At 49.4% G+C, this 72,089-nt stretch overlaps 1 long non-coding RNA gene across 2 annotated transcripts; it reads right to left on the bottom strand.

The window, feature by feature from the left end:
• Window positions 1–15,463: 15,463 nt before the first annotated feature.
• On the bottom strand, window positions 15,464–45,338 carry LOC140388307 (uncharacterized). Of its 2 annotated transcripts, XR_011934139.1 has the most exons (6): window positions 45,094–45,338; window positions 32,986–33,171; window positions 32,751–32,826; window positions 24,276–24,356; window positions 22,301–22,387; window positions 15,464–19,193 (listed from the first exon to the last, which is right to left on the bottom strand). It is a non-coding gene; the product is annotated as an uncharacterized lncRNA (long non-coding RNA). The 2 variants fall into 2 exon arrangements; XR_011934138.1 differs by lacking the exon at window positions 32,751–32,826.
• Window positions 45,339–72,089: the final 26,751 nt, after the last annotated feature.

Genomic DNA, 72,089 nt, shown 5'->3' with positions numbered 1-72,089 from the left:
TACTTGATGTCCGACTGTATACTCTGTCGGGTGTACTGTCTTATCAAAGCAGGCCTTACTCTGCTTTTGTTTAGCGCCTAGTCGAACAGCTGCAGTGAGCTGTGCTGCCTTAATATTCTCTACCATGTGCTGGACTGCTTTCTCATGGGTCAGGGCGGTGACTGCGGGGTTGGCCAAATCAAGTCCAAATAAGTATTCGGTACCATTCATGGGTCGTCCGGTCATGTGGGTATGGGGGGGTATATCCTGTTGAGCTCGACACTGTGTTCCTAATAAACATCAGTGCGAATGGGACAACTGTGTCCCATGTTGTGTTGTGCTGCTGTACCATTTTTCTAAGTGTGGCCTTTAGTGTCCGATTAATGCGCTCCACAATGCTGCTGGACTGCGGGTGATAGGCAATGTGGAACTTTTGCCTAACACAAAATATCGTCATCACATTTTTCATGACCCTTCTCGTAAAGTTGGAACCTTGGTCCGACTCAATACTACAGGGGAGTCCCTATCTCGTAAAAATTTGCTCTGTTAAGATCTTCGCCGTCGACTTGGCTGTATTTGTTCTCGAGGGGAATGCTTCGACTCATTTTGTAAATGTGTCTATCACCACTAACACATACTTGTATCCATTTCTGCAGGGGGGGGAGGGGACCAATATAATCCAATAGAAGGTTTATCCACGGGCCATTTACAGGGTGGGTGTGTCGTAGCTGGGCTTTTTCGCATACCTATCGGGGTTGTTTTGAGCACAGTTTTCGACGTAATGGGACACGTCGGTTTTCAAATCAGGCCACCAGCAGAGGGGTCTGAGGTGGGCAAGGGTGGATTAAATCCCTTGGTGTCCATGTCCATCATGGAACTTGCAAATTATCTCATTCCTGTCCTGGGTGGGGACTACATAAATTCCATCTTTTAAAACGATTCCCTCATGGACCGTCAAAGAATTCCTAAACTTTTCTTAGGGAGCTGGGAATTGCCTTTTAAAATTTCTTTTAATGCCTCGTCTTCTTTATATGCCTGGGCTAAGTCTTGGATGTTGGACTGTGAGACCTGAACTGCATGCACTGGGGCACTCTCAGGGGGTTGCCAAAAGTGGCCATGTCGTGAGCCTGCCTTCGCTAGGGCGTTAGCTTTCACATTACCGGGTGGCGAGGAACGATGATGACTTCTTACTTTAACAATGCCATATTTCCTGCCTTTAGCTGTCTGAAGGATATGTTTGAGCAATGGGGCTGAGGTTAGAGGTTTTCCACTGGCAGAAATAAATCCTCTCGATTCCCACAGGGGTAAGAATTCTGTTAGGCTGTTGCAGACGTACTAACTGTCCGAATATATGTTTGCTGGGGTCGGGAATGAATCGGGGCGCTGGACAATGTAAGCAATCGCCGCTAACTCTGCTGCCTGTGAACCTAAGTGTCCAGGAACTTTAAAGCTATCTTTTCTAAAGCGCGTCATTGAGAATCCTCTACATAAATACCACAGCCTGTTATCCTTTTTCCCTCAAGGACTGTGAAGGAGCCATCTACGTAAATTCTCAGAGCTTTGTCTGTGGGCTGGGGTCCGACACCTGTCTTTCTTGGTACCGACCTGGGAACAAAGGGGCCTGTGCTGTGCTTGGGGGCTATGATCTCGCACTCATGTGGGGTTCCTGCATAATGCAAATTATCGGCCAGAAACGTGCGGGTTTTTGTCCGTTTTACAGGGATGTCGCGTCCCTGTAGGAGTAAGGTCCATCGCGCTCCTCGAATTTGGCTTACTGTGCCGTCTTTTAGTCTGCTGTCCAATAAAAGCTGTGTCGGGTGTGCTCGGTCAAAATGGGTACTGGGTTGAATCCGGTTATGTACGGGATGTACTGTACCGCCCAGAAAACTGCTAATAGGTGTCTCTCGCAGGCTGAAAATCCCTGTTCCACCGGACCTAAGACTCGTGAGGCATAGGCTACGGGTCCTAGATGATCGTGCCTTTCCTGCAGGAGTACGGCCGAAAGGGTTTGGTCAGTGGTCGCTACCTCTATCACGTATGGGGAGTGTGGATCTGGGCTTGCAAAGCGGGGGCTCTGCTCAAGGCGCGTTTCAATGCATCCATGGCATCCGTGTGCTGTGGAAGCCACTTCCATGGGGTCTGTTTCTTTAGGAGCTCCGAAAGTGGGGCTGCTTTTGTGGAGAATCCGTCTATATGGTTCCTACAATATCCAACCAGTCCTAAAAATGACCGGAGTGCTGTAACGTTTTGGGGGCAAGGGCAAATTTACAATGGAATCAATGCGTTTGTGTTCTATCTGACGCTTCCCATGCGTGATGGCCGTACCTAAATATGTGACTTTTTCCTGAAGGATTTGGGCTTTCTTGGGGTTAATTTTGCATCCAAACGATGTGAGCATTTCTAATAATTCAGAAAGGAGCGAGATGCGCTCTTCCTTGGTGGCCATCTGTAGGAGCAAGTCGTCCACATACTGAACAAAGCATTCAGGGCGGGAAAATTTAAATAATCCGTTTGCCAATTGTCTGTGAAAAATGGAAGGGGGGTTGTGGAAGCCTTGTAGAAGGCATGTCCACGTGTACTGCTTTCCCTGGAAGGTGAACGCAAATTCATACTGGCATGCTATGTCCAGTGGTATGGACCAAAACAATTACTGATAGCAACACCGTAAAATATTTTGACTAGAGTCCATGTCTCAACATGGTCTCGGGACTTGTGGCAATGGTGGGGGCTGCCAGGGGAGTCACTTTGTTCAATTCTCTGCAGTTGATGGTCAGTCTCCATGATCCATCGGGTTTTCTTACTGGCCAAATCGGGACATTACTTGTCGATGCAATGGGTCGAATCACGCATTGATTCAATTATCTTTGAATTACCTTGGCTATCTCTCCCTCGGCTTGCTGGGGGAAGCTGTACTGTTTCTGGGGCTTGGGATCGGGACCTGTAATGTTTACTACATCTGGGATTTTGCCGCAGTCGTGCTTGTGCTGGGCTAATGCTGCCTTATGTCTTTTCAATACCTCTCTAACTGCTTTGTCTGTGGTAATGGTTTATGGATCAAACCAGTATTCTCCTACTGAGCTGATTCTATGGGCATAATCTCCTACTGTGAGCCTGGCGGGGGCTCGCGCTGCTCTAGCCATTTTCCATATGCACCGGTTGACTGGGTCGAATGAAAGGTTGTGTGTGCTCATGAAATCGATGCCTAGGATGTGTTCTGCTGCTTGGGGTAAATCTACTAAAACAACCGAGTGTTTTGTCCTAATATTACTGAGCTGTACGTCCACAGGGGCTGTGATGTGCTGCTGGAGGTGACCTGTAAAGCCACTAAGGGTAATGGTATCTGTAGTGGGCCATATCCCTTTCGGGTACATGATGGAAGAATTTAACGCGGTTCGGGACCCTCCTGTGGCCCAAAGGAACTCTACAGGGTGTCCCCGGACTGTGCCTGCAACGACCGGTCTTCCGAACTTATCCCAAAGGGTATTGCAGACCCAAGTTGGGTAGCCCGAACACCGTCAGTCAGTGCCATTCATGGCCAAATTATCTGGTCGGGCGCTAACGCTGTGAATGGGTCAGGTATTGTTTCTGGGGAGGCCGTTTGGGTGCTGATTCCTTTGCTGCTTCAGGGGGGCTTGACATTCTCGGGAGTAATGTACTTTCTGTCCACAATTATAGCATTCCTGTGTCTTGGGGTGTGGCGCTGTACCTCTGCCTTCATTTACCCATGTGGGGTCTTGGTGTGCCCTTATTGTACACCATCAATAATAGACGACGAGTGATAAACGTAACTGAGGCTTTAATACACTAAACAGAAAGCCTCCTGCCTCTGGTCCCGTACTGGGTCCGGAGGCGGAGACTTGCCATTTTTATACAGGAGCCTGAGGGGAGGAGCCACAGCCGGAGCCATCCTGGACAAGACCAGGCATGTACAATACAACACAGTGAATATAAGACAATAATGTGGTTTACCACATTCACCCCCTATTTAAAAAGAGTCCAGCGGGGGTGAAGTGGTCTTAAAGGTCCAGTCTGTCGGGGACCTTGACCTTCCGCTGTGACCGCCTCAGTCCCGGCTGTGGTGTGGACGCCGGTGTCGAGACCTGCGCGTCCGGAAGCGTGTTGACTTCTTCTTCACCCAGATGTTGAGTCGGCGAAGGAGGGGGCGGTGTATGGGCGGAGGTGGTGGTGCCTGTCCTCAGTGGGCCTGCGGGAATCAATTCATGAGGGAGGTGGCTGGACGTGGCGGGAGATGGTGCAGCGTGGGGTGTGATGGTGATGGTCGCCGGGGAGCCTGCAGGAGCCAAATCCCGAATGGAGAACGTGTCCTGCCGCCCGTCTTAGTATGTCACATAGGCATATGGGGGTTTGCATGGAGCAGCAGGACCTACTCGATGAGGAGGTCGGTTTTATGGCTCCTCATTAGCTTGCGGAGAAGCACGGGCCCCGGGACTGTCAGCCAGGATGGAAGAGAGACCCCGGAGGTGGACTTCCTGGGGAAGGCAAACATACGCTCATGAGGAGTCTCGTTAGTTGCCGTACATAGAAGCGACCGGATGGAGTGGAGCACATCGGGGAGGACCTCCTGCCAGCGGGAGACTGGGAGACTTTTCGACCGTAGGGCCAGTAGGATGGCCTTCCAGACCATTGCGTTCTCCCTCTCCACCTGTCCGTTTCCCCGGGGATTATAGCTGGTCGTCCTGCTGGAGGCAATGCCTTTGCTGAGCAGGAACTGACGCAACTTGTCGCTCATAAAGGCGGAGCCCAGATCACTGTGGATGTAGGCGGGCAACCCGAGCAGGGTGAAAAGGCTGTGCAGGGCCTTGCTAACGGAGGCAGTGGTCATGGGCGGGATTCTCCCCTACCGACGGGGCGGGGGGTTCCAGCGTAATGGAGTGGCAGGAACCACTCCGGCGTTGGGCCGCCCCAAAGGTGCGGAAGTCTTCGCACCTTTAGGGGCCAAGCCCTCACCTTGAGGGGCTAGGCCTGCGCCGGCATGGTCTCCGCTCTGCCGGCTGACGGGAAAGGCCTTTCGCGCCACGCCAGCCGGCGCCGAAAGGTCTTTGCCGGGTGACGCATGCGCGGGAGCGTCAGTGGCTGCTGCCGTCATCCCTGCGCATGCGCAGGGGAAGGGATCTCTTCCGCCTCCGCCATAGTGAAGACCATGGCGAAGGCGGAAGAAAAAGAGTGCCCCCACGGCACAGGCCTGCCCGCGGATCGGTGGGCCCCTATCGTGGGCCAGGCTTCCATGGAGGCACCCCTCGGGGCCAGATCACCCCACGCCCCCACCACGCCGCCTTGTCCCGCCGTTCAAAAGGTGGTTTAATCCACGCCGGCAGGAGAGGGTTGACAGCGGCGGGATTTCGGCCCATCGCGGGCTGGAGAATCGGCGGGGCTGGGCCCGCCGACCGGCGCGGCGCGATTCCCGCCCCTGCCGAATCTCTGGTGGTGGAGAATTCGGGACACGGCGGGGGTGGGATTCACGCCAGCCCCCGGCGATTCTCCGACCCGATGGGGGGTCGGAGAATCGCACCCCATATCAGAGCAGGAGATGGCGAAGGTGAATCTGGAGCACTCTTCAACGATGTTGAGGAAGTCCACTTTACGGTCAGTGGAGGGGAGGGGCCCTTTAAAGTAAATGCTGAGACGCTCAAAAGATGTGCTCTGTCTGGCCGATAGAAGTGCGGTTTGCACTCCGCGCGGACCTGGCAGTCAATGGTCACGGGCCTGACCTCCTCAATGGAGTAGGGCAGGTTGCGAGCCTTGATAAAGTGGAAAAAGCGGGTGAGCCCCTGGGTGACAGAGGTTGTTGTGGAGGGTACGGAGTCAGTCTACTTGTGCGCTGGCACATGTACCGCGGGATAGGGCATCTGGGGGCACATTGAGCTTCCAGGGTCGATACAAGATATCATAGCTGTAGGTGGAGAGCTCGATCCTCCACCTCAGAATCTTGTCATTCTTAATCTTACCCCGCTGTGTGTTATTGAACATGAAGGCAACCGACCATTGGTCAGTGAGGAGAGTGAATCGCCTGCCGGCCAGGTAATGCCTCCAAAGTCTCATAGCTTCTACTATGGCTTGGGCCTCCTTTTCGACGTAGGAGTGTCGAAGTTCGGAGACATGGAGGGTCCGGGAGAAGAAAGCCATAGGCCTGCCCACCTGGTTGAGAGTAGCGGCCAGCGCAAAGTCCAACGCATCGCTCTCCACTTGGAAAGGGATGGACCCTTCCACAATGTGCATCGCGGCTTTGGCGATGTCTTCTTTGATGCGATTGAAGGCCAGTCAGGCCTCAGTCGTCAGGGGAAACGTGATGGACTTGATCAGTGGGCGGGCCTTGTCCGCGTAGTTGGGGACCCACTGGGCATAGTAAGAGAAGAACCCCAGGCATCTCTTCAGGGCCTTGAGGCAGTGGGGGAGGGGGAGTTCCAGGTGGGGGCACATGCGGTCGGGGTCGGGCCCTCGGACTCCGTGTTCTACGGCATAGCCGAGGATGGCCAGGCGGGTTGTGCGAAAGACGCATTTCTCTCTATTATAAGTTAAGTTCAGGAGTTTCGCCGTGTGGAGGAAGCACCGGAGGTTCTCGTCATTGGCCTGCTGGTCACGGCCGCAGATGATGATGTTGTCTAGGTACGGGAACGTGGCCCGCAGCCCGTACTTGTCAACCATTCGGTCCATTTCCCTTTGGAAGACCGAGTCCCCGTTGGTGACGCCGAAGGGAACCCTGAGGAAGTGATAGAGGTGGCCATCTGCCTCGAAGGCAGTGTGTTGGCGGTCTTCGGGCGGATAGGGAGCTGGCGGTACGCAGACTTCAAGTCGACTATAGAGAAGACTCGATACTGCGCAATCTGATTGACCATGTCAGATATGCAGGGGAGGGGATATGCATCGAGTTGCATGTGCCGGTTGATGGTCTGGCTATAATCGATGACAATCGTTGCTTCTCCCCAGTCTTGACGACCACCACTTGGGTTCTCCAGGGGCTGTTACTAGCCTCAATGATCCCCTCTCGCAGGAGTCGCTGGACCTCTGACCTGATGAAGGCCCAGTCTGTAGCGTCTGCTTCTGGTACCGAAGGGCTTACAGTCCGTGGTGAGGTTTGCGAAGAGGGAGGGTGGGGCAACCTTAAGGGTCACGAGGCTACAGACGGAGGGGGGGGGGGGGGGGGGGCGGGGGCCGTTGAACTTTAGGGTAAGGCTCTGGAGATTGCACTGGAAGTCGAGCCCCAGTAATAGGACAGCGCAGAGATGGGGAGGACGTAGAGCCTAAAGTTGGTGTACTCTACACCTTGCACAGTGAGGGTCGTGACACAGTACCCCCGGATGTCCACTGCGTGGGATCCGGAAGACAGGGAGATTTCTGGGTCGCGGATAGGATGGGGAGGGAGTAGCTCCTTACCGTATCTGGGTGTATGAAGCTGTCTGTGCTCCCGGACTCGAGAAGGCAGGTTGTCTCATGCCCGTTGATCCGGACGGTCATCGTGGACTTTGCAAGGTGTTGCGGCTGGGACTGGTCGAGTGTGACGGAGGCGAGTGTCGGAAGGTGGTCGGTAGGCTGGTCGGAGGTGGCGGCGGCCAGCGTACGGTCAGGTGAGCAGGGCTCCCGGGAGGCCGCGGAGTGGTCCCAAGATGGCAGCCCCCATGAGTCACGTGGCGGGTGAGGTGCAAGATGAGTCCAAGATGGCGGCTCCCGTGGGTCGCAGGTGGCGGGTGGGGTGTAAGATGGCGTCCAATATGGCGGCCCCCATGGGTCGCACGTGGCGGGTGAAATTAAAGATGGCGGCGCCCACGGGTTGCACATGGCGGCTGGTGCCTCAGCTGGGTGTGGCCCCGACAGGCAGCAGGCAGCGCTGCTGGGCCTAGAAGATTTAGTGGGGGGGGGGGGGGGTCGGGCCTGGCAGGCTTTTGAGAAGTGTCCCTGCTTCCCACAGCCGTTACAGGTCGTGTTCCGTGCCAGGCAGCGTTGTCGGGGGTGATTACTCCGGCAGCAGAAGTAGCACTTCGGGCCTCCGGCGTTGGCGGCCCGCTGCGCGGCGCAGGCTTGCGACGCACCCGGGTCAGTTGATGGCTGCGCCCATGAGGGTGCCGTGCGGTCGGAGGTGTAGGCCCCCATGTTATGGGAGGCCACCTCCAGTTGAGTTGGAGAGTTGTACTGTCTCTGGGAGGCCGAGTGTCCCCCTTCTAATAATCATTGGCAGATATAGTTCAAGTGCATGCCCGCGCCATAGGCGACCCTGATCAGCAGCTCCGCGTGCTGGGTAGCCGATATCGCCCGGCAGCCACAGTTCTGGCAGAGGATGCACAAGGCACACAGGAATTCCACGAGTGATTCCCCAGGGCGTTGGCGTCTCGTGGCGAGGAGGTGCCCAGCATATACCTGGTTAACAGATTTCACGTAATGTCCCTTTAGCAGCATTATTGCCTCCGCGTACGAGGGGGCATCCCTGATGAGGTTAAAGACTCTTGGGCTCACCCGTGCGTAGAGGACCTGCTTCTTCTGGAGGTCTGTGACGTCTTCGTTGAAAGATGCGAGGTATGCCTCGAAGCAGCTTAGCCAGTGTTCAAAAGTCTCTGTAGCGTCAGCTGCTTGTGGGTCCAGTTGCAAGCGATCAGGCTTGAGTGAGGAGTTCATCTTGAGTGAAGAGTCCATCTTTAGAAGTTTAGTGTATTAAATTGATACATCATCAATAATAGACGACGAGTGATAAACATAACTGAGGCTTTAACACACTAAACAGCAAGCCTCCTGCCTCTGGACCCGATCCGGGTCCGGAGGCGGAGACTTGCCACTTTTATACAGAAGCCTGAGGGAAGGAGCCACAGGCGGAGCTAGCCTGGACAAGCCCAGGCATGTACAATACTGCACAATGAATATAAGACAATAATGTGGTTTACCACACTTACTGGATTCATTGTGGCGTCTACTTTCGCATGCTCTGTCATTTTCTGTACAGACTCTTCCCAAGCTCTGGACAATCATTTCAGAACCCACACTTCATTGTGTGCTGGGTCTAAGGGGTCATAACTGGCACATGCCTTCTGTCCTGCCTCTGTGGCATGGGGTACTAACGTACGGGTCCATTTGGCCGTATTGTCTGCTGATAACTGGGCGTGGGCTAACTCACCAAATACAGCAGTAAAATTGATCCAAAGGCGTCCAGCAAACGCTGTTGGATGCTCTCCCTTTTTCTGCCTGCACCAGTTGAGTCCGTCTACTCCCGGATCTCCTCTATTATATCCTATGGCGTCTAAAATGGCTGTTTTCATTTCTTGGAGGCTACCTCCTCCTACATTTTGTGGGTCGGGAAGGGCTGAACTAACTGAGGGGTCTAAGCACATAACTATGAGCTTTATTTGCTTTGGCTTGTCTACACCATACATGAAGGAATGTTGTTTTACTAACTCGAAAAAGTGATGTGGATCCGACGTGGGGTGGAAAATATCTATCTTCTCACGGGCATCTCGTAACTGGGTGATCGTTAATGGCGTGGTGTACACAAAATCGGATTGGCCTTCCGTGATAATCCTGCGCTGTGTGGTAATGGGGTTCAGTGGGTTGGGTGCTGCCTGTGCAATCGGTGGTGCGGGTGCTTTCCTTTTCAGGGCCTTGGGGGCTCTATTTTGATTCTCGGTCTCGCTTATGTACCGTTGGGCCGTTTCACTCAGTTCCTGCCAATCGGGGCCGTCTTCCTGGTCTAGCTGTGGGCCAAAGGTGTCTCTAAACCCATTTTGAACTGATAGCAGGGATTGCAACCTTGCAATTTGCTGCCTGCATTTGGCATGATGCACCGAACTCTGCCTCTGTTCCACGGTGCAACTATGGAGTGCTCGGAGGGCTGCCTTTAGATCATCTGTTTCTTTAACTGCTGTACCTGATTCTCTGTCTCTTCTCTTACCATTACAGCATGTTGTGTGTCCTGGTAGGCCTTATCGTACTGGATTTGGAAGCTGCTAAGGTGGGCGAGCCAGGATTGGTGTGCCCTCTTGACATCATCCATTTCCTTGTCCTTCTCCGCTAACTGCTCCCGGAGCTGCACATTTAATCTCTCGCTTTCACTAATATCTCTCTCTCTACTTCTCTCTTTCTCCTCAAGCTGCTTGCGGAGCGTCCTCCCGACCTCCTCTGTGCCTCGCAATTGTGCCAAGCAGGACACGATTGCCATCGGCTTACGAACAAGGGTAATCAAGCGGTGGTGCAAACACGGGAATGGCTCAAGCTATTTTCCAGTTTACGCAACTCCCGAAAGTTTCACGCAACAAAATCTATCGAGTTTACCTTGTATCTCTTTGTTAGTACGCATGCAAATTACACACTTCTGAATTCTGGAGGTTTGATCGATACTGTGGGTTCTCTCGGAGTGACATGGTCACTTCTGGGTCGAGCCCCGTCAGATGTCGCCAATAATTGTTGCACGTTTCTTTTACTTTGTCTTTTCTGTGGCTGTGTTCCAATTATGGCAATCAGTCAGTTTGCCCTTCTTTCTGTTTTATCTCTGTCTTAATGCTTAGAGTCGCCAGGTATCAAGTGATACCACCACAAGTTTCAACCGGCTATCGATCAAAGAGCCAAACACCAGTTAGTTAGTTCAAGGTCAAGGGTACTTTATTTTCACACAATTAGTCATGTAACATAAACACTACTAGTTAACTACACCTATCGACTAAGACAACCTGACCTTAACTTCAGGCACCCGGCTTAGGTCAGAAAACAGTGGCCGCTGTTTGCTTCTGGATCCATCGGGTTCGAAGGAGTAACTGTTGCTCAGCTAGGCTCATCCATCTGGTAGCGAGCGTTGAACTTGGACTTGCTTCTGGTGTTGCTGCGATTGGGGATGGCCGTGACCGGGGTACCAAGACCAAGAGAGAGCGAACATATGGCAAACTCTTCTTCTCATACTCGGGGGGTTTTCGCGCTCCTTTGGGCGGTCCTTCGATTTGGGCCTTACTAATTGGGTGATCCCTGATCACTCCGTTCGATTCCTTAGCCAATAGCTGGGTGGGGATCTGGATGGCTGGGCGTGTCCCAAGCGGTCACTGACCCCGTTGTTTGCATTTCCCTTGAACAGGGAGTGGCGGCGAAATGTCTGGGACTGTCCCGGTTGCTTGAGCACCTGTCCTTTGTTTTGGTGAAGATGGGCCATCAAATGCTAATCGGCCGCATTACAATGCTAATTGGACGAAGTTTCGATACCGTCTGGATATCTTGGTTACGAATTTGCATTTCAGACCCTGAGCCTGCCTGAGTCTTGCCTTGTCCATTTTACCCGCCAGCTTTGCGAGTTTCTCTGTACCTTGTTGGAAGTGGCCATCCCAGATGGCTACACCCTCCAAATCACTCACCACCATGACTTGGAAATCTATCGCCATTCCTTTGCTGTCGCTGGGACAAAATCCTGGAACTCCCTCGCAACAGCACAGTGGGTGTACCTACACTTAAGGACAGCAGTGCTTCAAGAAGGCAACTCACCACCAGCTTCTGAAGGACAACTCGGGACGGGCGCTAAATGCCGCCCAAACAGCGCCGCCCAGATCCCGTAAATGAATTTTTTAAAAGCAGTAACAAGTTAAAGAAAGCTTATGAGAGGGTTGGAAGGGGATAGTCTTTGGAAATTGTGAAAACAACTGGTATGAGGATAAGCTGGAGTTCGCTGCGAAAATCCTATCAAAATCCTACAGGATGCTGGCAATAACGTTTGTGAAAGCTGTGATGCTGATGGTCCAGAGTATCATAAAAGATACCAGAATCGATCAGAGAGAGAAATGACCCCCAAAAAGGCAGTCAATGCAACATGCAAGAACAAGAAGATTTTGGTTGCTGCCCAGCCCTCACTCGGAGCCCTGGTTAACCTCTGGCTCTGCAAGTTGCCCCGCTCCCGCTGGCTGCTGTTCCGATTCCCTGAAAACCATAACGCCGGAGTTTGCCTCGCCTTCTTCCCACTTCCCGACTGTTGCTCTGCTCACTCTCTCGCTCGTTTGGCTGGGCCTCGAGCCTCGATGACGGTGTGTGCTCCTAGTTGGCTGCCTGGCTGCCTGGTTGCTGCTGGCTACCTGGCCTAGCCTCTGCTGTCTCTTCCTTTGCTGGCCAGTCTGGTTGCTGCCCAGCCCACTCGCAGTCCTGGCTGGCTTCTGCTTCTGGCCATATCGTCACACACCCGCTGCTTCCCAATTCCCCGAAAACCACAATACTGGTGTTTGCCCGGCCTTCACCCATCCTGACTGCTGTGCTGCTCACCTCTCTGCTCTCGCTCGGGTGGCCGGTCCAAAAGCCTCGACGACTGCGTGTGTTCCTGGCTTATTGCTGCTTCCGGCTAGGCCTCTGTTCTTTGATTGATTGGTTAGCACTGTGGCTTCACAGCGCCAAGGTCCCAGGTTCGATTCGCCACTGGGTCACTGTCTGTGCGGAGTCTGCACGTTCTACTGTGTCTACATGGGTTTCCTCCGGGTGCTCCGGTATCCTCCAAAAACGAGCTGTTAGGTGGATTGGCCATGCTAAATTGCCCTTAGTGTCCAAAAGAGGTTAGATGGGGTTATTGGGTTACAGGGATAGGGTGGATGTGAGGACTTGAGTGGGTCGGTGCAGAAACGATGGGCCAAATGGCTTCCTTCTGCACTGTATGTTCTATGATTGTCCGCACACCCATCCTCCCTCTGTCCTCCACCCTTGCCTGGAGGTCAAGAATTGCATCATAGAATTTACAGTGCCGAAGGATGCCATTTGGTCCATCGTGTCTGCACCGGCCCTAGGAAAGATCACCCCACCCAAGACCTATCCCCGTAACACAGTAACCCCTCCTAACCTTTTTGGACACTAAGGGAAGTATAACATGGCTAATCCACCTAAACTGCACATCTTTGAACTGTGGGAAGAAACCGGAACGCCCGATGGAAGCCCACGCAGACACAAGGAGAACGTGCAGACTCCGCACAGACAGTGACACAAGGTGGGAATCAAACCTGGGACCCTGGAGCTGTGAAGCAACTGTGCTAACCACCATGCTACTGTGCTGCCCAGTTTCCCAGCTGTTTCCCTCAACGGCTGGTGGTCAGCACGTCCTCATCCCCTCCCTAAAGGCTTTGCAGGCTCTTGCACCCCGATGTTAGATCAGCGACCTCCATTCTGCCTCAGGCTGCTTGCTGGGCTGAATACCACAAACCTTGCTGCTGCTTTGCACCTTTATTCAATGAAAGTTCAGAAACTTCAGCCTCATTCAGGAGATCCGTGTCTGAACTGCTCTAAGCCACCACCTCTCAACATCTGACAAACAGTTTTCCACTCTAAAGGGGAGTCCACCAGAGCACAGTGTTGTTCTGTATTGCCTGCTGATAGGTTATCAGCAAAGTCAGAACTACCAGGCTCTGATTGGTGTTCCCACAAAACCGTCACCTCTCAGTATGGAGGTGCCCCATTGGTCAAGACCCCACACTACAGCGCTGCAATTACTTTAGCCAGGCATTTGAGATCAGCCAATTGGAATATGAGTTCCCTGATCAGTAGGCCAATCAGGGAACCTCTTCTTTGTATATAACAGGGAGGTTTAGATCCTCTGCACTCCTAGTGAAGATAGCAAGCTGAATGCAAGTGGTTGGTTTTGTTAATAAAAGGGATTCTGGGGAAGGGACTTCTGTCTCCATGGACTTATTGCAAGTGCTGTGTGTTTCATTGAAAGTCTGCCTCTGTTCTTGGTGAGAGATCAAGTGTTGATTTGCTGTGAGTTTATTTTGTGCTGCTGGGAAAACCAATTTCACATTTTAATGTTTAAGCAAGGGATATAACACTAAATATAATTATTCTTGGTGAGTTATTAGCTTTTCTAAAATTATGACATTGTGCAGTCACTTTGTTGTACTTTATAATTACTATTTTATATACTTAAGACACCACCTTCAGTTTGGCAGACTTCAAATTCTGCAAATGCGACAATAAAAATGATTTGCAAGAAATTCAAATCTTCAATGTCTATTAAAAATTGATTTTAGAAGTCAGGCTATGTTGCTATGTTGTAATTTTATTATTTCTAGACACATAAAACAGCCCCTAAGGTTAGTAAATCTCTTCTGCACTATCTTAGTGTCTGCTGTAATTAATTTGTTATTTCACTTATGATCATATAAGCCTTTTAAATTTGCTTTGTATATATTCATTAAAGGAAATGAATTTGTACCATGAGAAAAGTAAAGTTAAAGTGGAAAGCATAAATACTGGAAATCTGAAATAAAACGGTAAATGCTTGAAATGCACTGCAGATCAGTTGAAATGATTGTCAAATCTTCTGTTGTTCCTTCCCTTTCCAATTATCTCCTTCCTCTATCCTAAAGGTTGTTACTGAATAATCTCTCCTTGATTGACCCTTTTCTCTTGACCTTCACTCCACTTGATTGACCTATTGTTCTCTTACTCTAGCTGCCGAACCAATGGGCCCAGTTCATTCACATAACTTTCTCAACTTCTAAAATAGTATCTGCAAAGAAATCTAGATGAACAACATCAGTGAAACTCTGAACGAGAACGCATCCATCCAAAATGATAACCTGTCTTTCTCTTTCAGATGTTGGCTGTCCTGTTGCATGTTTATGACATTTCAGTTTATATTTTAATGCAATAATTAATGTGACATCATTTCAATTTGCTTATTTCATAAAGTACTGACGTTTTTAATGACTGAGGGTTACCTAATGGTCACTTATCTGAATCTGAGACAGAAGCTTCAGATTTCAGTCCCACTCCAGGACCTGGTGGCCAAGGAAGGTGCATTCACAACATGGTCAAACAGGTTGATTATCAAGCTGTAAATCTTTCCAATCCATCTATAGCAGGTGGTAAGAGCAGGGGAGTCTCCTGGTCAGCCAGAATCTGAAGAAGGCAATCACAAAGCACTGCTGTACTTTGCCAAGTATAGCCATGAACCAACACATGGAAGTCTATGGTTGCCAACACCCTCTTGGGGCCTGGCACATGAAGGGAGAAGATTACATAGGATGTGTGGCACAAACAAACTGTTCAACCCAACCAGTCAAAATTGATATGTTCCATTTGAGCCTCCTCCCAATTATTTCATCTAAATCTTCGATCATAACCATTTATTCCCTTCTCCCCCATATGTTGCCCTTGTTTCCCCCTTAGATGCATTGATACTATTTGCTTCAATTTAGTGAGTTCCACATTTTAACCACTCTTTGGGTGAAGCAGTTTCTTCTGATTTCCCAATTAGATATCTTGGTGACAAACTTATTTTGATGGCATCTAGCTATTCTCTTGCCCCCTGAGCAGGAAGTATTCTCTCGATATCCACTGAGCCAAAACCTTTTTCACCTCCCAGCCATCTTTTTTCTGCCACTTTTTTTCAAGAGAGGAGACTCAGATTGACAATCTTTTCCTTATAGGTGAACTTTATTAATTTGCCCATTCTTCATGTTTATTGATGGCATCTTGTAATTTGTTGCAGTCTTCTTCCCACCTCCGTAACGATATTCCCCCCCCCCCCCCACTGCCAACCCTACAAATTTGGTATCATCCACAGGCTTAGAAATGGTGAGTGAAATTTTATACCAGCTGGACTTGATTGACCCGCTGAAGTATTTTGAACGGCTCACTTCATTTCACGCACCACCACTTCCAACCTCCTGCCATGATTGGGCTGCAATATTCCACCCGGTGTTTTTGATTCCAGAGTCCAAATCATTCATGTAAATTGTGAACATCAGTGCTCCCAACATGGATCCTTGTGGAACACCACTTCCTACATTCTGCCACACCAGATAATTGCCCTCTACTCCCACTCTGGCTTTTGTCTTGCAGCCAGCTAGCAATCCATTCTGCCACTTTTCACCTGACTTCAAAATATCGGAGCTTGGGATACCTGTTAGGAAGTTGGAATGGAATGAAAAGTAAAGAATTGGGTTAAAAAATAAACTGATAAGATTTTAGTTGCATTGAGGACTTGTGAGTTACAGATTAGCCTAGTAGCAGGGTGAAATGGATATTTTTTAAGTGAAAGTGGCAGAAAGGACGTTTGATGAGGACTCGTCTACTGAGGTAGTATGGGCTGAGGTTAGAAACAGGAAAGGAGAGGTCACCCTGTTAGGGGTTTTCTATAGGCCTCCAAAAAGTTCCAGAGATGTAGAGGAAAGGATTGCAAAGATGCTTCTGGAGAGGAGCGAAAGCATCAGGGTAGTTGTTATGGGGGACTTTAACTTTCCAAATATTGACTGGAAACACTATAGTTTGAGTACTTTAAATTGGTCCATTTTTGTCCAATGTGTGCAGGAGGGTTTCCTGACACAGTATGTAGATAGGCCAACGAGAGGCGAGGCCATTTGGTACTGGGTAATGAACCAGGACAGGTGTTGGATTTGGAGGTAGGTGAGCACTTTGGTGATAGTGACCACAATTCGATTACGTTTACTTTAGTGATGGAAAGGGATAGGTATATACTGCAGGGCAAGAGTTATATCTGGGGGAAAGGCAATTATGATGCGATGAGGCAAGACTTAGGATGTATCGGATGGTGAGGAAAACTGCAGGGGATGGGCACAATGGAAATGTGGAGCTTGTTCAAGGAACAGCTACTGCGTGTCCTTGATAAGTATGTACCTGTCAGGCAGGGAGGAAGTGATCGAGCAAGGGAACCGTGGTTTACAAACGCAGTCGAAACACTTGTCAAGAGGAAGAAGGAGACTGATGTAAAGATGAGACATGAAGGTTCAGTTAGGGCGCTCAAGAGTTACAAGTTAGCTAGGAAGGACCTAAAGAGAGAGCTAAGAAGAGCCAGGAGGGGACATGGGAACTCTTTGGCAGGTAGAATCAAGGATAACCCTAAAGCTTTCTATCAATATGTCGGGAATAAAAGAATGACTAGGGTAAGAGTAGGGCCAGTCAAGGACAGTAGCGGGAGGTTGTGCGTGGAGTCCGAGGAGACAGGAGAGGTGCTAAATGAATATTTTTCGTCCGTATTCACACAGGAAAAAGATAATGTTGTCGAGGAGAATACTGAGATTCAGGCTACTAGGCTAGAAGGGCTTGAGGTTCATAAGGAGGAGGTGTTCGCATTCTGGAAAGTGTGAAAATAGATAAGTCCCCTGAGCTGGATGGGATTTATCCTAGGATTCTCTGGGAAGCTAGGGAGAAGATTGCTGAGCCTTTGGCTTTGATCTTTAAGTCATCTTTGTCTACAGGAATAGTGCCAGAAGACTGGCGGATAGCAAATGTTGTCCCCTTGTTCAAGAAGGGAAGTAGAGACAACCCCGGTAACTATAGACCAGTGAGCCTTACTTCTGTTGTGGGCAAAATCTTGGAAAGGTTTATAAGAGATAGGATGTATAATCATCTGGAAAGGAATAATTTGATTAGAAATAGTCAACACGGTTTTGCTAAAGGCAGGTGGATGAGGGTAAAGCAGTTGATGTGGCATATATGGATTTCAGTAAAGCATTTGATAAGGTTCCCCACGGTAGGCTACTGCAGAAAATATGGAGGCATGGGATTCAGGGTGATTTAGCAGTTTGGATCAGAAATTGGCTAGCTGGAAGAAGACAGAAGGTGGTGGTTGATGGGAAATGTTCAGACTGGAGTCCAGTTACTAGTGGTGTACCACAAGGATGTGTTTTGGGGCCACTGCTGTTTGTAATTTTTATAAATGACCTGGAGGAGGGCGTAGAAGGATGGGTGAGTAAATTTGCAGATGACACTAACGTCGGTGGAGTTGTGAACAGTGCGGAAGGATGTTACAAGTTACAGAGGGACATAGATAAGCTGCAGCGCTGGGCAAAGAGGTGGCAAATGGAGTTTAATGCAGAAAAGTGTGAGGTGATTCATTTTGGAAGGAATAACAGGAAGACAGAGTACTGGGCTAATGGTAAGATTCTTGGCAGTGTGGATGAGCAGAGAGATCTCGGTGTCCATGTACATAGATCCCTGAAAGTTGCCACCCAGGTTGAGAGGGTTGTTAAGAAGGTGTATAGTGTGTTAGCTTTTATTGGCAGAGGGATTGAGTTTCGGAGCCATAAGGTCACGTTGCAGCTGTACAAAACTCTGGTGCGGCCGCATTTGGAGTATTGCGTGCAATTCTGGTCACCGCATTATAGGAAGGATGTGGAAGCATTGGAAAGGGTGCAGAGGAGATTTACCAGAATGTTGCCTGGTATGGAGGGAAGATCTTATGAGGAAAGGCTGAGGGACTTGAGGCTGAGGGACTTGAGGCTGTTTTCGTTAGAGAGAAGAAGGTTAAGAGGTGACTTAATTGAGGCATACAAGATGATCAGAGGATTGGATAGGGTGGACAATGAGAGCCTTTTTCCTCGGATGGTGATGTCTAGCACGAGGGGACATAGCTTTAAATTGAGGGGAGATAGATATAGGACAGATGTCAGAGGTAGGTTCTTTACTCCGAGAGTAGTAAGGGTGTGGAATGCCCTGCCTGCAACAGTAGTGGACTCGCCAACACTAAGGGCATTCAGATGGTCATTGGATAGACATATGGATGATAAGGGAATAGTGTAGATGGGCTTTAGAGTGGTTTCACAGGTCGGTGCAACATCGAGGGCCGAAGGGCCTGTACTGCGCTGTAATGTTCTATGTTCTATCAGTCTAAAGACCAGGATCATAGCCATGCCCAATTGTGAAGCTCAGGCAGATGAAACCAACTGTTGGGCAGAAAAGAAAGCAGCAGACGTCTCTGTGAGACCCCATAAGTTCTACCCTAAACTAGAAAAATGGTTCCTGAAAAAAAAAAGCTACATGTCTTGTGTCATAATTATTTGATGGATTTGGCACATAATATTAAAACCTATGGGATGTTATTTTGTTGGAAGTTGTATTCTTGGAGTTGAGGAAAATAAGTAGATTTGGATTGGGGGTAATGTAAGCAAATAAAAGCAATATACTGCAAATACTGGAAATCTGGTGCAGCCCGGTCGCACTGTGGTTAGCTCTGCTGTCTCCGTGCCAGGGATCCAGGTTCAATCCTGGTTTTGGGTGACTGTCTGTGTGGAGTTTGCACTTTCTCTATGTGGCTGTGTGGATTTCCCCCACGTGCTCCAGTTTCCTCTCAGTCCAAAGATGTGCAGGTTGGGTGGATTGGCCAAGCTAAATTGTCCCTTAGTGTTCAAAGTTGTGCAGATAGGGTGGGGGAGTGGACTTGGGTAAGGTGTTCTTTCAGAGGGCCGGTGTTGACTCAATGAGCTGAATGGCCCCCTTCTGCACTGTAGGAATTCCATACAGAGAATCTGAAATAGAAACAGAAAATGCTGGATAAATTCAGAAGCTTTGGCAGCATCATTTCATTTTCATCTGTGGACAGAGAATCATAGTTAATTTTTTGAGCCCATATGACCCTTCTACAGAACTGAAGGGCATAGAAATATGAAGTAATTTAAGTGTACTGTCTGGGTAGCCATTCTTGTCGTCAATTGTAAATGTTGATCTCTACTGTTGCCTTTCTTGCTGTGTACTTAAAAGTGTAATATATGTTTTGCTATTTGAATAATTTACAACAAGACTTTCCCTCACCTTGTTTCATCTCTTTTCTCAACATTTTTTTCCAAATCACACAAATAAATGGTTAGGAATCGGCATTCCCAAGTTTTCCTTCTGGGATTCGGGATGCCCTTATATTGAATATCAGCAGGATTATATGGGGAAAAGGCAGGGGAATGGCATTAAGCCATAATGCTCATTTGGAGAGTTGGTGCAGACACAATGGAACAAATGGCCTCCTTCTGCAGAAAAACAATTCTGTGAACCATAACATGCCTGATGAAATACCTTTTGAAACTCTAGATTAATAGCATCTATTGCCTTACTGTTGCCTAATCTCTATTATCTCCTCATATAGTTCACCAAGGTTTGAAATCTATGCTGACAGTTCACTATTATATTTCTCATTTCTAGATGGCCTTCTATTCTCTCCTTCAGTAAGAATTCAATTATTTTTCTTACCGAGAATTTAAGCTGCATGGTCAATAATTCCATGGAAATATTTTGTCCCTCTTCTTAAACATATGAATTACATTAGCTATTCACCAATCCTCTGACCCTAATCCTTTTCTCTGGTAAATTAATAAATATGTGTAGTAATGCCTCTGTTATCTCTTCCCCAAATTAATTTCAAATAGTGGATGCAATCCATCTGGATCAGGGGTTTTATCCTTTTGAGTTTGTTTAATACATGTCCTTTTTTATTTTAAATACACTTAGCTCACTTCATATATAGCCTTTATTTTAAATGTACTTATCTCACCATCATCTAATGTCATACCTCCCTACTCTTACAATTTCCATAGAGACTGAACTTTTAAAAGAAAGGAATTCCCATGACGCCAACAAAAAAACTAAGATGAAACTTCACTTAAATTTTACTGTAACAAACCAACTAAAATCAACATCATTCAAACAATAATTGACAGGTGAAGGACACTTCAAATGCAGGTCAGTTTTACTTTTAAGTAATCAATGCATCAAAGATACATCTCAAGTAGCTACACACACTCGCCTTGCTTCCCACACAAATAAAACATCATGTCCAATCTTCTCGGTCTTTTTAACTCCGCTTCCACAATGTAGAATCTCTCTACTTCTCACTCAATTGTTTCAACCATCGAGTCACATTCACCAGCAGCCATATTCCATCCAAAGTCAATGAAATGGATAACACTCAACAAAATCTTTCTCACTCTGGTCACACAACAGCGGGCCCAGGAAATCCTGCTGACGGGCTGCCTCTACTGCTGAAAAACACTCGATGGATTGATTGGTAAACCCCACCCATTCTGGTTCCTCTCCATGCAGGATTGTTTCAAGCTCCCCTGTTTTATTGTGGACACTGCATTTATTACCACCCAAATATTTTAACCCCTGTGCCCTGGCATGGCGAGGGAATCTGTTGGAGTTTTTAAACACTCAAGAAGGTGAGGTTTGAATTGAGGGGCAGGAAGGAAGGGTTCTACAATTCATGGGCTTTGATTATTATGCACTTTCAAGAATTGGATGACATTGAACATTAGGGGGGGTCGTGTTATTTAGAGGTGGCTGGAGTGGAGGGGGGGGGGGTTGGACTGTGTATGTTGTTGATGACTATGTATGGGTGGATGGTGGATTTCTGTATCCTTTCTTTGATGTCTGTATTTAAAATGTTGGGGGTTGGTTGGAGGGAGGAATTGTTGGCCAGGGGATTGACATTGTATTTGTGACCGTTGATTGATTGTTGGGGGGTGTAAATTTGGCTGAAAATGTGAAAAAGGAGAATAAAAATGCTTATTTTTTAAAAAGCAAATATTTTAATTCATTTTTCATAGGACCTCCCCCCACTTTATGCTTAACCACCTTTTTAGACTCCCATGCAATAACTCTTTCTTTATTGCCTTGCCATCAATGTACTCCCTCACTATATTCTTTCCCATTTGCTACCTTGTGTCGTTTACATTTGGGCTGCTTATACTTCTTGCAGATGCCTTCCCCCACCCTTGGTCACCTCCATATTTACCCTTTACCACAGGAGCCCATTCCAACAGCACAGCTTCTTCCTGTGAGAAAATGTGGCCGTGCCCCAGAAAAAGAAACCCTCTTTCAGCCCTTTAGCAACATGTTAATTCTCCTGATCTGTCTGCTCCTCTGCAAATTTGAAGATACCTCCGATAACAATCCAGAGATTATTACCCTTTAGGTCCTGCTGTTCAATTGCAAGCCTTACTCCTGATAATCTTTAAGTAGGACCTCCTCCCTGTTCCTATCTATGCATTTTCAACCTCTGAAATCCTTGCTACCCGGTTCTCGATCAGTCACATCTACCCTTTTCTGAACCTATATTTTCCACTGGGGTTTAACTATATTCTGGATACAATGATGTGGAGATGCCGGAGTTGGACTGGGGTGAGCACAGTAAGAAGTCTTGCAACACCAGGTTAAAGTCCAACCGGTTTGTTTCGATATCACTAGCTTTCAGAGCGCTGCTCCAGGATATCGAAACATACCGGTTGGACTTTAACCTGGTGTTGTAAGACTTCTTACTATATTCTGGATAACACTATCCAGAATCTCCTCTCTCACTCTTCGTGGTAGAGAAAGACAGATGAATATTTTGGGTAGAACCCTTCATCGGTTCTCAAAGTGTCTCCCAGGGACATTAAGCTGTATTTATTTTCTAGATATATTTTTAAACTGAGAAAGACATATTGTGACCTTGATGCAAAATTATCATTTAATTAAATTAAATTTACATTAAACAAACCAATACATTTCAATGTTACTGCAGTTTGTGAATTCCTCATTGGAACTGCCTAGCGACAGTGTCACATCTATTAGCATAAAGTATTTCAAAGTGCAACATACTACTCACCAAATGGCTAAAGATCTTTGGCAGGACAAATGGTTTCCCCCACATCTCTGGAGTCTGCACAAAGCATTTGCAAATTCAAGGCAGCTCCTGCAGTTAAGTGAGATCATCGCATTTATTGAGAGTGGTCTCCAGCAGCACAAACCCGAAAACTAGTTTCCCCAATTGCTGGCCAGTTAGGTGAGAAGTCGGGGAACCAGGAAAATAAAATTCTTACTATTCAAATAATATGTCGAAGTTTACACATCGGTGGATTTCTCAAGTGTCGCAGATTCTGCCCTGAATGTAAAAGTAATAAATTTCACAGCAGTAAGAAGTTAATGTAAGAAAAACAGACAGTGCTGGAAACACTCAGCAGACCAGGCAGCATCTGTGGAGACAAAGGGCGAGATCTTCGGGCTGTTCACACCGGCAGGATCTTCTGGTCCCACCAAGGGTTTCCTGGCGTTGTGGGGTGGGTCACTGAGAAATCCCATTGACAGTAGTGGAACCAGAAGATCCACTGCCAGACACTGGTGGGCTGCCTCTCACCACCGTGAAACAAGCTGCAGGAAGGCAAGAGAATTTCGCCCAGTGTTTCATGGTTATGATGTTGGGGTGAATGTATTCACCATAATATAAGTTGACTGTATAGTACTGTGGCCTATGGCCAGGGAATGGTAATATGATCTCCTTCCATGTATTGTACTGGAACCCTGGTGGGCTCCACCTCTGGTTCCCCCCACCCCAGGGCAGTATATAGACCTGCCGCCTGTGGGCGGCGCTCATTGTTACAGCAGTCACAGGCAGGCAAGTTCTTGGATAATAAAGCCTATGTTCACTCGTTCTCATCACCTTGTCGTGAATTGATGGTGCGTCAGATCTTTCATCAGAACTGGGCTTAGTTAGAGAGGTAATCGTTTTTGAAGCAAATGTGGAGCTGTGGAAAAAGGATGGGTATGATGGGATCAAAAGAAAAAGCCATGATTGAGTCGATTAAAGACAAAAGAGATGCTTGTTTCATATGGTTAAAAAGAGGTGGGGGCAATGGGGTAACCAATTGGGCCCTTTTATTAATTCATTCAAGGGATGTGTGCTTCGCTGGTGAGATCAACATTCATTGCCCATCCATAATTGCCTTTGAGAAGGTGATGCTGAACTGCTTATTTGAACTGCTGCAGTCCATGTGGATTAAATACACCACAGTGATGTTGCGGTGGGGGTTCCAGGATTTTGACCCAGCGACACTGAAGGAACGATGATGTATTTCCAAGTCAGGGTGGTGAGTGACCTGGAGGGGAACTTGCAGGTAGTGGGATTCCTATGCATTTGCTGCCTTTGTCCTAGATGGTTGTGGTTGTGGGTTTGGAAGGCTCTGTCTAAGAAGCCTTGGAGTTCCTGCAATGCATCTTGTAGATGGTGCACCTGCTACTGTGAGTTGGTGGTGGTGGAGGGATTGAATGTTTGTGGAAAGGGTGCCAATCAAACATGCTTCTATCTCCTGGATGGTATTGAGCTTCTAGTGCTGTTAGAACTGCACTCATCCAGGCAAGTGGGAAGTATTCCATCACACTCGTGACTTGTGCTTTGTCGGTGGTGGATAGGCTCTGGGGAGTCAGAAGGTGAGTTACATTAAAACCATTACCAGTACCTGCTGAGAAAGTGGGAGCAGTGATTATGACCGAAAATAGTCAAACCCAATATTGATGATGAAGGGCTCTATAAAGTGTCTCATTAAATGATGACGTTTTGTTCCTTTACCAAAATCTAATATAATACAGTCACTTATTTTACAGCAGCTGTGTTTGGAAACACAGTCATAAGATCTTAACTCATCACAGATGTCCAATAATGCTGATAAACTACTTAGACTTCTCCTCCTCCCTTACCCATAAAGGATTCTGCATTGTGATTATCTGTGTGCGTCGGATGATCAGGATTACAATTGGTGCCAGCTTCAAAAGCATTTTGGAATTGGGATGTACATTAAGAAACTCACCTATAAAAGAACTGTTTGATATCTTCAATGTTCGGGAGGCCATTTACCACTTGTCTTTAATGCTGAACTGAGGTTTATTTTCTGAAAAGTTGAAGTATTACTGTCAAAAGCTATGCCTCATCTGGTAAAAGTACAACCCCAGGAATATTTACAAAATTAAAATATGCGATTTGCCACAATCTTGAGAAAGAAATGAGCTTGGAGAAAGAATGGGCATGTATTGGGATGAGAAAGAATGGGCATGTATTGGGATGAGAAAGAATGGGCATGTATCGGGATGAGAGAATGGGCATGTATCGGGATGAGCTGTACCATTATTCTTCAGCTTGACTCACTTGCAGAGTTTCTCATCCTGGCAAAACAAAATGGCAGCCTACATGTTCATTTTGTGCCAGCAGATTGACAATGAGTTTTGCCAGTTAAATCTTCATGCAAACCAAATAACTACTGATTAGTTTCCCACATTAGTGGAGGATGAAGTTGGTTGTTTAGGAAAGTAAATTTCCACTTTAAGAAACTTAGCGAAGGACATGCAAGAAGACTGGAATATTCGTTCATTACTCAAGCAAGTGTTATAGATCCTTCAATCACAGTGCTATTAATACATTGTAAGGGGACCTATGCAAAAAGACCATCAGGCAGCCATAGGATATGGTATCATAACAAAGCTAAAATTATGCAGCAGTCTGTGGAGAACAAGATTTCTTAACTTTACTAATACCAGTGAAGGGTTAATTATTACATCTCCATATAATTCAAACACTAGAGGGCACCACCAGTTCCCAACATAATCAGGGAATCGTGGTAGTTCCGTGTTAGCAGAGGAGAGGAATTGGTCAAAGCTCTAGGAATAGTTTAGGTTAGAGAAAGAAGTAGCACGAGTACATCATTTGTTAATATTAGATTATAGATTACTGTATTAGTAATTATAGCTCTGTAGAATGTCCAAACTCTATTTAATTGAATCATTATTCAATAAATTAGTTTTGCTTCAGTCTTAACATTGCTGGTTTCTTTATCATCCACTCATCAAACCATTCTGGATCTCAAAACAAAGAATAACAACATATTACATCAAAGTGTAATGTAACATTAAGCTTTCTGAAAGAATGAACTCCAGTTAGCTATTGGTTTGTTTATCAGAAGAAGAACAATGAACCTGGTTTCAAGATGACATAAAAGCCTCACAAAGAAGATTGTGATGCCCAGATTGGTGTTCAATTCTGATGTGGGGCAGGAAGCTGGGAGCAATAAAATATTTTTGTTATTTGAGTCTACACATCAGAAAAAGAATAAGTACAAACAGTGACGCAAAAATGTAATTTGATGCTTTATTAATTTATGAACAGTGCTCTTTTCACCACCACAGCCAAAACGTAGAAGAGATGAAAGAATCACTTGTCCAAAACTTCAATAAACTGACCGGGCATTATGGCCCTGATTTTGACGAGGAAAGCTTCTGTGAACAGGGAAGGGGTTCCGGGTTGCCCACAGTTCTAACTTTTTGTCCCCCACCGCCAAGTTGACTTTAGGGATGCTCTGGAGGAGATCACAACTCAGAAACAGGTATAGAGCAGTTGTTGGGTTAGTGGTAATGTGGGGCGATGGAGGTGTGCCCAGATCCTGGGGTGGGGTGTGTGACTGTCAGTTATGATTAAGGTGGTGGGGAGGAAACCACATTAGGTTGGTGGGCCTAACCTGGTCCTCTTTGCCCACAAGCAGTGCTGTAAATGGCATTGACCTCTTTCATGAAGCAAACCTTTCTCCCTTTATCTGTCGAGATTCTAGAGGCTCTGAAAACGCAGCCAGACGTGACTAAACAAAGAAAATAGTTCAAATATGAGGTACACAGCCCCATTACAATATTTAATTGACCAACCCTCCTCTGCGCCCATTCCAATTCTGAAGGCAGGTGGGGAGGAGTGGAGTTGAAACCAGGTTAATCATTTTACACCCATTCCAATTCTGATAAAACCAGAAGCGAGTGGGGAAGGGTGGCGTTGGAGCCAGCTTCACTATTTTTAAAATGTTCACATCTCATCCAATCCAAACCTACCCATTTGAAATTCTTCCAATAAATTTGATATCAGAAATTTAAAATTGGTGAAGTCAAAGACCTGAAAGGATAGCCGGAACAGAAGTGTCAAGACTGTGAATTTTAAGAATGATATGGATGTGGAAATTACTGTCATGCCACAGTCTATGTCCATGATTCAAGTTATTGAATGCTACTGTGACAATTAGCACAGATTTAGCATTATCAATTTGGTAATATATATAAGGTGCTAATGAGTTATGTTGCAACAAATCTACTGTGGTGAGTACAGATAAAATCAATTAAAATTCCAGACTCGCGGTGCAGCAACTGGAAATAAACTTTTTCAAATTATGTTTTATTCCAATAGTGTTGCAGACCAAACTAGAGAAAGGATGTCTTGTAGATAGGTTAACTGGAACCTTGCAGAAGTTAGATTTCTTCACTCTGTTTACACTTTGCAAACCCTCAACATTATTAATCATTCAATGCTATTAATCATTAGCAAAGGTTTTGGCAAACACCAGAGATTTTTGTATTTGAAATATTTTGGAGGTTGAATGTAAAAGGATTGAATGTAGCTGATCAACTATCTGGGATTCTGATGAGCCAGATATTGTGAACGTTTTACAAGTTTATGCTGGAATAAGAAAGACCAACACATCGCTGATGTGTTGGGTACTCTGCTACACAGACGAACCAACACGGTTGCGAATGGTACAACTCAGTTTTATTGCTAACATTTATTTACAGTGGTAAACTAGTTACTAAGGTTTGATCATAACCCTAGAATCTGTGGACCTATTCCTAATACTATCTTGTAGTGGCACTCAGCACATGGTGGATGTCTGAGTGGCTTGCTGTGAGCTGTGCCCTGAGCTGTCTCCTGCTGGAATGCTCAGGAAGTGTTGTGTTCCCTGTTTTGCCTGTGATTGGCTGTGGTGTTGTGTGTGTGTTGATTGGTCTGTTGATCTGTCCATCAGTATGTATGTGCTATGATGTTTACCTGAATATCATGACAATCACTACCTTGGGAGAGATTTGCATTTCTAACAGAAGCAATAATTAGTGAAAGACCAGATCAAATGGCTATCAAAGATGAATGTACATTCAAACTACATTTTGCTGATTGATAAAACATTGTACTGTATCAGTACAAGGATCATTTGTTAAGATGCTGAAGTGCAGTTGAGGGCTGTTTTTTTAGGTGCATAAAATTAAAAATAAATTGGGGTCCATACTGGGTGGCCTGCCCACTACTGCCACTTTCTGCCTGATAATAAAGGTGGAACTTGAGAGAGATGCAGCTAAGTAGAAAGGGAATCATGAAAAAAACTGACAAAGTGGACCAGGCGACTATGGTTTGGGGATTTGGTGGAAGAAACAAATAGTTTGTCACAAAGTTGCAGTCAAAACCTCCATCACGTTTTACTGACATGGGGGAAGTTTACGCCCCCAGGCACTAAGCCCTGTAAAAAATCTCAGACCGAAATCTAGTTATACCTCTCACAGAGGACAGTTTATTTGAAGAATCTCCAGGACTGCATTAGAATAGTCAGGTATGGAGGTAAGAAAGGCGTGGATGAGGGTTTCAGCAGCAGCTGAAAAGCTGAACGGGTGGAGAACCCCGGCGATGTTATGGAGGTAGAAATAGAACATCTTAGCTAAGGTGCAGATATGTGGTTGAAAGTTCAATTGATATTAATTCCATCACCCAAGTAACTGGTGATATGACAGTAGGAAGTAATATCAGGACGTTTGAAAAGTCAAAACACAATCCATCAGAGCCCGCATGGTTTTATGAAGAGTAAATCATGCATGACTAAACTGCTAGAGCTCTTCAAAGATGCAACAAGCCAAATGGATAATGGGGATGCTACAGATGTAGTATATCTGGACTTCCGGAAGGAATTTGATAAGGTGCCTCACAGAAGATTAATACACAAGGTTAGATCACATGAGGTTAGGGTATTCGCTTACATAGAAGACTGGCTGATGGACTGAAGACAGTCGGGATAAATGAATCTTTTTCTTGATGGCAAGATGTAACTAGTGAGGTGCCACAGGGTTTGGTCCTTGGACCCCAACTATTTACAATCTATGGTGTGATCCTCCGGCCATGTGGCACCGGAACAACAGCTCGCTGTGGTGCAGCGTGGCTGTTGAAAGTCAGGACACCCCGCTCCTGGGATCTACTCTGCTCACAACGCCTCACGAGATTCAACGTAATCTCGTGAGACTTTGACAGGTGAATCCTGCCAAGAATGGGCGGGAACACCTTTTGGCAAATCTGCATATTAGAGTGAGGCAGTAAGCCTTACTCTCATGTGCAGATTCCCGAGGTACCTGAGGCTTTGGGATTCAATCCCTTCGCTTTGGAGACCTTGGCCGAGCGCCATTCAGCACTGGTCCCCACAAATGGGGACCAGGAGTAAAGGCACTTGTGGGAGTCTCCAAGAGTATTGGAGACCCCCAGCTGCATGCCCTTTGCACTGCGGGTGCCGGAAAACAGGCGGCTAAACGCGCTTACTCAGGGACTTTGTTCCTTTTTGGGATGATCGCGCCCTCTATTAATGACTTGGATACAGGAGTAAAAGATTTTGTAGCCAAATTTGCAGATGACACTAAAATAAGTTGCAACGAGGAAATAAGAACCTCACAATATATAGATAGATGAGGTGAGTGGGCCAATATGTAGCACAGGGAGTTTAACATGGATAAGTGAGAAATCAATTCCATTTTGATCGCAAAAATGGAAAGGCAACTTATTATCTGAATGAGGAGAGACTTTGAGGTGCTCCTGTGCAGAGGGATCTGGTTGTCCTCATGTATGAGTCACAGAAAACTAGCATGCAGGTGCAGCAGATAATAAAGAAAGCAAATGGAATGTTGGCATTTGTAGCTAAAGGAATAGAGTACAAAGGTAAGGAAGGGTGGAGACCCCCCGGAGTCGGATCCCCTCTCCCCCACACCAGGTCGGCCCCCGAAGCATGAATGCTAAGGTCCCGCCGGGTAGGACCTCACGCGAACGGCGCCGGCAGGACTTGGCCGAACTCGATGGGCATTCGGCCTGTCGAGCGAGGAGAATCACCGGGGGGGGGGGGCCACGTTGTGGCGACCGCACCAGCACCATTGCCGCTGATTCTCCGATCGCCGGTGAATCGGCGGACCAGCATCGGAGCGGCGTTGCGTGATTCGCGCTTCCCCCACCCCCCACCGATTCTCCGGCTCGGCGCGGGGTCGGAGAATCCCGCCCTACTTCTCCCAAAGGGTCATGAACCTGTGGAATTTGCTACCCCAGAGTGCGGTGGACGCTGGGGAAGTGAGTAAATTTAAGAAGGAGTTAGATAGATTTTTAGTTGGTATTGGGTTTAAGGGTTATGGAGAACAGGCAGGTTGGTGGAGATGAGACGAAGATGAGACCAGCCATGATTGTCTTGAATGGTGGAGCAGGCTCAAGAGGCTAAATTGCCTACTGCTCCTCGTTCTTATGTTCTTGCGTTTTAAGAAAGAACTATTTTGTCTAATTCCACTTTCTGGCTCTTGGTCTGTAGCCCTGTAGGTAACAGCACCTCAAGCACAAATCTGGTGGGTTCTTGATTAATAAGGGGATCAGGGGTTATTGGGAAAAGGCAGGAGAATGGCAGTGAGGAACATATCAGCCATGATCAAAAGGTGGAGAGTCGATGGACCGAATGGTCTAATTCTGTTCCTATATGTTATGGTCTTATGGACATTACATTCCCTGTCACGAGAGATGTTTGTTAGGTTAAGCCTTTTGTGCCTCGGGAGTAAGAGTTAGAAACAACTATCTGCCTTTCTCTTAGGTGGGACAGTACAAGCACCAACTTTTATTTGTTTTCCCACTCAGCTTTTTTGACTGTGAATAGCATTTCCAAAACTTTAAACCATTGGCAAAATAATGTTGACCAGGTGAAGATAATGGGCTGGATTCTTCGCAGCCCTGCGCCGAAATCTGGTTTGGGCCCGCCGCCGGTCCTGCGATTCTCCGGGACACAGAGAATCGGTGTGTTCGCGGAGTATTTCGCGCGGCTGGGAGGCCCATTGCCAGAGGCCCGCCCAGCGATCCTCCGCTCCCAACTGGCTGAGTTCCCGACGGTGTGGTTCTAACCACCTAATGCCATTTGGGAACCTCGCGTGGCAGCTGCGGACTCAGTCCATGGCCGCCCTGGTGGGGGGATCGGGGATCGGGCACCGGGGGAGGGGGTGTGGGCCTTATGGGTAGCCGGGGGACAGATCGGGCCAGTCAGATCTTCGGGCACGCGGCCGATCGGGGGGGCCTATATTCTTCAGTTGCTTCCGCGATCCGAGTCCACTATGGCGCTCGGCGAGCCGCTGGAGGCCGCCGCCGTGCGCATGCACGGACTCAAAACCAAAAGTGCGGGACCTGTATCCGCAGCTAAAGCTGCATGAATCACTCTGGGTCCCTCCTAACCCCTTGAAGGTGAGTGAATTAGCTGATCTTTTTTATCGGAAACTTGGAAGTGAAACACCAGCATTTTTACGCCGGAGTGGGGACATATACATTTAACATGCAGTGCAAAAGGAGGCCATTCGGCCCATCGAGTCTGCACCGATCCACTTAAGCCTCCACTTCCACCATATCCCCGTAACCCAATAACCCCTCCTAACCTTTTTAGTCACTAAGGGCAATTTATCATGGCCAATCCAACTAACCTGCACATCTTTGGACTGTGGGAGGAAACCGGAGCACCTGGAGGAAATCCATGCAGACACGGGGAGAACGTGCAGACTCCGCACAGACAGTGACCCAGCAGGGAATCGAACCTGGAACCCTGGCGCTATGAAGCCACAGTGCTATCCACTTGTGCTACCGTGCTGCCCACGCATAGTCCCATTTTAGGAGAATCCAGCCCAATATGTTCATAATTCACTATGGAGTGGCCAACTGCACTATCAGCCTAGCATCTTTGGTTGCACGTAGTCAGTATTGTTATCTACTGTGCTCCCACGCTCTAATGATAAGGAAATCCTTTCAGAGAACTGATAAAATGATTCAAAAGGAACCTTTATAAAATGAAGCTAGGCTGAACTTTGCACCCATTTTAATAATCAGATGAATATTTCAGCAATTTTGGTAGAGACAAAGTTAAATAGACTGATTACCACCACCTAAATTCTTCTGCAAAATTGCAATCATTTTAAATTGTTCCTTTGCGTACATCAGTAGAATAGATATTTTTTATTTTATGAAATTGATCATTGGCCCATGCTGCGTCTGTGGGGTTAACATCTGAGTAGTTTTATGCGAAAAGATTAATGAGTTTACTGTAACCACAGCACATTTATAAAATGATAATCCGCATCCAACAAATAAAAGTTGGTGCCTGTAATCATCATCAGTAAATATTTCATGTATTTACCTCATCAATGTTTCTCTTATTCCCAGCTAGGGAAGCTTGGCATGCACTTTAATTCCCAAAACTTAGTCTCAAAAGACGCTAGGTCCAATAGCAGGACACTTGCAATCACACAATATGATGATGTGGAGATGCCGGCGTTGGACTAGGGTGAGCACAGTAAGAAGTCTGACAACACCAGGGTAAAGTCCAACAGGTTTGTTTGGAATTACTAGCTTTCGGAGCACTGCTCCTTCCTCAGGTGAATATATATGTATGTTTCTGGAACCCACCTCTTCATTCACCTGAGGAAGGAGCAGTGCTCCGAAAGCTAGTGATTTGAAACAAACCTGTTGGACTTTAACCTGGTGTTGTCCGACTTCTTACTTTGCTCACAATATGATGGAAGCTTAATACAGGTAAAGCCGGATTGAATTTTCCAGATGCAAATATTGCCCAGGGGTTTCTGCCGATTTCTCCGGCAGAAGATACTCCGAAACAAGTGAGACGGGCTAAATGGCGAAAATTACCATTCATGGCAGTTCTCTGAGATGACTGACAAATCCTTCACCGAACTTATGCCAGGAGACTGGAAGAATGCCATAGAAACCTCCCCTTTCTAAGCTCATCAAAAAGGTCACGGATGGAAAGCTTATTATTTCGCTGTGCTGGTAAAACGTTTGACTTTATGCTCAGTGAAAGTCCTGATTTAAACCGTGGCAGAACTGAGTTCAGACATTAATGGCTTAATTTTTCATTTGTGGGTTATTACAGTAGGAGCTCTAATTCAACTGACAAGTCATCAGTATGTGTTCCTGAGTGAAAATGCTGACTGCAAAGGTGTTGAGTATGAAAAAAGACTGTAATTCTATTTAATTATAGTGAAATATATTATTAAAGTGTAGTGGTAAGGCTGTGCTTTGACATTTGAACATTTCTTCAATACTATTCGACTATCTCTCACCGGTCAATAATATTTTCACGAAAGAGAGCACATGATTTTAATCGGTTGTTAATTATGTACTTCATTATTTTGGCTGCCACTGAAAGATTGCTCACCAATGAAGTTCATTCCAATTAACTTTCCAAGGGCGAGGCAGCAAATTTCATTCAGGGACACAAGCAGACAGGAAAACTGGAATAGACAGAAGTCATTTATTTCTACCATAACCTTGTCGACATTCTATGACTGAAATAAAATCACTGGGGGTCATATAATTGCAGAAGAATTTTATTTAGTGACCGTGCAATAGGCTGACTTGAATAATAATATACCAGCTCTTGATCAACATACCTTTTGGGGGCGGCACGGTGGTGCAATGGTTAGCACTGCTGCTTCACGCCGCCAAGGACCAGGGTTCGATCCCGGCCATGGGTCACTGTCTGTGTGGAGTTTGCTTTTTCTTCCTGTGTCAGCGTGGGTCTCACCCCACAACCCAAAGATGTGAAGGGTAGGTCGATTGCCCACGCTAAATTGCCCCTTAATTGGAAAAGTTGAAAAAATATATACATTTACTGAGTTTGCCTGCTCTTCATGTTTCACCCTGTTTCGAACATTTCCACTGAAAACATTTGCTTAATGAGTCTGACAGAAACCTATTGGAGACATATAGATATTGACGGATGTTTCTGTAGAAATAATTGTCAGGCTATCAGCGTTCACTGTTATTAAGGAGCAAATTGGACATCAACTTGAAACAAATGTACAGCACATTTAAATGTGGAAACCAGGAGTTGCTATCAAAATTACCTGTTCTTCCATAAACTGTGGCATACCACTGAGAGCCTCTGTATCAGAACAGCCTGAAGCTATGGTACTTGAATGATAGCTACACACTAACACACTAGAAAAAGTTATGGATTGGTCCATTTCAATGTCCTTTAATTTAAAGGCATGCTGAGGTTTATTATTTGTCCAAAAATGTTCTTCTCAAATTGTGCAAGCACATTCCTTCAAGTTTAACTTATTATTGGAGATTCAAAAAAATTAAAACATATTGTAAGATTTAGGCAAGTGACCACGAGGAAGCAATATTGGTAGTGGAACTAAAAGGTTTAATACACAATAACTAGTTACACTCCCCAAAGGATTTCCCGCGCCGACCCACACTTGGGTGGGGGATTTTATGTCCACAGAGCTTCCCGGTTAAGGGTTTGGCCCCACGCCCTCATCACGGAAGATCAGATTCAGGTGAGGCCACGGGGAACCTTATGGTCTAGACCCGTGACCTCCGTTAGGGTTATCACACATTTTCCTCGATTTTCAATTTGCTTCCCTTCTCTTTATTTTGTTTTTTGTACCCGATTTGACATTGAATTAAATATTCTATCAAACACTGGTGCTGCTCATCGTGATTCTTCAATCTGGTTAGGCAGATACAGAGCTGCTTGCCCCACTCGCAGAGGCTCTGTAGAGGGTAATCTTTTTGATTTTCAGTACATTCCAGTGCAATAATTGAATAGATTTTAGCAAACTAACTTTGGAGAAGTTTGGGCGCGATTCTCCCATGCCGCGCCATTTGGGGGAATCGCCCTGCACGCCACTTTTTCCCGAGGCGCCGGTCCGATGTCGTTCCGCCATTCTTCCAACCGGCGAGAACGGCATCATCGAGGTCGGCGCCGCGCATGCCGGAGAATCGCCCGAGCAAGTAATACATGCAATTCTCCCAGCCCCCTGCTATTCAGTGGCCCGGATGGGCCGAAGTCCCGACGGCATGACCCCAGGTCACGCCGTCGCCGTTCACTGCTACTAAATAAATTCGTCAGCCAGCTGTGCTGGCGGTGAGTGGGCGGGCTCACCCCAGGAAGCTGCGTCCACGGCCGGTGATGGCGGTTGGGAGGGGGGAGGGGTTTCTGTTGTGTATGCCGCGATTCCCCATGGAGGAGGTGTTTGGGGGGGACTGAGAACAGGGCTAAGTAGGATGAGGTGTGGGAAGGAGTAGCGGAAAGGAGGAGGGGGTGGTGGGGGAAGGAGCTGGGGGTAGGAGTAGAGGGGAAGGAGGAGGGGTTGGGGGAATGAGAATGGGGAGGGGTTGGGGGAATGAGAATGGGGAGGGGGTGGGGGAAGGAGTAGAGGGATAGGGGAGGGGTTGAGGGAAGGAGGAGGGGTTGGGGGAATGAGAAGGGGAAGGGGTTGGGGAAGGAGTAGAGGGAAGGGGAAGGGGTTGGGGAAGGAGTAGAGGGAAGTGGAGGGGTTGAGGGAAGGAGTAGAGGGACGGAGGAGGGGTTGGGGGAATGAGAAGGGGGAGGGGTTGGGGGAATGAGAAGGGGGAAGGAGGAGGGGGTGGGGGAAGGAGTAGAGGGAAAGGGGAGGGGTTGAGGGAAGGAGGAGGGGTTGGGGGAATGAGAAGGGGAAGGGGTTGGGGAAGGAGTAGAGGGAAGGGGTTGGGGAAGGAGTAGAGGGAAGGGGAAGGGGTTGGGGAAGGAGTAGAAGGAAGGGGAGGGGTTGAGGGAAGGAGTAGAGGGACGGAGGAGGGGTTGGGGGAATGAGAAGGGGGAGGGGTTGGGGGAATGAGAAGGGGGAGGGGTTGGGGGAATGAGAATGGGGAGGGGGTGGGGGAAGGAGTAGAGGGATAGGGGAGGGGTTGAGGGAAGGAGGAGGGGTTGGGGGAATGAGAAGGGGAAGGGGTTGGGGAAGGAGTAGAGGGAAGGGGAAGGGGTTGGGGAAGGAGTAGAGGGAAGTGGAGGGGTTGAGGGAAGGAGTAGAGGGACGGAGGAGGGGTTGGGGGAATGAGAAGGGGGAGGGGTTGGGGGAATGAGAAGGGGGAAGGAGGAGGGGGTGGGGGAAGGAGTAGAGGGAAAGGGGAGGGGTTGAGGGAAGGAGGAGGGGTTGGGGGAATGAGAAGGGGAAGGGGTTGGGGAAGGAGTAGAGGGAAGGGGTTGGGGAAGGAGTAGAGGGAAGGGGAAGGGGTTGGGGAAGGAGTAGAAGGAAGGGGAGGGGTTGAGGGAAGGAGTAGAGGGACGGAGGAGGGGTTGGGGGAATGAGAAGGGGGAGGGGTTGGGGGAATGAGAAGGGGGAGGGGTTGGGGGAATGAGAAGGGGGAGGGTTTGGGGGAATGAGAAGGGGGAGGGGTTGGGGGAATGAGAAGGGGGAGGGGTTGGGGGAATGAGAAGGGGGAGGGGTTGGGGGAATGAGAAGGGGGAGGGGTTGGGGGAATGAGAAGGGGGAGGGGTTGGGGGAATGAGAAGGGGGAGGGGTTGGGGGAATGAGAAGGGGGAGGGGTTGGGGGAATGAGAAGGGGGAGGGGTTGGGGGAATGAGAAGGGGGAGGGGTTGGGGGAATGAGAAGGGGGAGGGGTTGGGGGAATGAGAAGGGGGAGGGGTTGGGGGAATGAGAAGGGGGAGGGGTTGGGGGAATGAGAAGGGGGAGGGGTTGGGGGAATGAGAAGGGGGAGGGGTTGGGGGAATGAGAAGGGGGAGGGGTTGGGGGAATGAGAAGGGGGAGGGGTTGGGGGAATGAGAAGGGGGAGGGGTTGGGGGAATGAGAAGGGGGAAGGAGGAGGGGGAATGAGAAGGGGGAAGGAGGAGGGGGAATGAGAAGGGGGAAGGAGGAGGGGGTGGGGGAATGAGAAGGGGGAAGGAGGAGGGGGTGGGGGAATGAGAAGGGGGAAGGAGGAGGGGGTGGGGGAATGAGAAGGGGGAAGGAGGAGGGGGTGGGGGAATGAGAAGGGGGAAGGAGGAGGGGGTGGGGGAATGAGAAGGGGGAAGGAGGAGGGGGTGGGGGAATGAGAAGGGGGAAGGAGGAGGGGGTGGGGGAATGAGAAGGGGGAAGGAGGAGGGGGTGGGGGAATGAGAAGGGGGAAGGAGGAGGGGGTGGGGGAATGAGAAGGGGGAAGGAGGAGGGGGTGGGGGAATGAGAAGGGGGAAGGAGGAGGGGGTGGGGGAATGAGAAGGGGGAAGGAGGAGGGGGTGGGGGAATGAGAAGGGGGAAGGAGGAGGGGGTGGGGGAATGAGAAGGGGGAAGGAGGAGGGGGTGGGGGAATGAGAAGGGGGAAGGAGGAGGGGGTGGGGGAATGAGAAGGGGGAAGGAGGAGGGGGTGGGGGAATGAGAAGGGGGAAGGAGGAGGGGGTGGGGGAATGAGAAGGGGGAAGGAGGAGGGGGTGGGGGAATGAGAAGGGGGAAGGAGGAGGGGGTGGGGGAATGAGAAGGGGGAAGGAGGAGGGGGTGGGGGAATGAGAAGGGGGAAGGAGGAGGGGGTGGGGGAATTAGAAGGGGGAAGGAGGAGGGGGTGGGGGAATTAGAAGGGGGCAGGGGAGGGGTTGGGGGAAGGAGTAGAGGGAAGGAGAGAATCATAGAATTTACAGTGCAGGAGGAGGCCATTCGGCCCATCGAGTCTGCACCGGCTCTTTGAAAGAGCACCCTACCCAAGCCCACACCTCTATCCAATCCCCATATCCCAGTAACCCCACACAACACTAAGCACAATTTTGGACACTAAGGTCAATTTAGCATGGCCAATCCACCTAACCTGCACATCTTGACTGTGGGAGGAAACCGGAGCACCCGGAGGGAACCCACGCAGACACAGGGAGAACGTGCAGACTCCGCACAGACAGTGAACCAAGCCGGGAATCGAAGCTGGGACCCTGGAGCTGTGAAGCAATTGTGCTAACCACTGTGCTGCTGTGCAGCCCTGAGGCAGGAGGAGGGGTTGGGGGAATGAGAAGGGGGATGGGGGAGGGGTTGGGGGAAGGAGTAGAGGGAAGAAGGAGGGGTTGGGGAATGAGAAGGGGGAAGGGCGTGGGGTTGGGGGAAATGAGAAGGGGAAGGAGGAGCGGGTGGGGGAATGAGAAGGGGAAGGAGGAGCGGGTGGGGGAATGATAAGGGGGAGGGGGAGGGGTAGGGGGAAGGAGTAGTGGGAAGGGGGGAATGAGAAGGGGAAGGGGGAGGGTTTGGGGGAATGAGAAGGGGGAAGGGGGTGAGTGACAGGGGAGGGGCTGGGGAAGGAGTAGAGGGAAGGGGAGAGGTTGGGGAAGGAGTAGAGGGAAGGGGGAGGCGTTGGGGGAAGGAGACGTGGGAAGGGGGGGAATGAGAAGGGGGCGGGGAGGGGAAGGGGGAGGGGTTGGGGGAAGGAGTAGAGGGAAGGGTGAGGGGTCGGGGGAAGGAGTAGAGGGAAAGAGGAGGGGTTGGGGGAGTGAGAAGGGGAAGGGGTGGAGTGGGGGAATGAGGAGGGGAAGGGGGAGGGGGTGTGGGAATGAGAAGGGGGAAGGGGGAAGGGGGAGCAGGTGGGGGAATGAGTAGTGGAAGGGGGGAATGAGAAGGGGAAGGGGGAAGTGCTGGGGGAAGGAGTAGAGGGAAGGGGAGGGGGTGTGGAAATGAGAAGGGGAAGGGGAGGGGTTGGGGGAACGAGTAGAGGGAAGTAGAGGGGTTGGGGGAAGGAGTAGAGGGAAGGAGGTGGGGTAATGAGTAGCGGGAAGGGGAGCGGGTGGGGGAATTAATGGGGGGAAGGGGGAGGGGGAGGGGGTGTGGCAAATGATGCCACCATTCTGTCGGGGAGGGCCTCCAAGGGTACCTGCGGGACCGTCATCCCAGCTGGAGTGCCATGGCAGGAAGGTGGCGAAGATACGCTTCCAAGTTGAGGTCATGGTGATGGGCTGAGGCCGCTGGCACTGCAATGAAGGGGAGCGGGGTGAACTGGGCGGGAGACGGATACTATGGGCAGGTGTAGGGTGCTTGCGTGTGATGCACGATCAAATTTCAGGGTTAGGCTCTGGAGGCTGCACTGGACGTCCAGGCCGAGAAGCAAGACAGCGCAGAGGTTGGGGCGGATGTAGAGGCGGAAGCCGCTGAACTCCATGCCCTGGACAGTGAGAGTGTGGATGCAGTACCCCCGGATCGCCGGATGCAGTACCCCCGGATTATCTGGTTAGCTGGGTGTGCCGCGAGGGAGCAGCGCCTTACAGTATCGGGGTGAATGCAGCTCTCAGTGCTCCCGGAGTCCAGCAGGCAGGAGATCTCGTGCCCGTCGACCTTCACTTTAGTTGAAGCAGTCACGAGGTTGTGTGGTCGAGATTGGTCAATCCTGACCGAGGCGAGACACGGCTGGCCGTTGGCAGTTGCAGGCGATGAGCGGCCGGATGAGGTGCCTGACGGGCATGGGTCCTGAGTCGGATAAGATGGCGAACCCACGGGCCGCACGTGTCGTGGGGAAAGCAAGATGGCGGCGCCCTTTGGTCCTGGGAGGAACAAGATGGCGGCGCCCACGGGCCGCACGTGTTGCGAGTCGTGCAAGGTGGCGGCATCCACTGGCCGCACGTGGTCCTAGGAGGGTAAGATGGCGGCACCAACTGGCTGCACGTGGGGTGTGCCGAGACAATAGCGGCGATTGAGCGGGCCTGGCACACTGCAGCGAAATGTCCCTTCTTGCCACAGGCCATGCAGAGGGCGCTCCGTGCCAGGCAGCGCTGTCGGGGGTGTTTTGACTGCCCACTGAAGTAGCATTTGGGCCCCCCGGGGTTGGTTGGCTGCCGTGGGCCACAGGCGTGGGATTGGCTGAGGGCGGTCGCTGATGAAGTCCATGATGGGGCGGCTGTCTGCGGATTCACGATGCACAGGCGGGGGGGGGGGGGGGCGTGTGGTCGGGGGCATAGGCCTGAACATTGCGTGATGCGACCGTAAGTGAAAGCGCTAGTTTTTTGGGCGCCGCGAGGCCGAGCGTGGCCCCCTCTAAGAGGCCCTGACGGATGTAGTCAGACCCTATGCCCGTAACAAATGCGTCTCTCATTAGCAAATTCGAGTGTTCCGTGGCCGAAACGGCCTGACAGTCACAGTCTCTAACTAGGGGGAGCAGGACGCGCCAGAAATCTTCCACCGACTCACCGGGAAATTGACGCCGCATGGAGAGGAGGTGCCTGGCGTAGAGTGTGTTAGTCTGCTGAGCGTAGTTTTCCTTCAGTAGGGCCATGGCCTTGGCGTAGGTCGGCGCAACCTGGACAAGTGGAAAGACGTTGGAGCTCAGCCGCGTGTAAAGTATCTGGAGCTTCTGTCCTTCTGGAATTTTGTCTGGCGCAGACCCAATGTAAGCTTCAAAACAGGCTAGCCAATGTTCAAAGTCCTTTTTGGCGTTGTCTGATTGCGGATGCAGCTGCAGGCGATCCGGCTTGATGCGGAGATCCATCTTCTGAAAACTCAGTGTAATAAATTGATGCACGATCAATTACACAAAGATGAGAGTAGGATGTAATCGAGGCTTTATTACAGCTGACGAAATGGCTGCTGTACTGGGAGCACACATATTTATACTCCGCCTACTGGGCGGAACCAGCAGGCAGGGATCTACCCCCGTACCTGTAGTACAGGGGCCTTACCGTAAAGCACCGATATCAACATCCTATATATACAATATATACATCAGTGGTGACTACCACAGCGTGAATGAACCGTAACCAGGCAGCCAGGGCACCCATGTGTCCAAAGGGCCCTGGCTGCATACTGTGCCAAATCGCCCTCCTTACAAATGTCGTTGTTTTTCCTTCCAACCGCCACCCCCCACCCCCCCCTCCCCATCCCCCACCCCCCCGCGTCGAGTTCATAATGTTTGCACAACAGCCATTAATGTTTGCCGCCGTGGCGGCAGCGGCTGCCCTGCAGATAGCCATTCGGCGCGGCCGACCCAGGTGGCTCAGTGAAGCTGCTGCAGAGGTGGATGCAGCAGACGGACTGGCTGCAGAGGGCCCCGTGCCAGGCGCTCCTGCTGCAGGCCCTCACGCCCAACAGGTCCAAGAGGAGGTGGAGGGTGACAATGACCTCCAGGTCGTCGGGCAGGAAGAGGTCGACGAATCAGATCCTGATGGACACCAGGGGAGGAGCATGAACAGGTGGTCGCCCCAAGGTGGCGGAGATGCCCCATGCGGCCTTGTGTGTACCGGAGCCGCATTTCGTTCCAGGACCTTACGGACGCGGCATGCATGAGGAGACTCAGATTGAGCCGTGAGACGGTCGCACATATATGCCACCTAGTGGCGCACCTGGTACCATGTGGAATGGGGGGCTGACACGCCATACCAGTGAGAGTCAAGGTCACGGTTGCCCTCAATTTATTTGCAATGGGGTCCTTCCAGGCGCCAAGCGGGGACCTCTCTGGAATCTCTCAGACATCGGTGCTCCGGTGCATCCGGGCCATTACCGATGGTCTCTATGCCGTCGCGGAAAGATACATTGATTTCCCGGAGGACAACACACCAGGCTGCCAGGGCAGCGGGATTCGCCTCAGTGGCCGGGATTCCGATGGTCCAGGGCATCATTGATGGGGTGCACGTCAACCGGCGTCCACCCTCGGAGAACAGAGACGTTTTCCTGAACAGGAAGGGAAACTATTCCAAGAACGTCCAGGTGGTCTGCGACCATCGAATGAGAATAATGCACGTGTGCGCCCAATACCCGGGTGTGGTAGTATCAGGTATTGCGGTACCTAAGAGGCGGATGACCATTGGTTAGACCCAGGAGGCTACCATTGGCTGTATTACGCAGGGCGGAGTATAAGAGATGGTGCCGTCCCAGCAGCCTTCACTTTCTGTACCGAAGCTGCTGGGGAACAAGTTCTAGTAGATTAAAGCCTTCATTATAAAATCACTTTGTCTTGAGTGTAATTGATCGCGCATCACCGGGTAGTGTGCATGATGCCTTCATACTGGCGCAGTCATTCATACCCGCTATTTTTGAGGGACGCCCACCTCGAATGAGGGGCTGGTTGCTGGGCGACAGGGGTTACCCATTGCGGCTGTGGCTGATGATGCCTATACGGAGGCCACAGACCAACGTGGACACACGCTATAATGAGGCCCATGCTGCAACCAGGGGTGTTGTGGAGAGGTGCTTCGGCATCCTTAAAATGAGATTCCGGTGCCTGGTACGCTCTGGAGGTGCTCCGCAGTACCACCCCGACAGGGTCGGAAGGATTTTTGTGGCCTCATGTTGTACAACATTGCCCAACAGAGGGGCGATGACATGGAGGAGGATCCACCAGGTGAGCCCGATGAGGGTGACGCCTCTGAATATGAGGATGAGGAGGAGGAGGAGGAGGATGGGGTGGGAAGATGGGAGGGCGGCAGGGCACAGACACCACTGGGGTGCGGGATATGCCAGGAGGCTGCACGACGCCACCGGCTGGGACAGCGAGCACGCGAGGCGTTGATCGCCGCACGTTTCACACACAAGGGGAGGGCATTGTTGTTCAGGGCACTTGCACCATCGATCGCACACAAAGGCACCACCCAGCACCCCCCACCTCCCACACCATCGCACAACCCTACCACCCACAGCACCACCCCCACAGCAACGTACACCTGCGGCACAGCGTGAATTTTGTTACACAGTTACTTCTGTCAGCGGGTGTGATCAGTGCCATGTTGGATGATGACAACCCGCTCTGCGATGAGCTGTGAGCTCTGGATCGCTACAGAATGTCTGACTCATGGCCATATCTGACCCCTCCACCTCGGTGTCCCCTTTATGCGTCACGGACACTCCATCACATGTCCATGTGGGGCAGCTGGCGTCGGTGTGCTGACGACGACAGCGTGCATGGGGTTGTGGGGGGGGGTCACACCCGGCTCACCGTTGTAATGAACTTCGAACACCATCGTCACCAGGTCCCCCTCACGACCCCCTTCGGCACCGGACATAGGACAGCCGCATTTAGGCTTGGTGTAACAACTTTAATAGTGACATTCAAAGACAAGTGCCCTAGTCCCTATAACTAATCTGTGCCCTGTACCCATGCCAACTTATTTTGTGTCTATCTTTTTGGCCTTACGGGCCCTACCACTACGTCTAGCTGTTTCCCCAGATGGTACAGCAGGAGTGGAGGCGGACTGCTGAGAATCCTGCCCTTCGACGTGGCTCCCCATTGGTGTGCGTTTCCTGGGGCGGCCCAGCCTGGATGGGCTAAGCTTTTCGGCGGGCGTGCTGGATGGCATGGTGCCAGCCTGCTCTGCCCACTGCCCACCAGATGCACCAGGGACAGAACGGGGGGAGTCCGAGTGTTCTGGTCCCTCCCTTGCTGGCGGAACCGGGACGGGTACCGGGACCTCCTCCTCCTTCGGGGAGCCCGGTGACACCCGGGCCTCTCTGTGGGACAGTGGTGCGCACGGAGACAAACGCTGTTGCACCACCGACACCTAGCGCTGCCAGTCCTGGAGGCCCGCTGTGGAATCGACCTGGGTCTGAATGTTCCCAGCGATGGAGCTGAGGGAGTGCGACATCCCTGTCAGGGACAGCGCTACCTCCTGCGGGGTCTGGACGAAGCCGTCCATCACATGGACAAGGCCGCCGATGCTCTCAGCGATGGCCTGCTGGGACAGGGCCATGGCCTGCTGAGACTCGGCCAGACACCAGAGCGCGGCGGCAATGTCCAGCTGGCTCTGGGACATGGCTGCCTGTGAGAGGGCAGCCCTGTCGTGGGCCGTGGATGACGCGTGCGCACTAAGCCCCACGCTTTGAAGAACCTGACCCATGGCCGAAACCGTTGCCCCCATTGCCTCCATCATGGACGCCACCCGTGCGGTGACGGCCTGGGTGGCAGCCATGACCGGCACCAGTCCCTGCTCGTGGCTGCGGATGGACTCCTCCAGCTGCGTCTGCAGTTGCCGGATGACGGCCTCATCCCGTTGTATTGTCCCTGAGGTAGCGAATGCATCGGGTCTGTGGGTGGGTCTGGCAAGCTCACGAACCCGGGAACCGTCTGGGCGGCAGCTGGGTGCTGGGCCTGGCCTGCCCTCTGACCGTCCAGCCCCTGGGTTGCTCCTACCTCCACCCGCTGTACCGGTTCGGCTGTGTGGTGCGCACCAGTCAGTGAACCAGAAGCCTCATCACTTACTTGCCCAACCGAGGTGAGTGTATCTGCGATGGTTGAAGTCGTGGGTGACAGCAGTGCCGTGGCCGCTAGGTCCTCGTCTGTCCCCAGGTCTGGGGTCTCCTGGCTGGAACCTTGGCCCGGTGCATTTAGTCCACGGCCCATGTCAGGTGCCGTGCCCCTGTGCCTCGTATGTCGCAACATCCTCTGTGCGTCACTGTCCTGAGAGGCTGTCCTGTCGCCGTCACTGTCCTGGCTCGCTGTACCCTCCTCGTCCGACGCACTGTCATCTGTGTCATGACTGTCCATCCTGACATCTCTGTTTGTCCTCTGTGAGTCGCCCTTCGGCGGCCCGGCCTCAGAAGAGGGCCCTCCCATCCATGATCCTTCCTCTCTGTCCCGTGCGTCCCTGTGGCCGGAAGAGGTTGGAGCTGGAAGGCGGCGGTGTGAACGAGCAGTTCCAGGACGGTGATCTTCTGGCCCTCGAGAACACAATAAGGCACATATCTTTAGACATCCGGGGTCGTTTGTGAGGGGATGGAGGGGGCAGTGTGAGGGTGTGGACTGTGAGGGGGGTGGGGTGTGAGGGTGTGGACTGTGAGGGGGGTGGGGTGTGAGGGTGTGGGCTGTGGGGGTGGTGGAGTGTGAGGGGGTGGAGTGTGAGGGTGTGGACTGTGAGGGGGGTGGGGGGTGAGGCGGTGGGGTGTGAGGGTGTGGACTGTGGGGGTGGTGGAGTGTGAGGCGGTGGGGTGTGAGGGGGTGGGGTGTGAGGGGGTGGAGCGTGAGGGGGTGGAGCGTGAGGGGGTGGAGTGTGAGGGGGTGGAGTGTGAGGGGTGGAGTGTGAGGGGGTGGAGTGTGAGGGGGTGGAGTGTGGGAGGTGGTGGGTGAGGGGGGTGGAGTGTGAGGGGGGTGGGGTGTGAGGTGGGTGGAGTGTGAGGGGGTGGAGTGTGAGGGGGTGGGGTGTGAGGTGGGTGGAGTGTGAGGGGATGGAGTGTGAGGGGATGGAGTGTGAGGGCGTGGGGTGTGAGGGCGTGGGGTGTGAGGGGGTGGAGTGTGAGGGGGTGGAGTGTGAGGGCGTGGGGTGTGAGGGGGTGGAGTGTGAGGGGGTGGGGTGTGAGGGGGTGGAGTGTGAGGGGGTGGAGTGTGAGGGGGTGGAGTATGAGGGGTGGGGTGTGAGGGGGTGGAGTGTGAGGGGGTGGGGTGTGAGGTGGGTGGAGTGTGAGGGGGTGGAGTGTGAGGGGTGGGGTGTGAGGGTGTGGGGTGTGAGGGGGTGGAGTGTGAGGGGGTGGAGTGTGAAGGGGTGGAGTGTGAGGGGGGTGGGGGTAACGATGGGCTGAGGGACTGTACGCTGACAGGGGAATCTCACTTGGTGCTGCGCCTCCGACCTGGCACAGCACTACCTCCCGGCTGGTGACTCCCCCAGCGAGGTCCAGAGCCCTCTGCTCTTAAACGGTAAAGAGATGGAGCTCAGGTGGTCCCCCATCCAGTTCTTGAACGCTTACTGTGGTTGTCAGCAGGCTTGTGTGTGTGTGTGTTTGGGGGGGAGGGGGGGGGGGGGGGGGGCTGAACAGGGTGGTGCATTGCCCGTGGGAAGGTCTCGGGGTACTTACCCTCGCAGCCCTCGTGAGGTCGTGCAGTTTTTACTTGCACTGGTCTCCCGAGCGGGGGATGTGCCCCACAGCGCTGATCGCCATGCCAACGTCTCGCCATCCCCGCCTCACGGTGCTGCACGGCTGCCGGTGACCACGTCAGGGGAAAAGGATGGCCCTGCGTCTAGCAGTGTGTCTAGGTCGCTGTCCCGGAAGCGGGGAGCACCACGGCGGGGCTCAGCCATCTCCAGACTTCGGGGCCTGTGTGCCGATCGCGCACTACCTATGACACGGCGCGGCGTTATCCTGGCGTTGCGCGATGACGCTGCTGCTCCATCGTCACGCCCACCACGTTTCTCGTGGCACCGCTGCTGGCCCCTTTTCTGCCCCTGAATTGGTCGCAGCGGGGACCGATTCGCGTCGTCGTGAAACGCGACGGCGTTCACGATGGCACGGACACTTAGTCCCGCGATCGGAGAAACCCTTTATGTTTTGTTCACAAAGATGATGAAGGTCATTCAACCCATCGAACTCAACTTGCCACAAATACTCAGGAGTCTCCACCACAGCATCAAGCTGGTCCTTGAGTAGCTCCAGAATATTTGCCATTCACTATCCTACTTAGAAGAACATGCCAATATTAATCACACTCTTTGAAGTATTGGGCAGCACGGCAGCACAGTGGTTAGCACTGTTGCTTCACAGCTCCAGGGTCCCAGGTTCGATTCCCGGCTTGGGTCACTCACTGCCTGTGTGGAGTCTGCACTTTCTCCCCGTATCTGCGTGGGTTTCCTCCGGGTGCTCCGGTTTCCTCCCACAGTCCAAAGATGTGGGAGGAAACTGGTAAGGTAGATTAGCTATGCTAAACTGCCCTTAGTATCCAAAAGAAAAGTTAGGTGGGGTTACTGAGTTATGGGGATAGGATGGAGGTGTGGGCCGGTGCAGACCCAATGGGCCGAATGGCCTTATGCACTGTAAACTCTATGAAATTACTTTCTGAACTTGCTATTTACTAGTGAAAATTGTTACCCACATCCTCTTCTGCTGCAACTGGTTAACTTTCATTTTCTACACTCGCAACTGCTAAGTTATTCACAGATAGTGGGCGCGATACCCCCCCCCACAACAAACACCACCACCGGCCCCACCACTAACAAGGTGAAGCAGCATTTGCACAGCCAACCCCACTCAGCTCTCAGCCACGGTGCCGAGAGGACCGGCCCCACGATTCGGGGATACAGACCTGGGGACGCTCCTACATGCGGTGGAGGCAAGGAGGGAGGTCCTGTTCCTCCGATAATCCCGGATGGTGAGCATAGGGTAGCCAGTGCCAGCGAGGATGAAGTAGCATCGGCTGTCAGCTCGGGCAGTGTGAGCAGGAGTACTGGCCTCCAGTGCGGCAAGAAATTCAAACGACCTCCACCGGGTAACACGGGTGAGTTGACACCGTTTCCCCCCTTCCCCTGGAATCTTCCCACCCCTAACCCTCTATCTGTCCCCACTTACCCACTCTTCACACTCTCTCCGTTTACCTCAACCCTCCCATCACCAATCCTCCCTTCACCCCCTCTCCCCACCCCAGCACTGTGACCCACACGTGTGGCTAACGAAGCCCTCTTTGTGTCTCCGCAGGAGAACCTCTCCCACAATCGACGGGAGAGGGCCCAGACTGACGGTGGGATACCGGACATTAGAATCTTCAGGATGTTCGAGGAACGGGCCTGTATGTAATGGGGATGGCCGAGGACAGGCGTCACCAATGCAGAGGTCGTCGCACGCCGCAGAGGTGAGGATCCACCTGGTACGGGAACACAAGGTACAGGGGTTGGCATCGGGGATCCGTGCACATCTGCCTCCCCAACTCACCGCCCCACATGCCCCCCCCCCCCCCCAACATGATACCCACAACCCCCCATGGCGGTCCACCCCCAACTAGGGTTGTATCCATGGTTGCCCCCGGAGCACAGGAGCAGCATGCCCAAAGCCCCAGGGCTCATTGCCTGTGAGCTCAGATGGCTGCTCACCTCCTTCCCTCCCCGCAGCAGCCCACCCGCCAGGTTCACGATTTACATAGCAGTACTAATCGGCACCAGCTTGACCACTGAGGAGGCCACTGAATCATGCGAGGCCGTTGAATATGGTGTGGCTGCCATTAATTGTATGGAAATAGGGCTTAAACGGTGATAATTGGTTTCTCGTCACACTACGGCGAGATCCTGATTTTGCCTACGGGAGCGGGCCAGTTGCATCGCAAACTGTTTGACTCCCGGCCCGGTTCTCGTTTTTCGCTTCACCTGCCATTCACGGCCTCATCCCGCTCGAGCAAGATACAACGACGCAGAGAATCGCGCCCATTAATTCCAGAACATTTAAAATAAATTACCTCCCCTAGTCTTGTAGATTTGGGCATACTCATTACCATCAGTAAACTTTCTCCTGCCTCAGAGCTGATGTGTCGTCCTTCACTCATTTAGCCTCTCACTTACACATCAACTAACATTAGTGGCTCAGACTTTGCTGGGGTCAGGCAGCTCAGGGCGTGCCTTGCTAATTAGGCTTGCTCCTGCATACTTTGATATTTTTTAAATGTCCTCGAAGTTGCTGGAAGTGTGAGTTGGTAATGGTGCAGCAAGGGCAAAAAGCACATCTGGAAACAGTTTACTTCCTTCACCAATGAGATAAAAAGATGGAGAAATAAACAGAAAATAAGCTGTTAAGGAGGGGCAATTAGAATGGGTGTGTTGAATGCCAAATTAGTTGCAAGAAAAGCAATGAAGATGGGAATAAATACATGATTTAAACAGGAAAACAAAGGGCGAATTTCACTTTTTTGAACTTTCCGAAAGCAATTCACAATCTGAACAAATGAGAGTCCACCCTTTGTATTGCTTCAAGTTTGGGGCAAGACATCGAGCTGTCATTAACAATGGCTGTGTTGGTGTGAGGGTACATATGTTATTTATTACTTACTAGGTGTCGTTTTCTATGGTGAGTTTAATGGACAGTTTGTGTACAAATGCAGCAACACCATGAAACTCACAGTGTAGTTAATGGCAAGATGTTGTTTATGTAACTAACAGCGGAATGGCATAAATTGGCAAGCCAAGTCTGGCAAATCACAAGTGTTCTTGATTGCAAGTTTCTGTCACTTTATGCATTAATAATGGCATGCATTATTCAGATGTCATATTTTCAGCAAAATATGGATCTATACCTTTTTGTGCAGTTATCATCTGTCGTACTTTTTGACACTTAATTTCCAAACTTTACCTCCCTAGGTTCTACGTGCTGTATTCCGCTGAATTTGTGCTTATGGGTCCGGACGGACGATTTGCATTGTTGTATATGTCCAAACGTGTTGATTACTGCATTTAAAAATCCACTGAGATTTCAAATCCCACATAAAATGGGTGTACTGTTGTTGTCGTGCTAGGAAATTAGACTACAGCCTTTAAATATGTTGCCAGAAGATTGCAGCATGAAACAGTGTTTGGCTCATTGAATTCGCTGTCAGGTGTTGACATTGGATGGCCCGTGTGTATTATTATCCTGCTATTAAAGATTTTCTTCCATTGAAGCAGCTGGCAGAAGCAGACGAAGCACAAGGGCATTGCAGAAAGGAACACAAGGTTGCTCAATTTCAGTGAGATGGATCTCTGAGCCTTCTTCAAAGAGGTTAAACAGAAAAAGAGAGAATGCCATGGTTTCCTGGCAAAGTACTCACTCCCAGAACAACTGATCAATGCCAGAAAAAGTTCAATGATTTGCCCGAGTGGGTAAGGTAACGCATTTTGGGTGCGATCCAATTGCAATGCTGCGCCTGAAAAGCAGTGGGCCGTGGCGCAGCATGCCCGATAAAAGCCAGAAGACCTCGGTCCCAGGATCTACCCGGCTCGCAACGCCTCCTGAGATCTAAAGCGATCTAGTGAGTCGTTGCGATGTAAATCCTGCCCATTTTGGGCAGATCACATTTTTGGCAAATCTGCATGTTAGAACATATAAATAGAACATAGAACATGTTAGAGCGAGACAGATAGTTTCACTCCAATGTGCAGATTCCCGAGGTACCTGAGGCACTGGGATTCATCAATTTCGCCTCGGAGACCTCGGGTGAGCGTGTCCAGCACTGGTCTCCACAAACGGGGTCCAGATGGAACAACACTTGTGAGGGGCTCCCAGGGCATCGGATGCCCCCAGCTACATGCCGTTTGGACAGGGTGGTACCCTGGTGCTGTTGGTGCCACCTGGGCACCCTGGCAATGGCAGCCTGGCACACTGGCAGTGCCACCTGGGTGCCAGCCTGGCATTGCCAAGACCCAGGCTAGCACTTTTTGTGCACGTGTGATTGGGCTGCAGGTGCCCACATGGGTGTTGGGGGGGAGCCGGGGACTCTCCCATAGTATGTTCTAGCTGGGGCAGAGGTGGGCTCTGGGGTTGCTTCGGGAGCCTGGGAGATTGGGACACAATTTATAAATGGCGTGCCGACCTCTTGCTACACTGGGGAGTTCCGGTGAGCCGAGCTCCCCAGTTACAAAACGGAACCATGTGCGGCCTCATCTGTGCATTCCCCGCTGAGGCCCCTTATACTTGTGACAATAAAGGTTATTATTATAATACAACGTGAGTCGCTGCGAGTGCCAGGAAACAGGCAGCTAAACACGTTCGCTCTGGGACTTTGGTCCCAATTAGTTGAATCAAGCTCATTGGTATTACCCCTTTTCTTCATTTTGTACCTGCATATATTTCACTCTGTAAAATAAAAGTTGTGCAACCACATTACACTGTGGTTAAAGGAGATGGCATTAGTATATGATCAGTATATGATGCCATCTCTGATAAAAGCCAATAATAGCATGTAGAAACTTGAAACACCTTCCACCACTTTAGCAGGGCTGTAGTACCAGGTTTCTTACAACCACTGTCTTCCGCTATCTGGATAATAACTACATCTAATTCACTCAGTTTTGTTGCAGGAGAGACTTGCGCCCAATGCTTCAAAGAGTCAGGGCAATGGAGGGGGTCAACATAAAGGAGTTCATCCCTTATGAAGTTGCTCTGGAGATAATCTGCTCTAGCCATGGGAGATGGTCAAGTCAATGACACAGTTCAGGGACTGTGCTGGTAAGTGCCACCAAAACACATCTTCTGCACATAAAGACAAGTCTTCACACACTTATCTGACTCCTTTCTCCAAAGGAAGGGATAGACATTTAAAAAATCAGCACCTGCAATGTAGTAAAATATCCGAAGGTGCTCCACAGGAGTGTAATCAGATAAATATTGATGCTGAGGCAAAGGAGCAGATATTGGGACAGATGACCAATACTTTGATTAAAGAGGTATGTGATGTGTTGGGTGTTCTGGATCACAAACAGGTCACCAACACTTGAAGTGGTGCAACTCTATTTTATTATAAGGTTAACTATATTAACATACTTGTACTGTGGGTAAATGCAATACAAGCTTTAACTGTTGACCCTTGCCTAGTCCTAACCAGGTGATGCACTCAGCACATGGTGAATGTCTGTGTTGCAGGCTGTGAGCTCTGTGCTCCGAGCTGGCTGCTACTAGAATGGGCGGGAACTCTCCTGTCCCCTGTCTTTATAGTGCGTGTGCTCTCACTGGTGATTGGCTGCAGTGTTGTATATGCTGATTGGTCCCACTGCATGTCCATCAGTGTGTGTGTGTGTGTGTCTGCACCATGATATACTGGTGTATATTATGACAGTATGTTTAAGGAACCTCTTCAAGGAGAAGAGAGAGTTTTTTAAAAATATATTTTTATTCTCCTCCTTTTTCACATTTTCTCTCAAATTTACACCCACCAACAATAAACAATAAGCAATAACAAATACAATGTCAATGCCCATATCAACAACAATCCCATCCTCCCACCAGACCCCCAAACAGCAGCCCACGTGTTAACATAAACAAATAACAAAAAGGAATCAGGAATCAACCGTAGTCTCCATTAACACATACAGTCCCTCTCCCCCAACGCTCTCAACCAGCCCTCCCCCCCACTAATGTTCGATGTTATCCAATTCTTGAAAGTGCATAATGAATAACGCCCATGAATTGTAAAACCCCTCCGTCCTTCCCCTCAGTTCAAACTTCACCTTCTCAAGAGTCAAGAATTCCAGCAGGTCCACCCGCTACGCCAGGGCACAGGGTGGAGAGGTTGATCTCCAATCTATCAGGATCCGCCTTCGGGCGATCAACGAGGCGAAGGCTACAACATCTGCCTCCGCACCCGTTTCCATCCCCGGCTGGTCCGACACCCCGAATATGGCCTCCCGAGGGCCCGGGTCCAGTTTCACATGCACCACTTTAGAGATTACCCTAAAAACCTCCTTCCAGTAATCCTCCAGCTTTGGACAGGACCAAAACATATGAACATGGTTTCTGCCCCCCCCCCCCCCCCGCGCAACGTTCACACACATCTTCTACCCCCTCAAAGAGCCAGCTCATCCTCGCCCTTATGAGGTGTGCTCTATATACCACCTTCAATTGTATCAGCCCCAAACCCACAAACAAGGTTGCGGCATTCACACCAGAACATCTCCTCCATACCCTCTCCCAACTCTTCCTCCAACTTTACTTCCAGCGGTGCCTTCTCCTCGTCCAAAATAGCCCCGTAAACCGCTAACACTACCCCCTTCTCCCTGTCGTCAGCACCTCCTCCATCAATGTGGAGGCCAGCTCCACCGGAAAGCTCTGTATCTCCTTTCTGGCAAAATCTCGAACCTGCATGTATCTAAACATTTCCCCCTGCTCCAGCCCATACTTCGCTCTCAGCTCCTTCAATCCTGCAAACTGAACACCAAGAAACAGATCTTTTAGTGTCTCAATACCCTTCTCCTCCCATCTCCGAAAATTTCCGTCTCACTTCCCTAGCTCAAATCTGTGGTTCCCCCAAATCGGCATTTCACTTGATCCTGCCCCCAACTTGAAGTGTTGGCGAAACTGCCTCCAAATTCTCAATGAAGCTTTTATTACCGGTCTCCCTGAGTATTTCCCTGGGGCCAACGGGAGCGGCGCTGCTGCTAGCACCTTCAATCTCGACCCCCTGCACAAACTCTCCTCCATTCTGACCCACTGGGAATCCACCCCTCTGACCCAGCTCCTCACCTTCTCCACATTCGCCAGCCAGTAATAATACATCAGGGGCAGGATTCTCCGCAATCGGCGCGATGTCCGCCGACCGGCGCCAAAAACGGCGCGAATCAGTCCAGCATCGCGCCGCCCCAAAGGTGCGGAATTCTCCGCATCTTGAGGGGCCAAACCCTCACCGTGAATACAACCCTCCCATTGTAGCCACACTACATTGCCAGGATACCCGCAGGCGGATGCACCCTGCCGGTGGAACCAGAGAATCCCGGCGGCGAAGAATTCAGGCAAAGGTATTTGGGTCTGCAATGCCCCATCAATATATCATCAAATTGAGGGAAGGACAAAGTTGTGTTTCAAAGTTTGCAATCATTATTTCCAGGATTGTAAATGAGTAGAAACAGCTTCTGCCATAATTTACTGACCAGTCAAGTGAGTTGCACCTATTTTAGACCCAAGAAATACCAAAATGGCAGAGAATCTGGGTCCTATGTGTCTTAACAAATCACTTCAATAAACATTCTAAAATATCTTTATTTGCAACAAGTAAGGATCAATTTTGATTCCACGATGAGGAAAGAATGACCGTGCCAGGCCTGATGTGGGGAGATGGTGATAATCATTTGAATTAGATATCTTTAGCCTCTCTTCTTTAATTGGTTGTATAATTGCACCCAATTTGACATGGACACACAATAACCTGTGTTGCAGTTATTTTTGTCAGTGCTACAAATTTCCTGACTAGCTTGAGTATGTTTTTCTCACTGGCATGGAAATATGTAAATTTTATAAGCTAATACTGATAATATTGGCAGTAATGACCTGCTCAGGTAACATCATCCTCACTGATTGACTGTGGCTGTGGGGTTCCTTGGGGCATTATACTCCCTATACTTTCCCTACTCTGCATTTAATATTGAACAGTTCTTGCGGTTTGCATGCAGCTGTGGTGCAGGCTTATGTCCACTCCCATATCTGTGATGATTTTTTGAGAGGTTATAGCTTTTAAATATTTAAGACCTGAAGTGAGTACATTCCGTCACCAAATATGACGTCATAAAAAGGTTTTTATTTGCCATAAGTAATAATTAGGCTATTTTAAAAATGATAGGAAAACAAAAATTTGATTTAAGCTGCAGTTCCAAATGTTCATTGAATAAATGTGGTAATCAGAGGCTCAGACGTTTTTGGGGGTGGAGACTGTCACACGCAGTACCTTACGGACAGAGACTAAAAGCAGACTGTTGGGACTGGCAAAAATATTACAGTTAAAATTACCTGACAAAATGAGAAAAGATGAGGTAATTATGGCAGTGGTTAAGCATTTTAAGTTGCCTGAGATAGAGTTGACTCATGGGAAATGGCAAAAATTCAGTTGCAAATTAAACAAATGGAACATGAGAAAGAATTAAATCTGTTTGAATACGAAAGAGAGAGCGAGGAAAAAGAAAGAGAAAGAGAGAGAGAGGAAAAAGAAAAGGAGAGCGAAAATAGAACATAGAACATTACAGCGCAGTACAGGCCCTTCAGCCCTCGATGTTGCGCCGACCTGTGAAAGCACTCTAAAGCCTATCTACACTATTCCCTTATAGTCCATATGTCTATCCAATGACCATTTGAATGCCCTTAGTGTTGGCCAGTCCACTACGAAAGAATAGCCCTAGCAGAACAAAAAGAAAAAGAAAGGGAGATACAGATCAGGGAAAAAGATAAAGAGAGGGAGTTTGAAGTTCAGAAAATGGCCATGAAACATGACAATCAGTTAAAATTGGCAGACCTAAAGGGAAACGTACAGTTGGATGATAGTGATGAGGATAGTGAGAAAGAGCGTCATAGTCGAAGGCTTGGTGGGAATCTATTTAAATATGTCCAAGCATTGCCAAGGTTTGACGAGAAGGAAGTGGAAGCCTTTTTCATTCCATTTGAGAAGGTAGCTAAACAAATGAAATAGCCACTTGACAACTGGGTGTTACTGATTCAAACAAAGCTGGTAGGTAGAGCTAGTGAAGTGTTTGCATCACTACCGGAGGAGGTATCTGGAACGTATGAGGAGGTGAAGAAATCCATCTTAAGTGCATATGAGCTAATGCCTGAAGCTTACAAACAAAGGTTTAGTAATTTAAGGAAAGAATTTAAGGAAAGAATACATGGAGTTTGAAAGGCTCAAACAGAGTAATTTTGATAGGTGGATAAGGGCTTTGAAAATAGACCAAATGTATGAAGCTCTCAGAGAAATCATACTTTTGGAGGAGTTTAAAAATTCAATTCCTGATGTAGTGAGAACTCATGTGGAAGAACAGAGGGTTAAAACTGCGAGATTAGCAGCAGAAATGGCAGATGATTATGAATTAGGTCATACATCAAAGATTGGTTTCCGACATCAGTTTCAGCCGGTGAGGGATAGAAACTGGGGACATGAGAAATACTCAAGTGGTGAAGGTAAAGGTGATCTGATGGGAGACAATAAATAGAGTGTACCTCAGATTAAAAAATAAATCCAGGAGGGTGGAAAAGAAATGAAAAGTTTCAACTGTTTTCACTGTAATAAACTAGGCCATGTAAAGTCACAGTGTTGGTGGTTGAAGAAAAGCACTGGAAAGGCTGATGTGGTAAAACAGGATAACACAGTGGGATTTGTTAGAGTGGTAAAGGAAAGCCCAAGGGAAGCAAAGGAGGTGCAAACGAGTGTACAGCCTGTTCAAGAAGTAATTGTTAAGAAGGTGCCAGATGTCTTTAAAGAATTTACTTGTGTGGATAAAGTTTACTCATGTGTATCAGGAGGAGCAGGTTAAGAAGTCACAATTTTAAGAGATACAGGGGCTAGTCAATCTTTAATGGTAAGAGATGAAGAATTATATAATTTGGGAAGAGTGTTGCCAGAAAAGGTGGTGATATGTGGAATTCAGGGTGAGAGGAGTAGCGTTCCATTATATAAGGTAAGGTTGGAAAGTCCAATGAAGAGTGGTGAAGTGGTAGTAGGAGTAATAGATAAACTATCTTGTCCAGGAATACTGTTTATCTTGGGTAATGATATAGATGGATCGCAGGTGGGAGTGATGCCTACTGTGGTTGACAAGCCAGTGGAAAATCAATCAACTGAAGTGTTGAAGGACGAATATCCTGGGATTTTTCTGGCTTGTGTAGTAACAAGGTCACAAAGTCACAGGTTAAGACAAGAGGAGAAATCAAAGAGTGAAGATGAAGTTGAAGTGCAATTATCAGAAATGATTTTTGATCAGATAGTTGAAAAAAAACAAGAACAGGTGGAGGATGAGGTGGATTTTTTTAGTTCAGGAAAATTGGCGGAGTTACAACAGAAAGATATAGAAATAAAACGGATATATCAAAAAGCATATACGGAAGAGGAATCTGAGAGTATACCAGAGTGTTATTACCGTAAAAGTGATGTCTTGATGAGAAAATGGAGACCTGTACATATGCAGGCGGGTGAAAAGTGGGCAGAAGTTCATCAAGTAGTATTGCCGGTAGGGTATAGAAAGGAGGTGTTGCGAGTTGCACATGAGGTAGCAGTGGGAGGTCATTTGGGAATAAGGAAAACTCAAGCTAAAATCCAGAAACATTTTTATTGGCCTGGACTACACAAAGATGTGGTTAAATTTTGTCAATCGTGTCACACATGTCAAGTGATAGGGAAACCTCAAGCAGTGATAAAACCAACGCCTTAATACCCATTCCAGCATTTGAGGAACCTTTTACGCGGGTCATAATTGATTGTGTAGGACAGCTTCCTAAATCAATATCTTTTGACTATAATGGATGTGTCTACTAGGTTTCCAGAGGCCATTCCAGTACGTAATATTGCAGCTAAAAAAATTGTGGAGGAGTTACTTAAATTCTTTACTAGATATGGACTACCCACAGAAATGCAATCGGATCAAGGATCAAATTTTACTTCAAAGTTATTCAAAGAAGTTATGGATAGCTTAGGAATAAAACAATTTAAAACAACTGCTTACCATCCAGAATCGCAGGGAGCGTTAGAAAGGTGGCATCAGACATTAAAGACAATGTTGAGGGCGTATTGTCAAGATTATCCAGAGGATTGGGATAAAGGAATTCCATTCGTATTGTTTGCAATTAGGGGTGCACCTAATGAACTTTTGAACAAATTTTTGGTCATGAGGTAAGAGGACCACTTAAATTGATTAAGGAATAATTGGTGGGTGAGAAATCGGAAATTACACTATTGGATTACGTGTCAAATTTTAGGGAACGATTAAATAGAGCAGGTGAATTGGCTAGACAACATTTGAAAGTTGCACAAAATGTGATGAAACGGGTAGCGGACAAGAAATCCAAAGTTCGTAGTTTTGCCAGTGGGGAAAAGTTTTAGTGTTGTTACCAATGGTAGGTGAGCCTTTAAAAGCTAGGTTTTGTGGACCGTATCAGATTTAAAGGAAATTAAGTGAGGTGATTTATGTGGTAAAAACACCAGATAGAAGCAAGACTCTAGAGTGTGTCATGTGAATATGCTTAAAAGGTACTTTGAAAGGGATGGAGAGAAAAAGGAGGTTTTAATGATTCTAACTCAAAGTGACAAACCAAATCCAGATGACTGTGAATTTGATATACCTCAAATTAAATTGGAAAATGAGGATGTTCTTAAAAATTGGGACGAGTTGTTAAATTACCTTCCAGAGGAAAAACGAACTGACCTGAAAGAGTTATTGATATCACATGGGCAAGTTTGTAGAGATAAATTGGGAAGTACTAAATTGGCTATACATGATGTAGATGTGGGAAATATTGTTCCTATCAAACAACATCCATATAGACGTAATCCTCTAAAATTGGCACAGGTTAACAGAGAGATTGAGAGTATGCTGAAGAATGGCATAATTGAAGTGGGTTGCAGCCAATGGAGTTCACCCATAGTGATGGTACCTAAATCAGATGGTACACAACGGTTGAGTGTGGACTATCGAAAGGTGAATGCAGTTACAAGAACGGACTCTTATCCTATCCCACGTTTGGAGGATTGCATTGAGAAAGTGGGACAATTCGCTTTTATTTCCAAATTGGATTTACTGAAAGGTTACTGGCAAGTACCTTTATCTGAAAGGGCGAAGGAAATTTCAGCTTTTGTGAAACAAAAAAGTATTTTTACTGTGTGCATTTCTTAGTGGATTGTGCAAAAGTGAAAAATGAAACCATCTTGAAGTTGATGGTTTATTTTTTTTTCTTGGGGGGAGGTGTCATATGAGAGTGCCTTTAAGAAATGGATGTTTGAGCACTGTACCTTTAAGAAATGCAGTGATGTCAGAGTGTGGGTGGTGCTGGGTTTTAGATCAGCCATTTTGCAGTTTTTAGTTTCAGTTTGAAAGAGCTTGGATGTGTCTGTGTTTGCAGTGGATCTGCTGTGATCTCTGCCATGAAAGACTATCTCTGGATCATTTGGGTGATTTAAACTCATAAAAGTAATGCCTTTAACCTGATGTGTTTCTGTTTAAAGGTGTTAAGTCTCTTCGATGTTGAAAGGAATAACTGAAGGATTATTTAGTGTTGTATTATTTTCGGGATTATCTTTGAAGTAAGGGGTGTTAAGAGATCCAATGTTTATTTAAAAGGTTAAGTTGAGTTCAGGGCATAAATATTGTTTTGTGTTTAAAAACCCACGTGTCCATAATTGTAATCCCACTTCTGGAGAACAAGCCGTGTGCTCAGAAAAGCATGTTGATCAGAAAAGTTGATCTCCATGATACATTTTGGGGTTCTGAAAACGCCTCTCCCAGAACAATTGGGTAAACACATTGTGGCTTCATTTCTAAAGCTAAGCACAAAGGAACATTTATACTGAGGTAGTAATCTTGAAGACATCAGCAGCAGAGTTGTGTGTGCTGTTTTCTGCTCATGACCAAAGCAAATCTTAGACTGGATTACATGACACACCTCCCTTCTAGTGATGGCATGCTGCTATCCCTTAAAGGCATATTACAACATCTCTGAAGCCCTGTCTGTTCATAAGTTGCCTCTATAGTCCGCAGCTTGTCCTTTGACAGCTACTGGCATGACAACCTCTGCTGTCATGCCCCCAGTGTCTCTCCCCTCCTATGTAACTCCTGTATCACAATTTCCATTGATGAATCAGAAGGTTTTAGAGTACAGTCTCTCCTCAGTTGTGCCATTTTCGCTCTCCTTCCTGTGAAGATTGTCTTCTGTAATCAGGGGAAGGCGGCGACGTGATGATATTGCTGCTGGGCTAGTAATCCAGAGACCCAGGATACTGATTTGGGGACCTGGGTTCGAATTCCACCATGGTTGGTGGTGGAATTTAAATTCGATAAAATACCTGGAATTAAAAGTCTAATGATGATCATGAAACCAGTGTTGATTGCCGTAAAAACCCATTTGGTTCACTAATGTCTTTTAGGGAAGGAAATCTGTCATCCTTACCTGATTGACCTACATGTGACTCCAGACCCACAGCCAGCAACTCACTCAGTTGTATTCAACTCCTACGAAAATACAAAAAAGGAATGAAACCGGATGGACCACCCGGCATCGAACTAAGCACCAGAAATGACAAAGGCAAACCCTTTCGGCCCAGCAAAGTCTTCCAAACTGACACCTGGGGCTCGTTCCAAAGTTGGGACTAGCCTGACATAGTCATACTCACAGATTTATACATGACAGAGAATGTCCCAGACACCACCATCACCATTCCTGGGTATGTCTTGTCTCACCTGCAAGACAGACCAGCAGAGGTGGCAGCACAGTGGTATACACGTGGGAGGGAGTTGCCCTGGGTGTCCTCAACACCGAGTCTGGACCCCATGAAGTCTCAAGGCTTTAAACATGGACAAGGAAACCTCCTGCTTTTTACCACGTACTGGCCACCATCAGCTGATGAATCAGTACTCATCTATGTTGAATACCTTTTCGAAGAAGCAGGATATGCTCTGGGTGGGGGACCTCAATGTCCATAGCCAAGAGCAGCTCGGTAGTACTACCACAAACCGAGCTGGCCGGGTCCTAAAGGACATAGCTGTTAGACCCGGACTGAGGGAGGTGATGAGGGAACCAATAAGAGTGAAAAATATACTTGACCTCATCCTCAATGATCTGCCTGCTGCATGACAGTTTTGGTAGATGTGATCACCGCACAGTCCTTTTGGAGACAAAGTCCCTTCTTCACATTGAGTATACCTTCCAAGACTGACATCTGTGATGCTGGGGACATCCAGTCAAGTCCAAGATGGATCATCCACTCGTTGTGTGGCACTACCACCGTGCTCAATGGGATAGACTTCGAACAGATCTAGCAACTCAAGACCGGGCATCCATGAGGTGCTCTGAGCCATCAGCAGCAGAATTATATTCAACCACAATCTGCAACCTCATGGCCCAGCATATCCCCCACTCTACCATTACCACCAAGCCAGGGGATCAACCCTGGTTCAATGAAGAGTGCAGGAAAGCATGCCAGGAACAACATCAGGCATGACGCTACAACACAGAACTACATGTGTGCCAAACAGCATAAGCAGCAAGTAATAAACAGAGCTAAGTGATTCTACAATGAATGCATCAGATTTAAGCTTTGCAGTCCTGCCGCATATAGCCATGACGATTAAACAACACTGGAGGAGGAGGCTCCACAAATATCCCCATCCTAAATGATGGATGAGCACATATGTGTTAAAGACAAGGCTGAGGCATTCGCAATAATCTTCAGCCAGAAATGCCGAGTGGATGATCCATCTCGGTCTTGACTGGAGGTCCCCAGCATCACAGATGTAAGTCTTCAGCCAATACGATTCACTCCTCATGATATCAAGAAATGGCTGAAGGCAATGGATATGCAAAGGCTATGGGCTGTGACAATATCCCAGCAATAGTACTAAAGACTTGTTTTCCAGAACTTACCGCACCCCTAACCAAGCTCTTCCAGTACAGCTAAAACACTGGCATTTACCCGACAATATGGAAAGTTGCCCAGGTGCATCCTGTACAGAAGAAACAGGACAAATGCAACCCAGCCAATTACCGCCCTATCAGTCTACTCTTGTAGCCACCTGGGTTGGCCAAGTCCCGATTTAAGATGGAGAACAGCAAAGGCTGAAGGGAAATTCAGTCAACACAGGCAGAAACCAGCAGGTGCAGGTTTGCTGTGTATTTAACTCTGCAAAAGCCCAGACAGCATCGATACAAGCAGCCATCTGCATAATAATGTAGCAGCCATCTACATACGAATAAGCGATCCCCGGGAACAATCGCAACATTTGGGACAAACAAAGCTAAGCCAGATTCCCCGATGCCAGCAGGAGCCAACACAAAAGAGGTTAACGGACACCTCAAGACCGCCCATCGATCGGGGAACCGCTCCAGTACTGGAGAAATCGAACCAAACGATTGGAACAAAGTCCAATCACTTGGGACCAGGTACCGGGTCCGCCCCGAAAGGTGGGAAGCCCCTGGGGACTATAAAGTTAAGCCCCCAAGTTCAAATCGTTCTTCTTGACCGGGTCACTCAGCAACGCAAACCAACCTTGACCGTGACCGGTGCAGCTGCCGCTGATATCCAGTAAGTCTTAAGTCAACGCTCGCTACGAGATAGGCGCTCCTAGCTACCGATCCGTACCATCTTCGAATCCCGCAGACTCAGAACTCGAACGAAAGGCCATTTGTTCCCCCGGCCTGGTGGGCCAGTCCGAAGCTAAGTATAGGCCTGTTAGTTGTAGAAGTAGCTTAGAAGTAGAATTTGTGCATGAGTAGCGATTACTGTGTATAATAAATGTGCTTTGATTTGAATCTTACTAATCGCTGTATTGAGTTATTGATCATTACTTGAACTTGAACCTTGTGGTGGTATCATAAAGATACCTGGTGACTCGAGAGCAAAGGATATAAAACAGAGCCAATTGAACCAACCAAAAGTTAGCAACACTCTCCATCATCAGCAAAGTGATAGGAGGAATATCAACAGTGCTATCAAGTGGCACTTACTAGACAATAACCTGCTCATGGACGCTCAGTTTGGATTCCGCCAGGGTCACTCAGCTCCTGACCTCATTATAGACTTGGTTCAAACATGGACAAAAGAGTTGAGTGCCAGAGGTGACTGCCCTTGACATCAACGGGGCCGAGGTGGAGATGGTTAGCAGTTTCAAATTCCTAGGGGTTCACATCTCCAAAAATCTGTCTTGGCCCACCCACGTCGATGCTACCATCAAGAAAGCACAACCGCGCCTATACTTCCTCAGGAAACTAAGGAAATTCGGCATGTCCACATTAACCCTTACCAACTTTTACAGATGCACCATAGAAAGCATCCTATCGGGCTGCATCACAGCATGGTATGGCAACTGCTTGGCCCAGGACTGCAAGAAACTTCAGAGAGTCGTGAACACCGCCCAGTCCATCACACAAACCTGCCTCCCATCCATTGACTCCATCTACACCTCCCGCTGCCTGGGGAAAGCGGGCAGCATAATCAAAGATCCCTCCCACCCGGCTTACTCACTCTTCCAACTTCTTCCATCGGGCAGGAGATACAGAAGTCCGAGAACACGCACAAACAGACTCAAAAACGGCTTCTTCCCCACTGTCACCAGACTCCTAAATGACCCTCTTATGGACTGACCTCATTAACACTACACCCCTGTATGCTTCATCCGATGCCAGTGCTTATGTAGTTACATTGTATACCTTGTGTTGCCCTAATATGTATTTTCTTTTATTCCCTTTTCTTCTCATGTACTTAATGATCTGTTGAGCTGCTCGCAGAAAAATACTTTTCACTGTACCTCGGTACACGTGACAATAAACAAATCCAATCCAATCCAATCCAAGGCAGCATTTGACTGAATATGGCATCAAGGAGCCAATGGGAATCAGGGGGGAAACTCTGTTGGTTGGAGTCATATCTGGCACAAAGTAGGATGCTTGCAGTGGTTGGAGGTCAATCATCTCAGCTCCAGGACATCACTGCAGGAGTTCCTCAGGATAGTGTCCTCGGCCCCACCATCCTTAGCTGCTTCATCAATGACCTCCCACCCATCATAAGGTCATAAGTGGGGATATTTATGATGACTGCTCAATATTCAACACCATATGCAACTCCTCAGTTAATGAAGCAGTCCATGTCCAAATGCAGCAAGACCTGGACAATATCCAGGCTTGGGCTGACAGGTGGCAAGCTACCTTCACGCCATACAAGTGCTAGGCAACGATTATCTCCTACAAGAGAGGATCTAACCATCACCCCTTGACATTCAATGGCATTACCATCGCTGAATCCCCCACAATTTGTCATAATATGCACCCATGCACATCATGAGGTAAAAACAGGCAGTGACAGACACCCAGGTTAGCCAATCAACATACAGGACAGAACACAACCAATCACTAGACAGAACACCAGAGGGGGGCTTCCAACTATAAAACACACGAGGCATCAGCACTCCGCCTCTTTCCACTGGTGACAACTGTAGTGACAATCAGGGTGTATATATCAGTCAGCACCTTCTACACGTGGATCAGAGCTAGCCTGGTCTAGATAGTTAGAGTTAGTTTATTTAGAGTAGTAGAGAGTCAACCCACAGCCAGTTGTGTGCATTGTTACAGAAGTTCAATAAATATTATTGAACCAACGCCTACGTTTGGTGTATGCTTTACCGTTCATCTGCATCCTGTTGCAGTCCGTGTTACCCCAGGGTGAATAACACGACATGATACCAGGAGTCTACTTCATCTAAGTAATTTACCTTGAATAATTCAGTGACGACCAGCAAGTGCCTTCCAGAGGCATGGAGAAGATCCAGGCCCCTCCACAGATCTGGATCTCCGGAAATCTCGGCGGAATATATTGAGGCCTCGGGCCTCGAGGATGCGTCCGATGCCAGAAAAGTCGCACTGCTCCTATTGACTGCGGGAGACTAGGCCATCCAAATCTTCAATTCGCTCACTTTTGCCGACGGCGAGGACAAGACGAAGTTCTAGACCATGTTCGCCAAATTCGACAGTCACTGTGAAGTCGAAACGAACGAGAGCTTTGAGCGCTATGTCTTCCAGCAACGCCTTCAGGGTAAGGATGAGCCTTTCCAAGCCTTCCTAACTCATTTCCGCATAGTAGCGCAACCATGTAACTATGGTGACACTGCTGATTCCCTCATCAGGGATCAGATCGTGTTTGGGGTCCACTCTGACGCCCTGCGGGAGCAGCTCCTAAAAATAAAAAACATGACCCTGCCAGTAGCCATCGAGACATGTAAAGTGCATGAACAGGCGAAAAGTCACTGCTCCCACCTTCAATCGGCAGAACAGGACCAACTTGCCTCCCACGTGGCAGAGAGTGTACAGGCCATCGCCCGAATGCGGCGCCTTAGCATCGATGAAGGCGGCCATTTCGCGCACTTTTCCCGTGGTCCCCCGCATGCGCATCACGGACGGGAGAACGAAACGGTTGAAGACCACACTGCGCAGGTGCGACGGCGCACGGAGCGTTACGACATCAACGTTATGACGTGCCTGAACTGCGGCACCGCCCACTTAAAGCGTCAATGCTCTGCAAGAGGCAGGCGATGTTTAAATTGTGGGAAGCCTGGCCATTATGCAGCCTTGCTCAGGACTGCACCTCCGATCGCGTGCAAGCGATCCCAGTTCCAATGCAAACGAGTTTGAAGTGTGCAGCAAGAGCTGTTTAATTCGGAACCTGGTAACACCACAGATCAAGAGGACGACTGCCTGGAGTCCCCATATCGTGTGGGCATCATTACCACGTATGACAAGGCCTCCTCAAATTCAGCAACATGCCTACCCATCCTCAACGTGGGTTCTGCGGACGAATGGCGTGCTGTCGTACAAGTCATCCAATGCAGCATCCAGTTCAAGCTGGACACTGGTGCTTCCGCCAATCTCATATCTCAAGCAGATCTTGCTCACATCCAAAGGCAGCCAAAAATTCTTCCGCCGGCCTGCCAGCTGCTTGATTATAATGCCATTACTGCGTTAGGGTCTTGTCACCTGCATGTCTCCAACCAGGCCATCAAAGCCACACTGCGATTCAAAATCGTCAAGCCTGACAAGGCTTCCTTGCTTGGTGCCCATGCTTGCAAGCTACTCAATCTCGTCCAGTGCGTACATGCCATGTCCTCTGCCAATATGAATCTTCAGGCTGACATTGACAAAATCCTGTCACAATACCCGGATGTGTTCAGTGGAATGGGCAAGCTGCCGTACCGCTACAAAATCTTACTCAGACCTGATGCCACGCCTGTGATCCATGCAGCCCGCCAGATGCCGGCTCCTTTGTAGGACCGTTTAAAGGCGCCAAGACCAGGGTATAATCTCTAAATTGACGGAACCGACTGACTGGGTCAGCTCGATGGTCTGTGTGAAGAAGTCTTCTGGAGAACTGCGCATATGTATAGATCCCAAGGATCTTAACCGGAGCATAATGCGGGAACACTACCCGATCCCGAAGTGGGAGGAGCTAACTAGTGAGATGGCACACGCCAAATTCTTCACGAAGCTAGATGCATCGCGTGGCTTCTGGCAGATACAACTGGACGAGTCCAGCAGGAAGCTCTGCACATTTAATACACCTTTCAGAAGATACTGTTACAACCGCATGCCGTTTGGTATTGTTTCAGCCTCTGAAATCTTTCACAGGATCATGGAACAGATGCTGGAGGGCATTGAAGGTGTGCAGGTTGTGGTAGTCATCACTGTTGTATTATATTGTATATATGGGTATTACGGTAAGGCCCCTGTGCTACAGGTACAGGGGTAGATCCCTGCCTGCTGGCTCCGCCCAGTAGGTGGAGTATAAATGTGTGTGCTCTCCGAACAGCAACCATTTTGTAAGCTGCTGTAAGAGGCCACACATCTGTGTAATAAAGCTTCGGTTACATTCTACTCTCGTCTTGTCGTAAATGATAGTGCATCAATTTATTACACAGAGATTTTTCAGAGATGGAACTCCGCATGAAGCCGGATCGCTTGCAGCTGCATCCTCAAGCAGACAACGCCAAAAAGGACTTCCAACATTGGCTAGCTTGCTTTGAAGCATACATCGGGTCTGCGCCAGACCCAATCTCAGAAGCACAGAAGCTCCAGATTCTGTACACCAGCTGAGCTCCAACATTTTTCCCCTCCTCCAGAATGCGCCTACCTACGCAGAGGCCATGGCGCTACTGAAGGAGAATTATGCTCAGCAGACCAACAAGATCTACGCCAGGCACCTCCTATTCGCGCGGCACCAACTTCCCGGTGAGTCTGTGGAAGATTTTTGGCGTGCCCTGCTCGCCCTGGTGAGAGACTGTGACTGCCAGGCCGTTTCGACCACTGAACATTCAAACCTGCTAAGGAGAGACGCATTTGTTACGGGCATAGGGTCTGGCCTGTGGCAAGAAGGGACATTTTGTTGCAGTGTGCCAGGCCCGCTCAATCGCCGCTATTGACCCGGCACCCCCCACGTGCGGCCAGTGGGCACCGCCATCTTCCTCTCCCCAGCCAACGTGCGGCCCGTGGGCGCCGCCATCTTCCTCCACTCACAACACGTGCGGCCCGTGGGCGCCGCCAGCTTGTTTGCCTCAGAATCAATGGGCACTGCCATCTTGCCTGCCCTAGGACTCTTGCGGCCCGAGGGCGCCGCCATCTTGTCTGCCCCAGGACACGTGCGGCCCGTGGGCTCCGCCATCTTACCCGCCTCAGGACCCCTGCTTGTTGGGCGCCTCATCAGGCTACTCATCGCTTGCAACCGCCGCCGACCAGCCGCGTCTCGCCTCGGTTACGATCGACCAGTCTCAACCGCACAACCTCACGACTACTTTGACAAAGGTGAAGGTCGACGGGCATGAGGTCTCCTGCATTTTGGACTCCTGGAGCACGGAGAGCTTCATCCACCCTGATACGGCAAGGCGCTGCTCCCTCGCGGTACACCCCATTAACCAAAGAATCTCCCTTGCCTCCGGATCCCACTCCGTGGTGATCCGGGGATATTGCATCGCCACCCTCACCATCAAGGGTGTAGAGTTCAACGGCTTCCGGCTCTATGCCCTCCCCAAACTCTGCGCCGCCTTGCTACTTGGCCTGGACTTCCAGTGCAACCTCCAGAGCCTAACTTTGAAATTCGGCGGGCCCCTACCACCCCTCACTGTGTGCGGCCTCGCGACCCTTAAGGTCGATCCACCTTTCCTTCTTGCAAACCTAACCCCGGATTGCAAACCCGTCACCACCAGGAGCAGATGTACAGCGCCCAGGACAGGACCTTCATCAGGTCTGAAGTACAGCAGCTGCTTCGAGAAGACATCATCGAGGCCAGCAACAGTCCCTGGGGAGCCCAAGTGGTAGTGGTCAAAACTGGGGAGAAAAACAGGATGATCGTTGACTACAGTCAGACCATCAGTCAGTACACGCAGCTCGATGCGTACCCCCTCCCATGCATATCTGCTATGGTAAATCAGATTGCACAGTACCGGGTCTTCTCGACAATGGACCTGAAATCTGCCTACCACCAGCTCCCAATCCGTATGGCGGACCGCCAATACACTGCATTTGAAGCAGACGGCCGCCTTTACCATTTCCTTAGGGTTCCCTTCGGCGTCACTAACGGGGTATCGGTCTTCCAACGGGAGATGGACTGAATGGTTGACCGGTACGGGCTGCGGGCCACTTTCCCATACCTGGACAACGTCACCATCGGCCACGACCAGCAGGACCACGGCGCTGACCTTTCCAAATTTCTCCACACCACCACACTTCTCAACCTAACTTACAACAAGGAGAAGTGTGTGTTCAGCACAAACTGATTAGCCATCCTCGGCTATGTGGTTCACAACGGAGTTCAAGGACCCGACCACGATCGCATGTGCCCCCTCATGGAACTCCCCCTCCCCCACTGCCCCAAGGCCCTCAAACGATTCCTGGGGTTCTTCTCGTATTACGCCCAGTGGGTCCCAAACTATGCGGACAAGGCCCGCCCACTGATTTCCACTGATGGCCGAGGCTCACCAGGCCTTCAACCGTATCAAGGCCGACATCGCCAAGGCCGCGATGCACGCGGTTGACGAGACGCTCCCCTTCCAAGTCGAGAGTGATGCATCAGACGTCGCTCTAGCCACCACCCTGAACCAGGCAGGCAGGCCCGTGGTATTCTTTTCCCGCACCCTCCATGTGTCCGAAATTCGGCACTCCTCCGTCAAAAAGGAGGCCCAAGCGATCGTTGAAGCTGTGCGACATTGGAGGCATTACCTGGCCAGCAGGAGATTCACTCTCCTCACTGACCAACAGTCGGTTGCCTTCATGCTTAAGAACACACAGCGGGGTAAGATCAAAAATGATAAAATCTTGAGGTGGAGGATCGAGCTCTCCACCTACAATTACAAGATTTTGTATCGCCCCGGTAAGCTCAACGAGTCCCCCGATGTCCTGTCCCGAGGTACAAGGCGCACAAGTGGACCGACCCCGGACACTGCACAACGATCTCTGTCACCCGGGAGTCACCCGCTTTTACCACTTCATTAAGGCCCGCAATCTGCTCTACTCCATTGAGGAAGTCAGGGCTATCACCAGAGGCTGCCTGGTCTGCACGGAGTGTAAACCGCACTTTTACCGACCAGACCGTGCGCACCTGGTGCAAACCTCCCGCCCCTTTGAACGCCTCAGCATGGACTTCAAAGGGCCCCTCCCCTCCATCGACCACAGCACGTACTTTCTTAATGTGGTCGACAAGTATTCCCGATTCCCCTTCGCCATCCCACGCCCCGATATGACGTCTGCCACCGTCATCAAAGCCCTCAACACCATCTTCGCTCTGTTCGGTTTCCCGCCTACATCCACAGCGACCGGGGATCCTCATTTATGAGCGAGGAGCTGCGCCAGTACCTGCTCAACAGGGCATTGCCTCGAGCAAGATGACCAACTACAACCCCAGGGGAAACGGGCAGGTGGAGCGGGAGAATGGGACGTTCTGGAGGGCTGTCCAGCTGGCCCTACGGTCCAGAAATTTCCCGGCCTCCCACTGGCAGGAGGTCCTCCCCGACGCACCTCACTCCATTCGGTCGCTCCTGTGCACCACGACCAACGGAACCCGCCATGAACGTCTCTTTACCTTCCCCAGGAAGTCCACCTCCGGGGTTTCGTTCCTAACGTGGCTGGCAGCTCCAGGACCTGTTCTCCTCCGCAAGCACGTGCGGCTCCACAAGGTGGACCCGTTGGTTTAGAGGACAGCTACTTCATGCGAACCCGCAGTACGTTTACATAGCGTACCCCGACGGCCGCCAAGACACAGTCTCCCTCAGGGATCTGGCACCAGCTGGGTCCCCACCCCTGCCCCGGCGCCAGCCTCCCTCCCCCGGCGCACCACACCACAGCCCCCGCTCCAGGACAATCCGTCCTCCACTTGCTCCCACCCGGGTTGAAGAGGATTTTGCCACGCTCCCGGAGTCATCGAAGACCAAGCTGACGCCTGAGTCGCCACCAGCACTCCGGCGCTCTCAACGACAGATCAAGGCGCCTGATTGTCTAAATTTGTAACCTTCTCTGTAATTTTAAAACCAATCGGTATGTATATAGTTTTCCACCACCCTCCCCGGACTCGATTTTAATAGGGGGTGAATGTGGTATTCACCACTGTTGTATTATATTGTATATATGGGTATTACGGTAAGGCCGCTGTACTACAGGTACGGGGGTAGATCCCTGCCTGCTGGCTCCACCCAGTAGACGGAGTATAAATGCGTGTGCTCTCCGAATTGCAGCCATTTCGTAAACTGTTGTAGGAGGCCACACATCTCTGTGTAATGAAGCCTCGATTACATTCTACTCACGTCTCGTCATAATTGGTAGTGCATCACGGGTTTATGTTGATGACATCATTATATGGTCCACGGCCCCAGAGGAACACATATCTCGTCTCCAACAAGTCTTTAGACGCATACATGCCAACGGCCTCAAGTTGAAGAAGGCCAAATGCTCCTTTGGCATGTCATCAATCAAGTTTTTGGGTGATCAAATATCTCAGCAGGGTGTGCAACTGGACCCTGACAAAGTCAAGGCCAACAACACCATGAAGACCCCGGAAGACAAAAAGGCGGTACTCCGTTTCCTGGGTATGGTTAACTTCTTTGGAAAGTTCATTCCCAACCTCGCATCACACACCACGGCTCTCAGGCATCTGGTGAAGAAGTCCACTGCTTTCAGTGGCTACCCACACATCAAGCAGAGTGGTTCGAGTTAAAGGCAAAGCTCACCACTGCTCCGGTAGTAGCATTTTTTAATCCAGGGCGGGAGACAAAAATCTCCACAGATGCCAGCCAGGACGGCATTGGTGCAGTGCTCCTCCAGAAGGATGACTCCTCGTCCTGGGCTCCAGTGGCCTATGCGTCCAGGGTCATGACTCCCACTGAGCAGAGGTATGCTCAGACAGAGAAAGAGTGCCTGGGCCTCCTCACCGTTATTGTAAAGTTCCATGATTACGTCTACGATCTACCAACCTTCACAGTAGAGACTGACCACAGACCCCTAGTCCATATCATTCACAAGGACTTGAATGACATGACGTCCAGGCTCCAGCGCATTCTCCTTCGACTCCGCAGGTATGATTTCGAATTGGTTTACATACGGGCAAGGAGCTAATCATTGCGGATGCCCTGTCTCGCGCCATCACCTCGCCCTGTGAACAGGTCGACTTCATCCGCCAAATTGAAGCACAGGTGCAACTGTGTGCCAGCAACCTCCCGGCCTCAGACGAACGAATCGTCAACATTCGAGAAGAGACTGCCAAGGACCCTCTTCTCCATACATCTCCTTGCAAATGGTTGGCAGAAAGGGCAATGCCCCCAGTTCTTTAATGTCAAGGATGACCTAACAGTTGTCGAGGGGATCCTCCTCAAGCTGGATCGTATCATTATTCCTCGCAGCCTCCAGAGCTTAGTGCTCAAACAGATCCACGAGGGACACCTTGGTATCGAGAAATGCAGGCGCAGTGCCCGGCAGGCTGTCTATTGGCCTGGCATCAATGAGGACATATCCAACATGGTCCTCAATTGTGCGACCTGCCAGCGTTTCCAGCTTTCTCAGTCCAAAGAAACACTCCAGCAACACGAGATCATGACCTCTCCGTGGTCTAAGGTTGGAATCGATCTTTTTCACGCCAATGGCGTGATTACCTGCGTATAATTGACTACTTCTCGAGTTATCCCGAAGTGGTGAAACTGTCCGACCTCACATCAAGGACTGTCATGAAGGGCTGCAAGGAGACATTTGCTAGGCATGGTATTCCGCTCACGGTCATGAGCGACAACGGTCCCTGCTTCTACAGCCAAGAGTGGTCTAACTTCGCGAAGCTATACCAGTTCAAGCACATTACCTTGAGTCCACATTACCCGCAATCTAACGGGAAGGTCAAAAAAGGGGTGCATATCGTGAAGCAACTGCTCTGCAAGGCTGCGGACTCAGCTTCTGACTTTAACCTTGCGCTCCTGGCGTACAGGGCAACCCCTCTGTCCACCGGTATATCTCCGGCACAACTCCTTATGAATCGTGACCTGCGGACGACTGTTCCGGCCATTCATTTACCTGACCTGGATCACCTCCCAGTGCTGCAAAAGGTGCAGCAACTCAGAAACCAGCAAAAGCTGACACACAATGCTCATGCTACTGATCTGCCTGTGCTCTCTCCGGAAGATGCTGTTCGCATCAAGTTGCCTGGAGGAGGCTGGTCAGCTCCAGCTGTTGTTGTTCGATTGGCTGCTCCCAGGTCGTTCGTGGTTCGCATGGCTGATGGATCCATTGTCAGGCGCAACGGAAGGACACTACGCAAACTTGCCTTTCAACCACCAGATCTCACATTCCCAGCTGTCGTTATGCCTTTTCCAGACACCTCGCACCATGAGGCCACCAATCTGGCTGCAATCCTGCCTGTCAAGGCGCCGTCGTCCCCATCTCCACCTCTCAGGCGGTCGACAAGGATCCGACGCCAGCCCCAGAGATTGGACTTATAAATATTTCCTTTGTACATATTGTCCTGTATCTGCACGCTAGACACCTCACATGTACATATGCATTCACTCGCCATTTGCTGTAAATAGTTATATTTGTAAATATGTTTTATATGCTCTAAGCAAACAACAATTTTTTTTTTTAAAAAGGGGGATATCATAATATGCACCCATGCACATCATGAGGTAAAAACAGGTAGTGACAGACACCCAGGTTAGCCAATCAACATACAGGACAGAACACAACCAATCACCAGACAGAACACCAGAGGGAGGCTTCCAACTATAAAACACACAACGCATCAGCACTCCGTCTCTTTCCACTGATGACAACTGTAGTGACAGTCAGGGTGTACAAATCATTCAACACCTTCTACACGTGGATCAGAGTTAGCCTGGTCTAGTAAGTTAGAGTTAGTACACTTAGAGTAGTAGAGTGTCAACCCACAGCCAGTTGTGTGCATTGTTACAGAAGTTCAATAATTCGTATTGAACCAACGTCTACGTTTGGTGTATGCTTTACTGTTCATCTGCATCTTGTTGCAGTCCGTGTTACACCAGGGTGAATAACAACACAATTAACATCCTGGGGGTTACCATTAATCAGAAACTGAACTGGACCAACCATATTAATACTGTGGCTACCAGGGCACGTCAAAGGCTAGGAATCATACAGCAAGTAACTCACCTCCTGACCCCCCAATGCCTGTTCACTATCTACAAAGAAAAAGTCAGGAGTATAATGTAATCGTCTCCACTTGCCTGGATGAGTGCAGCTTCAACAACACTCAAGAAGCTCGACACCATCCAGGACAAAGCAGCCCACTTGATTGCACTCCTTCCAAAAAAATGCAAACCCTCCACCACCGATGAACAGTGGCAGCCTTGTGTACTATCTCAAGATGCACTGCAGTAACTCACCAAGATTCCTTAGACAGTACC

Source organism: Scyliorhinus torazame, chromosome 13, assembly GCF_047496885.1.
Source record: "Scyliorhinus torazame isolate Kashiwa2021f chromosome 13, sScyTor2.1, whole genome shotgun sequence".
Lineage (NCBI taxonomy): Eukaryota > Metazoa > Chordata > Chondrichthyes > Carcharhiniformes > Scyliorhinidae > Scyliorhinus > Scyliorhinus torazame.
Note: the sequence above shows the minus strand (reverse complement) of the source record. Positions and strands in the feature narration are given on the sequence as shown.